General features: G+C 37.4%; 6 protein-coding genes across 7 annotated transcripts in view; 2 read left to right on the top strand and 4 right to left on the bottom strand.

Annotated features, from left to right (window-relative positions):
* LOC131299551 (extensin-2-like) overlaps positions 1-4732 on the top strand; it is a 6011-nt gene extending 1279 nt beyond the window's left edge. Inside the window, exons 2-4 of the mRNA XM_058325139.1 lie at positions 2442-3035; positions 3081-3395; positions 3945-4732. Of these exons, the coding sequence (XP_058181122.1) occupies positions 2442-3035; positions 3081-3395; positions 3945-4732 (1697 nt within the window). The remainder of the gene's footprint in view (positions 1-2441; positions 3036-3080; positions 3396-3944) is intronic.
* Positions 4733-19173: 14441 nt separating this feature from the next.
* Positions 19174-21997, bottom strand: LOC131301698 (vicilin-like seed storage protein At2g28490). Its single transcript, XM_058328081.1, has 5 exons — positions 21643-21997; positions 21291-21472; positions 20793-20873; positions 20272-20697; positions 19174-19847 (listed from the first exon to the last, which is right to left on the bottom strand). Exons 1-5 carry the CDS (start codon positions 21926-21928, stop codon positions 19419-19421), a joined length of 1404 nt encoding a protein of 467 aa, XP_058184064.1. The 5' UTR covers positions 21929-21997; the 3' UTR covers positions 19174-19418.
* A 6382-nt stretch (positions 21998-28379) lies between these two features.
* Positions 28380-30943, bottom strand: LOC131301697 (vicilin-like seed storage protein At2g28490). The gene is made up of 5 exons (XM_058328079.1): positions 30555-30943; positions 30170-30351; positions 29872-29952; positions 29356-29787; positions 28380-28999 (listed from the first exon to the last, which is right to left on the bottom strand). The coding sequence occupies exons 1-5, from the start codon at positions 30838-30840 to the stop codon at positions 28571-28573; spliced, it is 1410 nt and encodes a 469-aa protein (XP_058184062.1). The 5' UTR covers positions 30841-30943; the 3' UTR covers positions 28380-28570.
* A 4936-nt stretch (positions 30944-35879) lies between these two features.
* Positions 35880-38852, bottom strand: LOC131301481 (pentatricopeptide repeat-containing protein At4g39952, mitochondrial-like). Its single transcript, XM_058327802.1, has one exon. It carries the CDS (start codon positions 38793-38795, stop codon positions 36393-36395), a length of 2403 nt encoding a protein of 800 aa, XP_058183785.1. The 5' UTR covers positions 38796-38852; the 3' UTR covers positions 35880-36392.
* Positions 38853-42139: 3287 nt separating this feature from the next.
* LOC131301612 (mitochondrial import inner membrane translocase subunit PAM16 like 2) lies at positions 42140-55848 on the top strand. The gene is made up of 4 exons (XM_058327982.1): positions 42140-42401; positions 44522-44609; positions 55297-55430; positions 55519-55848. The coding sequence occupies exons 1-4, from the start codon at positions 42399-42401 to the stop codon at positions 55642-55644; spliced, it is 351 nt and encodes a 116-aa protein (XP_058183965.1). The 5' UTR covers positions 42140-42398; the 3' UTR covers positions 55645-55848.
* A 116-nt stretch (positions 55849-55964) lies between these two features.
* On the bottom strand, positions 55965-70020 carry LOC131301610 (uncharacterized protein At3g49140). Of its 2 annotated transcripts, none has more exons than XM_058327980.1 (12): positions 69781-70020; positions 66264-66387; positions 65379-65604; positions 65058-65160; positions 64909-64973; positions 64526-64642; positions 64327-64428; positions 64031-64205; positions 63148-63257; positions 62424-62573; positions 57830-57925; positions 55965-56321 (listed from the first exon to the last, which is right to left on the bottom strand). In XM_058327980.1, exons 1-12 carry the CDS (start codon positions 69812-69814, stop codon positions 56199-56201), a joined length of 1425 nt encoding a protein of 474 aa, XP_058183963.1. In that variant the 5' UTR covers positions 69815-70020; the 3' UTR covers positions 55965-56198. The 2 variants fall into 2 exon arrangements, with proteins under 2 accessions (XP_058183963.1, XP_058183964.1); XM_058327981.1 differs by having other exon boundaries at positions 66264-66357.
* Between the last annotated feature and the right edge of the window lie 2069 nt (positions 70021-72089).

The raw sequence follows: 72089 nt of genomic DNA, 5'->3' as shown, positions 1-72089 counted from the left end.
TAAAAATAAAAATAAAAACTTTTTAGGACCGTTAAAAACATTTTTGAACGGTAAAGATCACGCGGATGGTACTCTGCAGTCCGACAACAAACTGTAGAGAAGCCAAATTCTAGAATTATAGCCACCTTTTTCTAAGGCGAATGAATTTGGAAGATAAATTATCTAATTCAGTGAGTACGTTCCTTCTTCCGTCGATGTACCGTATCAAATTTCTTAAATATGTACTTCTCTTTTGTTGATAAAAAAAAAAAAAAAAAAGAATATTGAGCGATGTCGACAACCCAGATGGCGAAAGATTTAGTTGAAATTGATTGCAGGAGATCTAGAAATTAAGGATCCAAAGATATGGTTTGAGTATGACTACGTAACTACTCCCTCCGTCCCACTTTGTTCCGCATGTTTTCTTTTTGGAACATCCCAAAAAATTGTCTATATCTCACAATTTATAATGTTTTTTATAATTTCGAAAACTTTGTTTAATAAAATAAATTGAGATCTATCAAATAAGATCCACATTGAATATATAAAATATTATAGATTGTGAGATATAGACAATTTTTTAGGACGTCCAAAAAAGGAAACATGCGGAACAAAGTGGGACGGAGGGAGTATTAAACTGTGATTAGGTTTTGCTCTCTAATAGAAATCTATTACAATAAATTAAATGGGATTATAATTTAAACATTAATTGGACAATAATGCCCTGAATTTGTTTTAGACCCCGTTTCGCAACGGAAAAAAGGCCCTTATTTATTAAGAAGGCAATTTCAAGCTCAAAAATTATGAATTTATTGAAATCTAAATATATGCAATATGGATTTTATTTAAAAGATCTCACCGAGATCTTTTATACGATACAAAAAAAAATTGAAAATTTATTTTCTATTTATATTATTTTTTAGTTTAAAAATGTAAAATAAATTGCTTATTTTTTAAGAAGATTTCTGGAACGGAGCTTTAGTTTCCTTGCACTAAGGTCTCATCTTTTCGTACAGAAAGACAAAATCATTGTGGCTTAAAATTTGACATCACTGTGTTGTCATGTATATATGATTATTTTTACACGAACATTCCTGGGTTTTTTTTTTGGCTCGGCAAAAGTTGGTAATTAGGCTCCGTTTCGGAAACCAAAATAAGTTTTTATTTTTTAAGAAGACAATTTCAAGCTCAAAAATTATGATCTTATTGAAATCTAAAAATATCCAATATGGATCTTGTTTGGAAGATCTCGATGAGATCTTTTATACGATGCAAAAAAATTTGAAAAATTATTTTTCATTTACTTTATTTTTTAGTTTGAAAATGTGAAATAAACTGCTTATTTTTTAAGAAAGTTTCTGAAACGGGGCCTTAGCAGTGTTACTTTTAGTTTGTAAGGTTTAAATCCCAGTAAAAAGATTGTGACAATAATGCCTAAATTTTTATTCAAACATTCTGTTTAATTAATGAAATCACTTTGGCTCAAAATTCTATTATCGTTTGCTGTAAAAAAAAAAAAAAGGAGATTAATTTTGGCGTTCTACTTTTAACGTGAAGTTAACTTCACGTTAAAAATGGAGCGCCAAAATCAAAACCCAAAAGAAATCCTATCCCTTTTTTTTTTTTTGGTAAATTTGCTTGAAATTTAAAAAAAAAAAAAGACTAACCGAATATATAACCTATAAGGAGCATATCCCATGAGAAAAAAAAGAAAGAAAAAGAAAATTGACATTGTCTACGCCAAAAGGCTACATGGATCTACACCAGAAAAAAACCCTATCCCAAACTCTCTTAGATTGTCATTTATTTATTTACTCAATTAGTACAATTCGTGAATTAGTCGCACACATGAAAGGAGATTTAATTTCTACCAATGGGTGCCGGCCCAAATAAAAAAGTTTAATTTCTAAATTAATGAGATTTATAAATTTTTTAAAGTTGATATCGTTCAAATAAATTATACATATGTGCATGTGACACGGCGGCCGGTTTCAAAAAAGAACACTTATTTAGTCAAGCCAACAACCAAACACATAAGATTAGTGGTTTTTTTTTTATCGGCAACATAAGATTAGTTATTAAGTGTTTGGCCGAGTGTTCATGAGAAAACAATTAAAAGGCTTGTCCTCCGAGAGGTCGCGAGTTTGAATCCCATGAACTAAACATTCCAAATATTGTGGTCATTGAAAGTTTACCCGATCATTAACTTTAACGTTCCAAAATTGTTCGAGCTGCACATAAGCTGATCCTGATATCTGGTTATCAAATAAAAAAACAAAAGATTAGTTATTGTCGTATGTAGTAGGTAAAGACTAACCTCGAGATATGACTTGGCTGACTTTGCCTAACTACCATAATAAATTATTTTTTTCACCTACTACAATAAAAAATATTAAAACATGCCTTTGATCATTATAAAATTGGTTAATAATTTATCTATATTTTTTTTTTGTTCAAAAAAGGTGCTGTCGTGGAGGTGACGTGTAAGGCCGGCGAGAAGGAAATAGTGGCATATGGCACAACCAAAATCAATGGCAAATACGGCATCGTTATTCCTGGGTTCGACTATGGCGTGTATGGATCCCACGCTTGTGTGGCCAAACTCCACAGCCCTCCGAAAGACTCTCCGTGCAACATCCCCACAGATCTCCACAGGGGCATCAAAGGTGCAGAGCTCAAAGTGAAGTCCAAGACTGATTATGAAGTTGTGCTCTCTGCCAAGTCTTTTGCTTATGCTCCCAAGACCCCTTACGAGGAGTGTCAAAAGACCAAGCCAAGTCCACCACCATATATCTACAAGTCTCCACCACCACCATCACCGTACCCACCCCCACCTTACGTCTACAAGTCCCCCCCACCACCGTCTCCATCCCCTCCTCCGCCTTACATCCACAAGTCTCCACCGCCACCATCACCATACCCTCCTCCACCTTATGTCTACAAATCCCCACCACCACCGTCTCCATCCCCTCCTCCACCATACGTCTATAAATCTCCACCACCGCCTTCCCCTTCACCCCCTCCTCCATATGTTTACAAGTCACCACCGCCGCCATCTTCGTCCCCTCCACCACCTTATGTTTACAAATCTCCACCACCACCTTATGTTTACAAATCTCCACCACCACCGTCACCGTCTCCTCCACCACCTTATATCTACAAGTCTCCACCACCACCATCACCGTCCCCTCCTCCACCTTACATCTACAAGTCCCCACCACCACCTTCACCCTCTCCCCCTCCTCCCTATCTCTACAAGTCCCCACCACCGCCTTCACCATCCCCTCCTCCACCTTACGTCTACAAATCTCCGCCACCACCATCTCCATACCCTCATCCACCTTACGTCTATAAGTCCCCACCACCACCATCTCCATCACCTCCTCCACCTTATGTCTATAAATCTCCACCACCGCCTTCCCCTTATCCCCCTCCTCCTTATGTATACAAGTCCCCACCACCACCATCTCCATCCCCTCCTCCACCATACATCTACAAGTCCCCACCACCACCGTCTCCATCCCCTCCACCACCATACGTCTATAAATCTCCACCACCGCCTTCCCCTTCTCCCCCTCCTCCATATGTCTACAAGTCCCCACCACCTCCATCTCCGTCCCCTCCACCACCTTACATCTACAAATCCCCACCACCACCTTCACCGTCCCCCCCTCCTCCCTATGTCTACAAGTCCCCACCACCGCCTTCACCATCTCCCCCTCCTCCTTATGTCTACAAGTCCCCACCACCACCATCTCCATCCCCTCCTCCTCCTTACGTCTACAAGTCCCCACCACCACCGTCTCCATCCCCTCCTCCACCTTACATCTATAAATCTCCACCACCACCTTCCCCTTCTCCCCCAACTCCATATGTCTACAAGTCCCCACCACCACCATCTCCGTCCCCTCCACCACCTTATGTTTATAAATCTCCACCACCACCGTCACCGTCTCCTCCACCACCTTATGTCTACAAGTCTCCACCACCACCGTCACCTTCCCCTCCACCACCTTACGTCTACAAATCCCCACCACCTCCTTCCCCTTCTCCTCCTCCTCCATATGTCTACAAGTCCCCACCACCACCTTCTCCGTCCTCTCCACCACCTTATGTTTACAAATCTCCACCACCACCGTCCCCGTCCCCTCCACCACCTTACGTCTACCAATCTCCACCACCACCATTACTGTCTCCTCCTCCACCTTACGTCTACAAGTCTCCACCACCACCATCTCCGTCCCCTCCTCCACCTTACATCTACAAATCCCCACCACCGCCTTCCCCCTCTCCCCCTCCTCCTTATGTCTACAAGTCCCCTCCACCACCATCTCCATCCCCTCCTCCACCTTACGTCTACAAATCCCCACCACCACCTTCCCCCTCTCCCCCTCCTCCCTATGTATACAAGTCTCCACCACCCCCATCTCCGTCACCTCCACCACCTTATGTTTACCAGTCTCCACCGCCACCTTCCCCGTCCCCTCCTCCACCTTACATCTACAAGTCTCCACCACCGCCGCCTTCCCCCTCTCCCCCTCCTCCCTATCTCTACAAGTCCCCACCACCACCTTATGTCTACAAGTCCCCACCACCACCGTCTCCCTCTCCTCCACCTCCGTATGTCTACAATTCTCCACCTCCCCCTTCTCCTTCTCCTCCACCCCCGTACTACTACACATCACCTCCCCCGCCTATGAAGTCACCTCCACCACCAGTCTATGTCTACGCTTCACCACCCCCTCCCTACTAAGCTCAAGTCGTTTAGCCACCCACCATAACCCTCCATGTAAGTAATTCTCCATTACATTATTGCTTCTCTTATAAATTAAGTTCAATGAAGAAGCAACCAGATCTCTTATTTTCTTATTGTACCAACTTGCAGGCTTTGGTTTTGAGAATGCAATAAAAGAAGGTTCGTTGAGGCAAATAATCAAACATCAAGTCTCCTGTCAAACTTGTCCCGTCAATAAGGTCTTGAGGATTCCAATGCAAAGGTTCAACCTTACCAATTTTGACCAGTTTGCTTCTACTTCTCTGGTAGCCATCGTTCACATTGTGCTGATACTATCTTCAAAGTGGGAGTTGCCTCGAAGGTCTAATTAGTAATGGTTTAGAGTTTGTAGAGATTGTTTCATCTTTATCAATTTGTTCACTGTAATATATCATAGTGATTTGTTTGTTCCGACCTTGTGCACTTAAATTTGTTATGAATAAAGGATGCCATTTGTTTTAACTTTATTTTCTCCGCCATACGCATACACTCCCTCCGATGTCCGAATTTATTTGTTCACTTTTTTTTAACTTTGACTTGTCCCAAAATGTATGCGTAGATTAACAAATTGATAGACTAAAACTATGAAATTTACGGAGCAAAAACAAAAACTAGTATGAAATTTCATTCTTGCCCCTTATCTTTTGAATGCAAGTAACAATTCTTCATTAAAAGTTGAAAGGTAACTTTTGAAAAGTGTCGGATATTTATAAGTGTAATTATTATATTCCCTTAATACGTTGCATTTCAAAAATTGAACAGACAGAAGGAGTTAGAGTAAGACGTAAGAACATTTTTATTATGGTCAACTCATCAATTTTGTTCCTTCTAGCAAGGAAAATTCCTCTTTAGAACATTTCATAGGCATGCGTAAGGTGGGAGAGAGGGGGGGACCGAAAGTACAATAATATAAACAACCACATCAAAGGGATTTGTTCGTTTTGTCACTGTCCAACGGGAGACGATCCCGTCCAATCTTTCCTTCCAATTAGATTGGTCCAATTTGGACCATTTGTGGGCCCGGAATGATCGAAACCGTTCACTTTTTAAAGCTCGTCGAAAATATTGACCACGTCAAAAATCACGTCGATTTGATATCATTTGATATGATTTAGCTCGTTGAAAACATTGATCACGCCAAAAATCACGTTGATCTGATATCGTTTGATAAAATATCTAGCTAGATGCATTGATCTTCAAATTATTATTGTGCAATCTAGTGTTGCACACTTTTGTTTCTTACAATCTTAATGCATTTCAAAATCATATCAAACGATATCCGGTCAACGTGATTTTTGACGTGTTCAGCTCTATAAAGTGAACAGTTCCGATCATTCTGAGCCCACTAATGGTCTAAATTGGACCGGGCTGATTGGAAGGAACTGGACGGGATCCTCCACCAGTCCAACACCTCGATACCTCTGCATTGTATTTGGAACATGGAGTAATTTTTTAGTCGTCGTGGCACCGTAGTGCCCCGACATCCTTATATACCACATGTTTATGTTGAAAATTGTAGAACGTGACTTTAAAACAACAATTGTTGTGGAATCCACCCTTATGAATCACCTTCAACAATTGTTCCGGACAGTTTACTGAAGAGGATCTATTTCCAATGGCAATACCACGTACACTCCTGACCAAGCTCAGAACATCGGCATTCACTACTCTCTACAATGGAATGAGCGACCCGCATGACCATCTCCAGTACTTCAGTTAGGCCTGGATGATGGTGGCTGTATATACATTCCCTTATAGTCAGGAAAATCTAGCCTTATGATGGTTTTACAAGTTAAAATCACACTCTATCAACAGCTCTAGCAGCATTATTAATTTTTTTTTAACGGCAAAAAAAATCATTTATTAGTCTCTGAAATAAGTTAGAAAGATTAAAATGATCGGAGACATAGAGGCATCACAATGAGAGAAAGCATTCCACCTATGTTGGTGTCCTAAAATTCCCGACAATCATATCCCGCCAGAGAATAAGGACCAAGGCTTTCGCCGTGAATGCCAACAGTAGCCATTTAAAGGACCGATCTAATGGTTTGTGCTCTGGGTTGCATTCTTGGACGGACCATCATGTGGTCTGCTTTTACAGTAACACGTCTTTGACCCTGTATGCCCTTTTGTGGCTTTGCTCGTTTCCTAGTTTTTAGTGGATTTAGCTCTTACCGACTGTTATGATTATTTCATGTAAATGCCGTTAGGCTTCTTGGAATGAAATATTTGCTGTTGATAAAAAAAAAATATATCTCGAACCCGGAGAGAACAAAACAATTGACATGGAGACAACCATGTACAGAAAAGAGTACAAACTCACAATAGGTACATAACAAAGTTTAGTTACAACAACCAAAACCTAAAAAAGTACATAACAAAGTTTAGTTACAACAACCAAAACCAAGAAAAGCAATCAAACCAAGACGCTCCAAAAGGCTCCTTATCAGCATGTAGCCAACCAAGCAGTCCACCCCAATTGCAGAAACTGGGAATAACAGCAAATTAATAGTCTTCAAGACATTTTTTTTCCCCCCTAGCAGAATGAGACATTGAGGGCCTATGCACTATCGAGAAATATTCGGGTGTACGACAACGCACCAAATGCACGAGACCAATCAGGAAAATAATGCAAAGAACAAAAGACAGAGATTTACATGCTTCTCTCCAAACTAGCATTTGGCCAGGTACATTCATGATGACTCACGCTAGTTTTCACTATATACCGAATGAAGAGAGTACAAAAATTACATCGGTTGCCACATATTACGGCATTAGATTTACATCTCCAATTATCTTTATACTGTGGGCCATGTCTACGTTGAAGCCTGATCAATAATCAACAAAATGCAAATCAAAGTACTGAATCAAGTTTTACAATCCCAACGTACACAGTGGCATTGGAATTACAATGACGAAGTCGCGGACACCTTGATGATGTTTAGCTTAGCGTAAACGCGATTAAGATGTGGCCAGCTACCCACTGAAGAGATTTTTGAAAAGATCCAATCTTACTTTTCATTGATACATAAGAAACCCTTTTATACAATGAGAACTCTTAACCGACTTACTTCATACAGCTGGCATCTAACTCCGCTAACTATTATTTCAATTGGTAATTATTGGAGAAGTCCCAGATGTTATTAAGTGATTACCCATTTCACTTTCAAACAATATGGGATTCATTTTCTTAACATCCCCCCTCACGTGCAGCCGGGTGGCCACTTTTTGGGTCCTATCATCGTGCAGCCTTTTTACTGATCTGTCATCGTGGGATATGTGGATTGTGAATTTTTATAAAATCTAGAATGGAACGGGTCCCGCTCTGATACCATGTAGAGATTTTAGAAAAGATCCAATCTTAGTTTTCATTGATACAAAAGAAACCCTTTTATACAATGGGAACTAGGGGTGTTCAAGAAAACCGTCCGAACCGTAAAACTAGTCCGATCCGGATCGAATCGTCATATTTGGTCCGGTTCTGCGGTTTTACGGTCATGTTATGGTACCAAAAAAATAAGAACCGTTAATTTTGGTTCGGTTACTAGTTCTTAATTAATGAACCGTGATTAGAACCGAACCAGACCATTTAAAACTAAGATAAATATAGAAATACATATGAATGTGTAATTAAATATGTATTTGAATTTGGTAGGTTAATATTTTCCTTACTAAGCTTAATTTATTTAGAGATGAAATCTCATTTGTTAGGAAAGCATTTATTTTCTTGATTCATTTCCTATTCCAGCAGATTATCTTTCTATTTCTTTAATTTTATGAGTTCATATTTTGTGAATAAGTGTTTGAATGTTTATTGGATAGAACCGAAACCAAACCAAAACCGGACTTGTCTTGCGGTTTAGTTTTGGTTAGGTTCCATGCATATATTGGTTAGATTATGATTTTCAATTTTCTAAAACTGTTTAAAATGGTCCGGTTACTGATTTTTTAGAGAACCGGACCAATCCGGATCATGTACACCCCTAATGGAACCGACTTACTTCATACAGCGGGCATCTAACTCCACTAACTATTATTCCATTAACCAAATAATTACCCTAACTATTATTCCACTAACCAACTGATTACACTACTAAGTGATTACAACATAGATATACTCAAGTGTGAGCTAATCATATAGAATTACAGTGTGCACTGCTCAGGTGAACTCATACTCGTATCACCCACCCCTTTTAGCCTCTTAATTTCAATTTATTTATTTTTTGAATCGGTAGGTTTTTGCTGCTGGAATATGTCGAATTGGCCGTTGTTCTCATATTTGGTTTTGGCTCTTCCAGTCAACTTTTTGTCGGATGATTCTTTCTTTGTGTCTTGGACTTTCTCCTTTTTTTCCTCAATGTACCCTTGTCGAGTTTATTACTAATAAACTTTTTGCCGATAAAAAAAAAAAACACCTTCTTTCAATTTAATATTCTGAGGATATAGGCAGCAAGCAACTACTCGAACAATTAAGCTCCGTTTGTTTGGACATAAAATATTGGTAAAATGTTTTACCTATTTTTCAGTGTTTGGTTGTGTAAAAAATGAGAAAAATATTTTACATGTAAAACATTTTGCATCAATTGGATAAAATGACTTACCCTTAAATCTTTCGTAAATTATTTTCCGAAATGAACCCGCTGCCTTCTAGTGCAATTCTCATTACTCAGTTTCCTCAATTGTCAGTCCTGACCCACGTTCAATTCCAATAATCTCATATATCTCCACCGTTTAAGCTCCCCATCTCCTCTATACACTATGTTGTTGATTTCTGAAAATATTTTCAAGTGCCAACTAAACATTGGAAAATAAAAGTTTAAAGTTTGTTTCTGAAAAAATATTTTACATTGTAAAACATTTTATATCGAAACAAACGGAACCTTAATTTCAACACATGCAAATCTAGAAATTTAACTCCTTAGATTATGGCTATTCCATTTGTTTTAATCTACAACCACTTAGACCATGCTTGTTTTGGGACTCAAGTCTCGACTTTTTCTCTCTGCGCACGGTTCCTAATAATTTTTTTTCTCAATTATTATTCTCATTTCTCTATATATCTATCTATCTCTGTCCGCTCATTACCCAAAATCCCAAATTAAACAAACATGGTCTTAGGATTCCTAAGAGAGAAAGGCCCCGGTTTGATTATTTTTTGTGCATGGCGTAACGGAAATGAAGCAGTTGAAATTGCTGGTAGGAGGTCTCGATCTGACGTCCAACTGCTGCAGTACTGCCACCTTCAAAGCACTCGGTGGGATCGATACTTAAATTAATTAATTATGGAATAACAATGATTTACAACTTTCCAATCATTTAATTAATTGTACCTAAATGTCTTCCAAGGCTGCCAACAATATTTATTTATTTACTTAAATAAAAGAATACTATCGGTGCTTTAGCTTAATCATTAATCAAATGTGATTTTGAACCCACACTAATGTTAGGATGTATACACCACCTTGAATCGTTTTTAATTCATAACATTTTCTGTATTAAAAAAAAAAAAAACATACTAGCTCCCAAGTAAATGTCTGCGTGCACAAATCTAAGCCTTTAAAAAGACACATTTTTTTCGTAAAAAGAATCAAATTTTTATTCACAAATCAATAGATATCAGTGAGTTCTTTTAAGTTGTGAAAAAAAAAATAGATTTTTTAATAGAAAACAAGTCCTAGCTTCGTGCGCTGGACATTTATTTAAGGATAAAGGAAGTAACTTTTTGTATGAAATTCATAACATTTGTGTAATGATTCATAACATCAAGATTAAAATCCATAACATAAAACTGTTATAAATTCAAAAGAAACGTGGATATACCAAAGTTATGACTTCAAGACTGATGTAATGAATTTTATGCAAAATAAAATAAATTTAAAACGATTCAGGAGGGTGCATATTGTCTTCACCCAAATAAGGGTGTGGATTGTAGCATTTCTCATTCTTTTTAACTTTTCTATTTAATTGTTTTGCGATTTTCTTAGGAGGCTAAATAAGTTTTGTTTGTCAATATCTTTACGGTGAATAATTAAATACAGCAAATAAACTACTCTATAACTTCTAAGGTACTATCAACTCTTGTACTAGGTCAGTTATACAGAGCTTTGTTTCGGCTTTAAGAGCATCTCCAATCCAACACCCTCCAAATCTCTATTTGAGAGGATCAAATTAATCTATTTTATTTGAAAAGTAAATTTAGAGGATTGTACTATTTATCTCAACTCCAACCTAACACTTTATTTCTCAACTCCAACACATATTTGGAGGAGATCCTCTATTTTTTCCTTCATCCTCTATATTTAGAGGATCAAAGTTCATCCTCCCAAATGGAGGAAAGTTTTAGAGGATGGGTTGGAGAATGTTTTTCCTCCAAAATGAAGAAATGGAGTATGGCTTGGAGATGCTCTAATTAGGTTATCCGCAAATGGAGAGTGTGATTGGGTCCCAAAAATTAATTGAGATGCATGTTTATTGACCTGAACACCTGAATTATCCCCACACACACACAAAAAAAAGGAAAAATAAACTACGCACTCAATTTTCTATCACCGTCTACTTGAATATATATGTTCGGTCGGACGTTAACCTCGAATTCATCATTGCGGTTACGTGTCCTTGAGACATGCCTGAGATCACTGAATGGTTTAATTGCCATGGGAAAAGCTAACTTCCATGCATAGTGTAAAAAAAGAGTCAATAGTTGTTTTTTTAATAATGCAAAGTGTGTCGGACTAACTTGTGCGCACCTCAAATTAATCCATATAGCCCTTTCCACGTGTACAAGTCTAAAAATAATATTTTCATTAATAATACTAATAAGTATGGGGCCGATTCTCTTCACACAAAAGTTTACACTAATTTTGACACAAAATTAATCAAAATTTCACACAAATAATCGGAGTCGTTCAATTCATTTAAAATAGGTTTTTAAAATTTCCATAAAAAATCAGTTCTATGTACTCTGGAAGTTTTTTACTAGTTTAAAGTTCCTCACCAGGATCAAAAAAAAAAATTCCTCACCCAAATCACAGTCAAGTCGTACTGTGGACCGGATGAGTGGATGAGACACTTCAAATATGAAACATAATTGAGATAATTAATGGTCCGAAATTTGCTCAATAGCCTTGACCAAATCCAAATATATTGGGAAAATCAATGGTATGAATTTGCTCAAAAGTCTTTGAGCAAATAGCAAATCCGAACAATTGCTTATAACAACGAACGACTTAGATTTGAATAGTTTAATCCAGTCAAACTTAAGAACCAGAGATGATCCAATTTTGTGAAAGAAACAAGTGAAAAATGATTTGAGGAAAAACAAGTGTGAACAACTGCCTAATTTTTCAGTGGTTTAAGGACATTTTTACAATTCTTAGAGCAAGTTTACCAGCATAGGTAAATTACCGTTATAGCTATTTTAGCTCACCAAAGTGAGAAATATTCAGCTGTAGCAGCATAGGTAAACAAGAAGATAAAATTTCTATCTTTGTCTACATGTAGTTCTTCACCTCTTTTGCCCAAGAACTGTTCACAATCTACTCATTATTCTATTGTTTCCTCTCTCTCTCTGTAACGCCCCGATTTTTAGGAACATTAAGTAAATAAATTTTAAAACATAGTTAATTTGTCATTTATTTAAATAAAGAGGATAATTAAGTCATTACAAATCCAAATAGTCCTATAAATTCAAATTACATTATTCCAAATTTTGGAAACGGTACTGAGATAATTTCTACTCCTTAGGGCGTCCGTCTTCTTCTGCAACCATCTGTTCTGCACCAAACTCCTCCATATTGTAGTACCCTTCCTGTCCGTCTCTATTATCTGGCATAAGATGCTAGGTCCACAAAAGTAGATCCGATAAGCAATTAAGCTTAGTAGCTAACTCCTACCCCTATGTCCCGTACGCTAACAAAATTAGTGTCTAACTTTGAATAGTAAATTTCAGGAATCAACAGTTCATCTCATAAAAATCAAATCAATAGATAAAGTGTCAGTGTCTTGTCAGAGTTTATCATCATCGCAGCGTATCGTAAACCGTGTCCTCATTTTTCCAGTATCGATTCCACTTTCCATCTTATTTCCTCGAGCACTGGTTCCACTGACCATCTTTCAGGACCTACCGGGCTCCCAGGCTACGTTCAGATTTTGCCACCCAAAAGCACTGATTCCGCTGACCGTCTCTTACGGACCTACCGGGCTCTCAGTCTTTAATTATTTCACATTTCTCAACACACACGACACTAGTTCCGCTGACCATTCTTTCAGGACCTACCGGGCTCCTAGGCCACAAACGTATACCCGAGCCATGGTTCCGCCGACCATTCTCTCAGGACCTACCGGGCTCCTATGCTCACACACGCACACTCGAGCCATGATTCCGCTGACCATCTTCAATGGACCTACCGGGTTCTCATGCTCACACAATTGCCAATCCACTCTTTCAATTTTCCTCCTTTCTACTTTTCAACATTTTTCTTGTCTTTCGTGTCTCGTACACATGTATCATTTCGCGCGTTCAACATTAGAGTTTACAAATAATCATGCAGAGTCCACATTTAAATTTCATGTTTTCTTTCAAAATACCCATGTCGGCACCATTTAAAAATAATAATCACTTTACAATTCTATTCACGTGTCCAGATGATACCATCTCACTGTTTTATAATTTAACATGCAAGAATTATGAAATCTCCATTTCGCTTAATTGAATCCACTGTACTAACTAAATTTTAACAACATCATTTTGGTTTAATTATCTTTACAGTCGAGGTCAAAGAATGAAATCATATAATAACGCACTACAAGAAATTACACCATTGTCGACTAAAATTTCCCGACTAAAGTAAATTTAGTCGCCAATTGTTGAACAAATACCGACTAAATAGTTTTAGTCGGGAAATAATAATTTTTGCCGACCAAATCCTATTTTAGTCGGGAAATAATAATTTTTGCCGACCAAATCCTATTTTAGTCGGGAAATAATAATTTTTGCCGACTAAAAAATGAATTTAGTCGGCGAATATAAATTTTTCCCTAATATAAAAAGCCAATTAATGAAAAACATTTTCCGACTAAATAATTTAGTAGGGAATAGTAATATTTGCCGACTAAAATTACATTTGGTCGGGGAATATCAATTTTTTCCGTAATATGAAAAGTCAATAAATGAAAAACATTTCCCGACTAAATAATTTAGTAGGGAATCGTAATATTTGCCGACTAAAATTACATTTGGTCGGGCAATATCATTTTTTCCATAATATAAAAAGTCAATAAATGAAAAACATTTCCCGACTAAATAATTTAGTCGGCAAATATCAATTTTTCCTAATTTAAATAAAAATCAATAAATGAAAAAATATTTCCCGACTAAATAATTTAGTAGAGAATAGGTTTATTTGCCGACTAAAATTACATTTGGTCGGCGAATATCAATTTTTCCTAATTTAAATAAAAATCAATAAATGAAAAAATATTTCCCGACTAAATAGTTTAGTAGGGAATAGGTATATTTGCCGACTAAAATTACATTTAGTCGGCAATTATTAATTTTTTTCCCTTTCAAACTAATTTCAAGGAAATATTTGTCCCGATGACATTGAGCACGATGCAACCTTCCCGATCGAAGCCGTTCTTTTTTTATCTTTTTTTTTCCTTCTTAATCATAAGATTTTTGTAAATTTTTGGTTCGATCGGGTTAAGGAAAGCCATTTATCGGCACGCAAATTCTTAAATAAAAAGAATTTTGTAGGCCGATCACGTATCTATTCATATGCGGTTAACTTCATTCTTAGTATGAATGATCTATAATTCGTATTACATCAAAGATAGATGATTTGGATTGCAAAAAAAGACCTCAGGCAGGGCTTGGTTAGTTCACTATAACACTAAAACGTCTCTGAACTCATTAAATATCTTTTGATCATGTGGTCCCCGATATCAAGTGATCTTCGATTTTGGTGACAACGTTATAATTGGTAATAAGTGAAATCCTAACGGTTCAGATCGGGCATTATAAAAAATTACTCGACAATTATGTTTACAATCTATACTTTGATTTACTTGATAGTCAACTAGGTCTTATGTTGCACTCATTATTGTAGAAGGCACACGATCGCGAGAAAATCATTACGATCAACACCGTTCATGTTGTTACACTTGTTGAATAATTCATTCTGGTAAATTTGTGGCTCGATCAAGTTTAGATAAACCCTTGTTATCTCGTTAAAGAATGATTTTTTAACCCATATAATAAAACAAAAATAGATTGGTTCTAACCGGGCAAAAAATACCTCAAATAGGGCTCGGGTGATAATGGTTCTAATTGTGTATTGGAGAATAGGTTCTGTCTTTTTATGAATGTGATTGAAATATTATCTTTTAGTGTGTTGGTAAAAAAAAAATGGGAAAAATTAAAAATAAAAAAAAACCTCTGAACTTATACCGCAATGTCCCATAGGCTTTCAAACTTAACGTATTTTCAATTTAACCTCCAAAGTTTACAAAAAAAAAAGCTTACAATTAAAGCCTTTGCCATCATTTTCCGTCAAGTTACAAATAGAATTATGAAATGTGTACTATTCATCCAATGTTTAATATTTATTTGGACCTATTACGGATCCTATAAAAATGATTCAAACTGCGAGTCATTTTTAAGATGTTTTTTATAGGTTTCATAAAAAAATTAGCCCAATCCAATATGGGTAGTGCTCTCATATGAGTTAAGGGATCTCTTAGGGTGCTCATTGAAAGCTTTTAAAACCAAAAATTAATTATGACCATTTCGGATAAAATTATCAGAAAAATAAAATTTTCGCACCAGTTGAAATAGATTGAAAATTGGAGTACTTAATTTTTTATTCATATTTTTTAAAAAAATTCACAAATAGATTGAACCGGATTAAAAAAAATTAAGTCCTCTAATTTTCAATTTGTTTGGACCGATGAAAAGATTTTATTTTTCTTATCATTTTTTCCTGGATGGTCATATAATGAATTTTTGGCTCTAAAGCCTTTCAATGAACACCTTAAGAGACCCCTAACTCATATGAGAGCTCTATTCAAATCGTATTGGGCTAATTTTTTTAAAGAACCTATAAAAAAATATTTTAAGAATGACTTGCAGTTTGAATAATTTTTATAGGATCTATAATGGATTCAAATAAAAATATTAAACGTTGGATGAACAGTAAAAAATTGAGGGTAAAACAAACAAAATCCAATGGTATAAGTATATTTATTACCAAAAAGTAAACAGAGAATACCGGTGGTGGAGTGGCAAGTTGGGTGTGAAATAAAACACAAGGTCTCAGGTTCGAGACTTTGGAGGCTCTGTCCGGAAAGGAAACCAACCAGGCAAATACAAAAGGTGTACAGGAAAGAGGAATATTATATATCCACTTTGGCCCTTTAATTATTTTGTAATATCACTCGATGCCACAATGCGATTATTATTGCCGACTAAATATTTAGTCGGCAAAAGTTACATTTCCCGACTAAAATAGAAACCGCGACCAAGTTTTTAGTCGCCCCATTTAGTCGCTAAAATCATACATTAGCCGACTAAACCTTATTTAGTCGGTAAATGTTCTATACATTACCCGACTAAACCTTATTTAGTCGGCAATTACATTTGCCGACTCTCATTCCCCGACTAAATTGCCGACCAAATTATTTAGTCGGGAAAACCATTTCGCGACTAAAAAGGCCACATTAGGCGACTAAACCTTTAGTCGGCAATTGTGTTTTTTCTTGTAGTGACGAGATGCCGAAACAGTATATTAAAAAATATATACATATATATATTAACATGCGAATCATACAAAAATTTCAATTTCAATCTCTTTAATAACAATATTGTAACATTAATTATACTCAGGTGAGTAGATAAGAGGTTTCTACGTACCTCGTGATCGATAATAATGGTACTCATCATTCAATCCCAAAAAGTAATTTGAACATGTGATGTTATAAAAATTCTAATTTCGATATCATATAGCACATCCATATTTATACTTAGGTGAGTAGGTAAAAGGTTTCCACCTTTCTTCTAGACGGTAGGATTTGATTCTAGCGGCGTCGGGTCAGTTTGCGGGCGGCACAAAGCGTAGAAAAGTGGGGAGAGAAGTTACTAGTATTTATAGGCAGAGCCCTTCTCTCTCTCGGCTTTATCTCTTTTTTTATTTTTTCTTGCCCTCCAATTCTACTGTGATTGGATAAGTGATAAGGGGTGAGTCAAAGAATGGATAAAAGTTCATCCTCCCTTGCCTCTTTTCGGCTCTAGATCTCTTCTCAATATATGCATGCATGCAATAAATGCTTATGTTTATCAAAAAATAATAATAATAAAAATAAATTAATGCTTATGGATATATATGTATAACTAGTCTAGGATTTTATCCACATATAATAATAATAGTGGGGTGTAATATATTTATATGTGTAGGTACGTATATACTTAGTGCTTGATTTGGTTTTCTTTAGAATAGGTTATAAAATTAAAATAAGTAAAAAGAAATGATAATTGAACATTAAATTTTATTGCCAAAAATTAGGATCGTTACTCTCTCTCTCTCTCTCTCTCTCTCTCTCTCTCTCTCTCTCTCTCTCTCTCTCTCAATAAATAAACAATAACGATAAAAGGAAAAGAGTGAAAAAATGTATTTTTTAATTGGTGTTAGGTAAAATAAATAGTGTTAGTGTAGTTGTGAAAGAAAAAATTGATAGCTAAAGTAGAATTGTGAACTGTTCACAAGGTAGTATACATATCCACTGGTAAACTTGTTCTTAGAGGTCAAATGTGTTCATCTAAGTTCTGCTGTCAATTTTTAATGTCCTGAGTTTGTTTTTGTTTATGGTAGAATGTTCAAATTTAATTATTTAAATTAAATATTATTGCAGCAGCTCCAACTTTGATGTATTAGGGAGCACCTGGAGATTTATGTTTTATTAGAACAAAAATATGGTTGTTGATTTTGCCGGTCATTTTTTTATTAACGTCATTCTCCTACGAGTGTATTTTTAGTGATATCTCTTGGAACATAAGTTTACACCAAAAACATAAGTTGACATGTGTCCAGCAAGTCCTAATTATGTTCTGAAGCATTTGCTGAATTGGGCCATTTTGATTTAAACAGGGCCCAAAATATATGAGGCTGTAACAGTAATTAAGACAGGGCCCAAAGGATACTGTAGCAATTTTGATAATTTGGGCCTGATACAATTTGGGCTTCTTCCGGTGCGATAAATGACGGCCCAGGATGTGTTTGGATAATTAATACCCGCCAAAGACATTTTCAGCATTAACAAATGTTCTTAGTTTATCCTTAGAGGGTATTAATTATCTAAACACGTCCTTAGCTGTCATTTTCCCTACGGGTATCGTCCATATTGGGCCATGATGGGCTAGGAAGCGGTAAGCCCACATCAAAGATCCATTGGTGGGGAGATCGATCATACGTTGGTGGAATCTTTTGATTTTTAATTGCGGATTACTTATTATGTTAGTAGAGTTTTTTTTTTTTTTAAGGCACATTTTGTCTACTTTGTTCCTAAACTACCAATTTGACGATTATATCCCCTTAACTTATATACTAAGAAGGAAGGATCATGTGAACCTATTCACTTGTTTTCTATACAACACAAAGATGCAATTAATCGAAGCAGCACATTTATCTAAATGAATTGGTTTAATGGATGAAAGTGCTCTGAGATGTGAGCAAACAATGTTTGCATAAATAAATTATTTTGCCTTTCGAAAACAATGATCACGTGTTGTATTTCAGCAATAGTTAGTCTAGACGAGAAAAAGAGAGACAAGATAAATACATGGCTACTCATTATTGATTAGACACTCCCAGTTATTTATAACCAGAAAGGTGAATATTTTAGCGCATGTGAGGCTTATCATTTACTAGGTATATGTCCGAGCAGAGACAATCACATTTGGAGGAAATCTTTGTCCTTTAACAATGCCATACTTATTTAAAGTTATCCAAACAAGAAGAGATTAAATTTCATCCATTGGCGGGGGAAACAGTGTGTTCTGCACCGCCGTCCATTCACGATACGTTTATTGTTATAATCCAAGTCGTTTATCTTGTATGGCCCAGAGTGTATATTCACACAAAAAATTATCTTGATAGGATATCGATAGATCAATCAAAAGTTGAATTTTAGTTTATCAAATGAACAGTCTGATCCTATCGTTCATGTTAAACTATTCACGACCATCCGTTTTATAAACCAAAATTTAAATTTGGATACACCTATAGATGTCCGTTGAAGATAATTTTTTGCATGAAAATGCTACTCTGCGGGCCCCACAAGATGAATGGTTTAGATTGACAATTAACGCGTCGTGGGTCCCAAAATGACGGTGATGGAAAACTTATAGTTTCCACCACTGGTAGAAGAAATTTAATCTCAAACAAGAAACCAATGCGATTAGGAAGAAATGCAAAACGCAATCTTATTTCACAACTCTCAAGCCTCAAGGGCATGAACAAAACAAACCCAGAAGACTAAAACCAAACCTCTACCAAAAAAAAAACAAAACAAAACAAAAACAAAAACAAAATTGAACGCAGAGAAAACTCTTCCGAAAAACAACTCTTCCTGCCTTAATTATTACCTAATAGAACCAACTCCTCATCTCCACCGCCTAGTAAATTCCCTCAAAGCCCATAACCATCTCGTTCTTCACTTTGTTCCCTGAAGCAGACGCCGGGGGCAAAATCGTAGATTCGCTCTGAGCATTCACGATTCTCTTGAGCCTCTCTTCGCTTACCCCAAAGGCCGCCGCAAAAGCGGGCCCCCTCATGCTTTGCAGAACGGAGTTGGACCCCGCCAAGAACTGGGGCCGGTTCCTGCGGGCTGAGGTGGTGAACCCGAAGAACTCGAATCGGCCGGAGCGAGACGCGATCTGGCAGAACGGGAAGTAGCGCGGGATCCAGAACACGTCTCCTTCGTTAACCTGGGCGTTCATGGCTAAGGTTCCGTTGGGAAACACTATTTGGATTGTGCCACTTCCTCTCAAAACGATGCCGTACTCTGTTGCTGTTGGGTTGAGATGTGGCGCCATCATCGATCCCTATATCCACAAGGTGCAGTCAACTAATGTCATGATCCAAATGCAAAAAAGAAGAAGAAGAAGAAGATCCAAATGCAGTTGCAAACTTGCAATTAACAAGAAATTAAGTGTGCAACCCAATTTGTCTACTACAAACCAAACCAAATCAAATCGAGCCTTATGTCCCAATCACTGAAGCGCTTGTGTGCTATAGCCTATAGAAATCCCAAGAAGCTCAAACCGTATATACGAAGTTATAATCGAAGTTGTTCACTGAAGTTAAGAATTTTTTTTGGAAGTCAGGGTGTTCAATCAATGCCTCGGGATCAATTACACTGGCCACAAGCGAGGGGCACAAGAAGAAACGGAATTCTCGTTTTTATAAATTGTTAGTATGGGTAATAAGAGCGATACTACATAACTTGAAAGTTAAGTGATCGATTACCGCGTTAAGATTGACTAAATAGAGGCCAACACCGGAGCGCTTGAGAGGCGAATAGTCGGACTGGTCAAGAGCGACGCTGGAGCCGTAGTCGTTTTCAAAGTCGGGCTTCCTGTTATAGAGGTTGTAGGAGTGGGGCTTTTTGCTGCTGCTTCTCCTTGCATCATCTCCATTACTCAATTCCTTTCCAAAAACAAAGCTCAATAGCTTCCTAAACGACCTCATAATCGGTTCCTCCTCTTCCTCGGTTAGTTCTTCTTCGAAATGCGCTGCCATTCTCTTCAAACATTGCACTCTTTCGCGATGCCTCATTTGCAAGAACTGGGTCCAAGATTGGTGTGAGTCCGAGTTGGAGTTGGTGTTTGACAAGGAGATGATCGGGCCGGATGTTTGTCGGGTCAAGAGCTGGCTCACTTGTGATTCTGAGACCTGCAATACATACGATTTGATTAATTTTTTCTTTGTTTTCCACTTGTTAATGGAAAGATGTGAGGATGTATTTTAAGTGTTCTGCTTTTGCTTACGTTTAATGCGGTAGAAAGGGTTGAGCGTTCGAAACCAGCAAGTATAGATGTTGGATATGAGCCTCCACCGATGAAGAAAGACTGCGAAATCATTAAGACGAAGCCAACATTTCAGTAAATTTTGCAAAAATTAATCAAAATTCAGAACACAAACAAACTGTAGCAGCCTAGAGCAAATCTATAATACTCCAATTTTATTTTTGATAAAATCCAAGTTTACTTTGTCATACCTTTTGCTACAAATTTTAGCAACGAAGATGTTTTGCCAGTATTTAAGATTGTAACAAAAAAGTTCTAAAAAAAATTGTACTCCTAACAAAAACACAACGAATCGCTGCAGCAATGTCATATTTTTTTACTTTTGATAGCGTAACAAGTTGAAAAATAACTTTCATATATAAAGTCATTATTGAATCAATGGTTGGGTTTGTTTTGAGTCCTATGCAACTGTTACATTTCATAGAACCTTTGCGATCAAGCTTTCGATGTTTAACTTACCTGGAATGTGCCCAATCCGATGTTGTCAGATTTCTCAACGCTACAAATGACATGAAGCTGTTGGCCATCGGCTGTGTTGATCGCATAGAATGTGGAACCAGCTGAAATTCTATACACATCTCCGCTCTTCAATCTCTTCTCTATCAGCTCATCCTTGTAGATTGACCCAATCATTGCTTCCCCTGCAACCCAAACTCATAATAAGTCAATGTCCCAATGAAAATTTTCATCTTTTCCAGTTCCAAAAGAGAGAAAGGGGCGAGTGGAGTACGGGCAGATACCACGTACTCCCATGCATTCGACTGTTATTAATTCAACGCTAGTGACTTTCGCCGAGAGAGAATAACATTACCTCTACGAATGAAGAGGATCAAGTCGGAGTCGAGGTACTGAGGAATAAAGAGGGAATTGGGCTCCATGGTGACAAACCCGACATGAATATTTGGCATGTCCGAAATCCAGCCTTTAGAGCCCCTCACCACCTTCATCTCCCCTGCATCGGTCTTCACCACCCGCTTCATGTCCCGCAACAGGAACCTCTCTTCCCTCCTTTCTCCTCCTTCACCTCTCACCATTGCCACCGCGAGGCACATGGCCACCACCGCGAGCAGCAACAAAGCACTAGTAATTCTCCCCATCTCTCTCTCTCTCTCCAACTTTCTCTCACTACTGCAGCTGGCTCCTTTTCTTTGTTATGTGATTGCCACTAGAATATTAATTCAGTTTTTGTGTGATGATCGGAAGAGAAATGGCAGCTGGTTTATATAGGGGAAAAAGGGTGAGAGATTTGAGGTTGGATTGATGATACGTGTTTGTCATCCAGTTTTGTTTGGAAAGCATATTACGCCGGTTGTACTGAGTCGACGGTGAGAGAAATATCCGATCTGACTGACTCCAAAGACAAAGTCAGTAGTGCCTTCCGATTCAATGGCCTAGTTTTGTATGACTTCTTCCTCTTCTTCTGCTTAAGATTTTTTTTTATCCGAAAAGATTTCTCTATATTAAATTGCTAACCACTAATTTATCTAAAAACTTAAACCGTTAAAGATCACATGTGAAAGACTGAATCAAGCACTTACATGTATCCTATTAAGCTAATTTTTCGGCATAATTTAAAACTAGAGATGGACAACTTTATTATTTGTATTCTAAATAAAAAGAGACTTTATTACATCTGTCAGATCGTTAACTACCAACTCATCTCTAGAGATGGACAACTTTTTTATTTATATTCTCGAAAAAAAAAATGGGAATTTTTGGGTGGCCTTATTTTCGCAATCAGAAAGTCTACTCACATACCTTTAAAACACAATCTCAAACACAATTGTGTCAAGAACCGTTTGATGCACATGAACCGTCGGGAATTTTGTTTTAAAGTTTGTTTGCTGCATTGCTTTTTAGCAATTAACTAGCCTACCGTGTGTTTATTGTTGATCTGAACCGTTCATTTTGTAGGCGTTACAAAGTACACATTCAAGAAAAAAAAATTAACTTCATCTGGTATCGATAGATATATCAATATTTTAATTTTGTTTTGTAAAATAGACAGTATATCTTTATAATTATTGACACAATAAAACCGTCCATTTTATAATCGAAAACTTAATTTTGATATACCTATCGACGTCCAATCAAACTGATTTTTTGAATAAAATTCGGGTCATACAATATGAACAATTCAGATTACAACAATAAATACTTAATAGGAACCACAATTGCCGGGGGCGGAAAAGTCGAGTTTTCTGCCGGTGGTGGTTAGAATTTATTCTCCATATGGCCTTGTTCTCTTAAGCTTATTTGGGCTCTTCTTTTTTTTGACCTTATTCAATTTTTTTTCGCATTTATTAATTTTGCTCAAATTTTTGTGAATTATTGATTCGTTTCAACAAGAGGAATTGAAAAAGTAATTTTGGGCGGTGCGGTTTGAAACCGATCCACTCGTCGCAGATTGTCGTTTTGTTCATTTGCAAACCATTCGTGAGTGTGTTCGGTTGGATTGGTTGGATTGCAGATTGGTCGGTTTGAACCATCCACTGGGCAGCCTAACATCCCCTCAACTTTCATGCCATTACTTATGTCGTCCAACCGATAATGGCTGTGAACATTTTGGACAGAAAACGTTTCACGTGCCTATCACGTGTGATCCTAACCCAAATAACAGGGGCAAAATTACCATTCCACCACACTCTCTCTTTCCTCCTTCTCTCCCATCACCCCTCCAACTTCACTTTCATCAACAATGGCGGATAGGCACGGCTTGCTCCGGCCAAACCCAGAAACCATCAATTATTCCAATTACTTTGATTCTGAATTGTCAACACTTAATGAGGTAATAGAACCTTAAAGTACAATCGACCGATAGTTTGGCTTTAAATTGGTACATGTCCTTTCGCTCTGTTTGGAACTTGGGGATGGAAAGAAAAAGAAACGAAAATTTTAAAAATTTCTCTTCCTTTGTTTGGTTCTTAAGAAAAGAGAGGAGAAAATTTCAAAGGCAAACTCAATTTTTCCTCCAATTTTTCTTTAATTTTCCTCTCATTTTCTTCTTAATTATTTTCTTTCCTTTTGTCACTTTCGTACCCAAGTTCCAAATAGAGTCTTCTGGCTCGTCTAATTGAATTTCTGAAAATATACATAATACTAATAAAAAACATAATAAAGCCCCTTTCTCACATTCTGTTAGGCTTTCTCATCGTTTCTGTAAGCCACTCAAGCTTAATTAATATAATATAGAGGCTATTTCAATTATCGCCAAATGATTTTAGATCAAAACTCTACAAGAAATTTAACATGGTATCAAAGCTAGATATTGGTGGCAGTCGAGTCTCCCTTGCTCGAGTCAAATCTCTTCGTCTTCTCAATTTGTACATCTACGTGCATCTGGGCTGCATGTGACAAGGAACATTAAACTTTATCGATCCCACATCGTTTGCTATGCTGGTAATGGCGACACCATGATGTCTATCGTTACGGTTTTGTTTTATAGAGGAATTGAAGTACAAGGTGATGAGGAAAGATGTGATTTAGGTAGAATTATTGTATTTCTTGAAAAAGTCTACAAACATAACTCCAAAAGCAACTTCATCCAGAGTCGTTCGATGCATGTAGATCCATGTGCATCGAACAGCTCCAGACACAATTATCTGTCAAACGTGTGTTTTAATGTTGTGTTGTGGTACTTGGTAGTATTGTTCTTATTTCTTCTAAACAATCTCATGAGTTTTAATTTATTCTCAACAAACATTTATTAAAATCTTTTTTCTTCATTTATTCAAACTGAAACCATGTTAATTAGATAAGAAATGCGGTGACCAATATGCATTGATTTTTAGATACTAAGAGAAGTAATGATCATGTGAAACCCTATTCACTAATTGTTTCTGTAATGACCCTGATTTTTGATAAATAAAAATTTTGTTAAAAATTTGAATTTTATTTTTATTACGTGGATTTGCTTTTAAATTACTTTTTTATTTCTAATAATCCGTCATAATTAGACTTGAGACTTATAATTAGATTTTAGTCCTTTAAAATTCATTTCTTGATTAAAAACCCTACTTGGCTAGTAAGATTAGTTTCCAACCGATTAATTGAAGGAATCGGACCACCAATTCACTAGTTACTTTCTCCTAACCCTAGATGAACTTTTTAACCTTTACCCATTGGTTAATAAACGTTAGGGAAACTTTTATCCCTTGGATAAACCTAGACCTATAGCCCTAAGTCTAAAGTTCCCACCAAAGTGAACTTCCTAGATTTCTAAGTACACATATATGGTTATATATAAATGTATGTACTATTTAGGAATTCTAGAGTAATATCTATTATTATATTTCTAAGGAATCCTAGACTATACTTATAACCTTTGCCCATTGGACAATAAAAGTTGGAAAAACTTTTATCCATTGGATATTAGGAAACCTAAATTTTCCATCTTAGGTACCATTCTAGATTTATTGAAGTACATATATAAGATTATATATAGACTTATGTACTTCATAGATTTATATAAGCTTGTTTAAAGGACTTTAGTCCTTTCAAGGTATTATTCTAGAATATATTATCTCACTCCTTTAACCATTGGTCAATACATGCTATGGTAAACTTTACCCCTTAGATAATAAGGTTAGTCTACCAACAAGTACTAGGATTTTATTAAATAATCACTTCATAGATTTTTCATGTGATTATATCCTTAAAAAAATATATGTATATGTACCTTCTAAATCTATTGCCCTAGATTTTCTAAAGGTATTGTTATATATAGATATGTGTACTAAAGTACTCTAATATAATAATGTAATAGGAACATATGCTTATTAGATTAGTTTATTAGAAAATCTTGACCTTATAATTTTTTATTGGATACTTGAAAATCTTAGTAAATTACATAGTACATTATGTACTTTATTTATATATATACTTGGTCATACATATATATACTCACACCTAGTACTAGAGTGATAGAGAAAGAGACAAGTAAGGGAGAGATTTGAAGTGTGCCCTGTCTTGATCTTCCATAATCTTCTTACACCCTTACAATCTATGGTTATACACTTCTCCAAGCAAAATCTATCTCCCATTCTCCTTATACGTTCTTTTAATCACTAAATCTTTGTACAAACCCTACATTCTTCCACAAGATCTTTCCAAACCAACCCTATAAGTACAAAATCTAGCCATACAAGCCTAGAACTAGGTGGGAGATGTACAAGCAACCCTTATATAACCTAACCTATCAAGCTTTCAATCAAGCTTGACAGGTGAAAAAAATCAAAGATATATATATATATATATATATATATATATATATATATATATATATATATATAGAGAGAGAGAGAGAGAGAGAGAGAGAGAGGGAGAGAGAGATTTCGGGCGGGAGAGGGAGAGAGGAGAGCCTTGGCTTATAAATAGCAAGCTCACCCAAGTCATTTCTCACACCTTCACTCCTTGCTCCAACTTCTCTCTAGAAATTCTAAGTTCCAAAGTTCAAGTTTCTTTAAGTTCTTGAAGTTCTTGAAGTTCTTGAGAGATACCGCCAAACCACTTCCAAAAACCACCCTTAGATCTTTAAAGTAGCCTAATTTAGTTAGCAAAGTTGTTTCTACGAAGAGAAAATCCATCTCTCTTCCTTTCGAAGCACTTCGGAGCCGTTACGCCGCCGATTCGCAAAAACCGACGACCTTTTCCGTAGCCGCCCTACCGCCAAGAAGAATGGTAGATTATTCTTATCCCCTTTCTCTAAGTATATGTAGAGTCCCCTTGTCCACTAATTCAACGTATAGCGTAGGACCGTATGTGGAAAAATAGGATGTCTTTACTCTTTAGTTCAAAATATAACATGAAATATTTTTAAGTAGATAAGATTATCTATCGCTTATAACGTTTAGAATGCATGATGGTTAACAACTCGTTTTGCTAATGGTCGTATGAACATGTTGAATAATGAACTTTTACTTCAATAAACATGTGTTGTTTTGAACTTCCCACAAAGGAAGAAAGAACGATTTTCGAAGGACAAGACTTTAACGTTTGATTAGAAGCATTCGTAATTTGATCTTTAGAATGGTTTTGAGCATGAGTTGTAATATAGAGTTAAATGATCTTGCTAATTTAGTTTCAAGATTATAATGAATGAATTATGAATACGTATGTGAAATGTCCTACCGCGGAGTCGTTGTATGAAAACGAGACACAAAAATCGAGAAAGTAGAGACATGGCACGAAGGGTGTGGTTAACGAAAAGACATGTTTTGAAAAGGTGAAATATTTTGAAAACCGCAATGTGGCCGAACATGGTAGCCCATTGTGTGGTGTGTGTTTTTGTGTGTCAATGGAAACCTGGTGCGGCGGAACCATTGTGAGGATACTCGGGAGACCGGAACGGCGGAACCGAGGTTGGGTGTGTGGCTTAGTTATTCACGGAGAGGAGCCAATGCAAAGTGTGCCAATGGAAACCCGATACGGTGGAACCATTGTGAGGACACTCGAGAGATTAGAACGGCGGAACCGAGGTTAGGTGTATTAAATACGATTTTGGAAATGTTAATATGGTTATGAAATGTGGAAAATGGTGACACAGCCTACGAGGAGTCGCGTAGGAGAAACTCGAAAAATAATGGACATCAACGTTAGTTTAGATAATGAATGTGAATGTGTCATTGTTGACTGTTTTGTCGAATATGTATGAACTTGTGGAAATCATTGAATTTATGATCCTTTGTTCGTAGGTTTAAGGGTTAGAGGGTATGGATTATTCTATTGGCTTTTGCAGCTCACGGTGTTACCTTTGGTGACCCTGACATATTATATTGGTGGCGACGCTGGTATAATGTGTCAGATCTTATAGACGAACAGGGTGAACTCTACACCTTGGAAGCCTTTAGAGCCGAGGAGCTGGTCAAGATGGAGGCACAGGCGGAGCAGTAGATAGGAACCCTAGTTCTCTCCCTTATTTGAATAAAAGTACTTGTTTTAGGATTATAATGTAATATTGAGCCAGACTCCATTTAATTTTCAATGAAATTATCCTTTTAACGTTCCCAAAATTCGAGGCGTTACAGTTTCTATACAACACCAAGATGCAATTAATCCAAGTAGCACATTTATCTACATCAAGAATTGATTTAATGGATGAAATGAGTTTTGAGCAAACAATGTTTGCGGCGATAAATTATTCTGTCTTTGGAAAACATGGTCACGTGTTGTATTTCATCAGTAGTTGGTCTAGAAGAGAAATTAAGAGACACGGTAAATACATGACTACTCACTAGAGTATTAAATTAATTAGACGCCAAGTTATTTATTGGCCAGAAAGCTGAATATTTTAATGCATGTGAGGCTTATCATTTACTTGTTACATGTCCGAGTAGAGACAATCACATTTGGAGAAAATCTTTGTCCTTTAAAAATGCCATACATATTCTCCCTTATTGAAAATTGATTTTCACGCTCCACTTTTGTACGCAAACGCTCCACTTTATGTACATAATGAAGCTCCTGCGTATAAAAGTGGAGCGCCAAATCGACATCCTTTATTTAATTGCTTTAAAGTTATCCAAACAAGAAACCAATGCGATTGGGAAGAAATGCAAAACGCAATCTTATTCACAACTCTCAAGCCTCGAAGGGTTTGAACACAACAAACCCAGAAAACCAGAACCTCTAAAAAAAAAAAACCCAAACACAAACAAAAAGAAAACAAAATTGAAAGCAGAGAAACAACTCTTCCTGCCTTAATTATTACCTGATAGAACCAATTCCTACATCTCTACCGCCTAGTAAATTCCCTCAAAGCCCATACCCATCTCATCACCAAAGCTCTCCCCTGAAGCAGACGCCGGGGGCAAAATAGTAGATTCGCCCTGAGCATTCACAATTCTCTTGAGCCTCTCCTCGCTCACCCCAAAGGCTGCCGCGAAAGCGGGCCCCCTCATGCTCTGCAGAATAGAGTTGGACCCCGCCAAGAACTGGGGCCGGTTCTTGCGGGCTGAGGTAGTGAACCCAAAGAACTCAAATCGGCCGGAGTGGGAAGCGATCTGGCAGAACGGGAAGTAGCGCGGGATCCAAAACACGTCGCCTTCGTTAACCTGGGCGTTCATGGCTAAGGTTCCGTTGGGAAACACTATTTGGATTGTGCCGCTTCCTCTCAGAACGATGCCATACTCTGTTGCTGTTGGGTTGAGATGTGGCGCCATCATCGATCCCTATATCCACAAGGTGCAGTCAGCTAATGTCATGATCCTAATGCAAAAAAAGAAGTAAAAGATCCAAATGCAGCTGCAAATTACTTGCAATTAACAAGAAAGTGTGCAATTAACATCCCTAGAATCTCAAACCATACATATGAAGTTATAATTGAAGTTGTTCGCCAATGTTAAGAATTTTTTTTGGAAGTCAGGGTGTTCAAGTCAATGTACACGCACTTCAATCAATACCTCGGGATCAATTACACTGGTCACTAGCGAGGGGCCCGAGTAGAAACAGAATTCTTGTTTCTATAAATTGTTAATATGGGTAATGAGAGCGATACTACATAACTTGAAAGTAAGTGATCGATTACCGCGTTAAGATTGACTAAATAGAGGCCAACACCGGAGTGCTTGAGAGGCGAATAATCGGACTGGTCAAGAGCGACACTCGAGCCGTAGTCGTTTTCAAAGTCAGGCTTCCTGTTAAAGAGGTTGTAGGAGTGGGGCTTCTTGCTGCTGCTTGTCCTTGCGTCATTTCCAGCACTCAATTCCTTTCCAAAAACAAAGCTCAATAGCTTCCTGAACGACCTCATAATCGGTTCCTCCTCTTCCTCGGTTACTTCTTCTTCGAAACACGTCGCCATTCTCTTCAAACATTGCACTCTTTCGTGATGCCTCATTTCCAAGAACTGGATCCAAACTCTTGATTGGTGTGAGTCTGAGTTGGAGTCGGTGTTTGATAAGGAGATGATCGGGCCGGATGTTTGTCGGGTCAAGAGCTGGCTCACTTGTGATTCTGAAACCTGCAATTCATACGATGTTTTCCACTTGTTAATGTAAAGATGTGAGGATGGATTGGTATTTTTAAGTGTTCTGTTTTTGCTTACGTTTAATGCGGTAGAAAGGGTTGAGCGTTCAAAACCAGCAAGTACAGATGTTGGATATGAGCCTCCGCCGATGAAGAAAGACTGCAAAATCATTAGACAAAGCAAACATTTCAATAAATTTTGCAAAAATTAATCAAAAGTCAGAACAGCTTGGATTTTTACTTTTTGATAGCGTAACAAGTTGAAAAATAACATTTATGAAGTCATTATTGAAGCAATGGTTGGGTTTGTTCTGAGTCATATGCAACTATTACATTTCTTAGAACCTTTGCGATCAAGCTTTCGATGTTCAATTTACCTGGAATGTGCCCCATCCGATGCTGTCGGATTTCTCAACACTGCAAATGACGTGAAGCTGTTGGCCATCGGCAGTGTTGACCACATAGAATGTAGAACCAGCTGGGATTCTATACACATCTCCACTCTTCTGTCTCCTCTCTATCAGCTCATCCTTATAGATTGACCCAATCATTGCTTCCCCTGCAACCCAACCTCATACTAAGTCAATGTCCCAAATGAAAAAATCTATCTTTTCTAGTTCTTCCAAAATTTCAAGTTTTATAAACATGTGGTTGACAGAGAAAAAGAGAGAATGTGGCAAGCGGAGTGGTAGACAAAGTATTCCCATGCATTCGATTGGTATTCAACACTACAGACTTTAGCCGAGAGAGATCGAACATTACCTCTACGAATGAAGAGGATCAAGTCGGAGTCGAGGTACTGAGGGATGAAAAGGGAATTGGGCTCCATGGTAACAAACCCGACATGAATATTTGGCATGTCCGAAATCCAGCCTTTAGAGCCCCTAACCACCTTCATCTCCCCTGCATCAGTCTTCACCACCCGCTTCATGTCCCGCAACAGGAACCTCTCTTCCGTAGTCCTCTCTCCTTCACCGCTCGCCACTGCCGCCGCGTAGCACATGGCCGCCACCACGAGCAGCAACAAAGCACTAGTAATTCTCCCCATCTCTCTCTCTCTCTCCAACTTTCTCTCACTACTGCTGGCTCCTTTTCTTTGTTATGTGATTGCCACTGGAATAATTCAGTTTTTGTGTGATGATTGGAAGAGAAGTGGGAGGTTTATATAGGGGAAAAAGGGAGAGAGATTTGAGGTTGGTTGATGATACGTGTTAGTCATCCAGTTTTGTTTGGATCTTTTGGTGGCATGCATATTGGAAAGCATATTACGCCGGCGGTTGTGAGTCTGACGGCGAGAAATATCCGATCGACTCCAAAGACAAAGTCAATATTGCCTTCCGATTCAATGGCGTAGTTTTGTATGACTTCTTCTTCGATCTGCTTCCCCACAAAAACAGACACACATCATCGTACATGAGAGAAAATTTTCAATGCAACGGTTATTTGTCACGCCTCTCTCACGTGAGGAGGGACCAACATCATATGAGAGGCGTTACAAATAACCGTTACATTGATACTTTTTTCCATCATCCAAATGTGGTCATTTTTTAAATGGTATATATAGCATCGCCCCACAAAACAAAGCCAAAACAATATTAGAATGTTAACCACTAATTCTACTAAAAGCTTAGACTGTAAGAGACGTGGACAACTTTATTTTTTATATCCTCAACAAAAAAAAATGGGAATTTTTGGGCAGCCCTATTTTCGCAATCAGAGAGTCTAAAACATAACACCCACACACAATTGTGTCCAATTTGATGCACATGAACCGTCTAGAATTTTGTTTTAAAGTTGTGTATGTGCAGCATTGCTTTTTAGCAATTACTAGTCTACCATGTGTTTATTATTGATCTAAACCGTTCATCTTGTAGACTTTTCAAAGTAGTGTACTCACGCAAAAAATAAACTTGATTGTGTATGAAAAGATATATCAAAAATTTAATATTGTTTTGTAAAATGGACAATTTATAATTATTGACACAATAAGACCGTCCATTTTAGAATCCAAAATTTAAAATTGACATACCTATCAATGTCCTATCAAGCTAAATTTTTTGCATGAAAATACTAATACGTGGGTCATACAAATTAAAAAAACAGTTCAAATTACAACAACAAATACTCGATGGAGACCACAATTGCCAATGGCGGAAAAGCCAAGTTTTCCACCGGCGGTGATTAGAATTTATTCTCCACATAGCCTTGTTGTCTTAAGCTTTTTGGGACTTTTTCTTGTTTTGTCTTTATTCAAAATTTTTTCTGGCACATAAACATGCTTATGAGGGCTTATGGTGACAAGTAAGCATGTTTAAATGACTTACGACTGATCATAAGATATGGTTTAAAATGGAGGCAAATCAAGGATTTTAATATGGAGGTTCAAAATCATATAATTTGGGGTACAAACTTGTATAATTGAGATTGTCTTGCAAATTGTCACTAACATGGGAGGTTTTTAATTACTCTCTTTGTTCCTAAACAGGAACGGAACCAGGATTTTACTTTAGTAGTGGCGAAACATATACTAATATATATATATATATATATATATATATATATATGAATTACAATATTAATAGTCATCGACTCTACAAAAAAAAAATTTAAAATAACATAACAAAAACTATAATAAATGATATTTGTCATTTGCACAAGGAGTATGAAAAAAGACTAACTTTAACTTTTTAGGTTAAGTTATTTTAGGGTTAAAGTGTGGGGGGTTTTTTCCCTTTAATTATACCTCATCCTTTATATTATTTCACTTTGGCCTATTGAATTTAGTTTTGGAATACTGTTTTAGGTCTCCTTTCTTGAAAAAATAGAAGATTTAGGACTAGTATATAACAAAAAATAAAGAAAAAAAATCTAGCAGTAACAAGACTATATATGTTGGGAATAATTTTTTGTTTATACATATAATAATTACAATTTCTAAAATTCTTGTTGTGGCTGCCACTGCCACTAGACCCCCCCTGGTTCCTCCTTGCTCCTAAATGAGAGTTCATTTTAGAAATTCTAACTTTTTTAGAAGACATGTAATCATTACATGTATTTTCCACCATTACCCTTATATTGTACCTATTTTGCACCATTTGTATTCACATATGAGGGACACTTTTGAAATATTATAAAATTTCTACTTCTATTTTTGGAAAGGGACAATTATTTTGAAAAGTCCCAAAATGGAATAAGGGACTCTCAATTAAGAACAGAGGGAGTAATAAGTTCTTGAGAGTACGTTCTCCCCTCTGCTCAAAGTGTCGGATCGATGATCCATCACTGCTTAAGAAATCACTTAAGTTATGTCAAAAATATGATTCAAACTTAGGTGTCTTGACATGCTCGATGACAATTTCAATTTGCATTGGCGTTGTGGTAGCGGGAAGTGACTGATTCTGGTGACTCAAACCCACATTGTGAGAATGATATTGTCTACTAACACTGCAATGCAAGATTGAGTCACCAGGATCATCCTTTCTATGGTAAATCGATACCTTGCCTCCGAATTGTCACATATGAAATGATATACTTATCCCCCACTGTCCATGTCTTGTTTTTTTTTTGAGATTGCAAAAAATGTAAGCTTCCAATGAATCAGGAGACAGTAAGACTAGGGTATTTGAGTATTAAAAAATATGTGCCAAACCTAAACAACAACAACAAAAAAACGCATTTCACAGCGTGCAAAAAATGTTGTACAGTAGTATGTAATACACAGCGTTCCAAAGTACACTGCATTGGCCTGTGTTAGTAAAAGTCTCCACTTTCCACAGCGTTCATCGCCCGCTGTTGTCTTCACTTTCCACAGCATTCATCACCCATTGTTGTTAACACTTTTTATAGCGTTCATGGCCCGTTGTTGTCTTTACTTTCTACAGCGTTCATCACCTATTGTTGTTAACACTTTCTATAGCGTTCATTGACTGCTATAGAAAATGACTAATTCTATAGCATTTTTGGCCAACTTTGTCAATTTCTACGTACATACACCTCCAAATCCCATAAACTTTTCATTTTGAATAGCAAAATTCGGAACAAATCATCAAAACCAATTGCGAATCGCACAATTGCCACAAAAGAATTACCATTCCATTCACACATTGCTCCTTAAAAAACTAGTAGGAGACTTGTATCATTCAATCTCAGTACTTACGTACAAAATACAGTAGCTAGCTATCCTCCACCTTTTAACACATTTTCAAAGAGATCATATCCACATTCAAATCTCTAAAAACTAACTATCCTAGCTATAAATGTCTTGATACAAAAAAGGAGTTAGCTATAGTAGAGCACAACAGCAAATATTGCAACTCAATTACAATCTGCGGTATATGGGGGTTTCTTTCGACAAAAAGAAAAAAATTTATCATAACAACATGGGATCATGTCCAAGTAGAAAGCAGTTCCATGCATCACCAAAATTGGAAGTCTGACTCAAAATATCCGAAGCCATCAAAGCACAACAGCAAATACCCAACTTCTTGGGGATTTATGCCGAGATCCTCACATAGAGAAACTAAACATGAGCTATTCCACAAGAACAAGACACAGATTCTATAATAATTGCAGAAATATAATGTAGAACGTCACGACATGTGGATAATAACTGCAGCCACATATCGAGACATAATCTCTATGACAAACAATCTTCATATCTGGCAAAAGAGTATAAAAAATGGGGTGTCTCAGTACTAGAAATTTCCTCAATCCATCTTATTAGAGGTTGTCCTACATCAGTATAATAACAGTTCCCAAGTTAGTTAATGAACCTTCTAGGCCTCCCCACTCATTTGCAATTGTTCTCGAGTCTGAAGCTTTAACATGGAGTCAAATCTGGGCTTAGGAAGCCTTTGGGCCACATTCAAATATCTTCACAGTAACTTATTTTCCCTTTGTTTGTGTCATAGCTGAACCTTATTCTCTCCAGATTACAGCATCCAATTCTTCTGTCTCTCTCCCCATATGCCAATGAGGATTGTGTTAGAACTTAGGTTCACAAATATCATTTTATAACAAGAATCATTAGACCACGTGAACATAGAAACACAAACAAGAAAAAATGAGAGTACGAAAATAGTGAAAGTAGGAAAGATGTTGCCCGTGAGATTGAGAGTCGTGTAGTCACTGTCTTAAGGCTAATATTCCTCCCCTCGTGAAGGTTCCACCGGAGTGTACTAGCCCCAAGATTAAACCCAAGCGCTCACAAGCATTCCTCATCCGATGTTCACGACCACCGGGAGGTTTGAATGAATCACAAACCGAGTTGCCCAATCAACATAGAAAATAGGATGTGAACTCTCACACAAACATGTTTGTATCTCTCTTTTGTAAATCTCTATGAACATGTGTATATCTCTTTTCTATTTCCCTCTCTATTCCCTTGTATATTAGATACACATATATATAGGAGTAATAGCCATTAATATAGGGATAATGATAGAGCATAAATACTCTTAATTTTGTAAACCGATATTACAATACTACATTAATATTGTAACGGTAAAACACTAAAGGTGAGGGGTTAGTACTAATATTTATTTCTATTAAAATTATTCCAACAGATTGCACGTGCGGTGCAGGACAGCTTGTTAGCCTTGGAGGCCTCTCCACTAATTATCAATCGTTTTTGAGTTGGTTTGCAGTCCAAAGCGACCCCATCCCTAGGGACAGCCAAAAGAACCTGAGAAGTATGGTTTCCAACCCCTTTAACTCTCACCAATCTATCAACGGTAAGCAAATCTTCCTTAGACACTAAAGCAAAATCTTCTTACAGGCAAAAGAATTCCATACAAAAAATTGTTGTATAATACAAATGAGTAAAATTAGATTGACCAATTTTTAGCTTCCATTTCTCTATATTTTCCTTTCTTTCACCTTAGACACTTGACATGCAACAGGAAAGTTTTCTGCCAATGCATTTTTACTGTGAATTTTCCCTTGACCAGCCTGTCTTTGCTGAAGTGATGATAAATTCGTCGTCATACATTTTCCAATCAATCTATTCAGGGAAACTTATCAATCTTCTAAGCCATATATACAACGAACTATGTATGCCTATTTCAAACTGCTACTGTATATATTAAAAAAAGTACCTGGTCATTTCTGATGCAATGGAGACTGTTCATTCCAGGAATTGAAGAATCCCATGCATCCCCAAAGCATGCAGTGATTTGTTCAGACCCTTGGAGCTTCTTGTGTTATAAGTGCATCTATCCAAGTTGCATCTTGCATCCCCAAACCTCCAACTTTCTTTTCAGAAGAGAAAATTATAATTTGTTTTTGCCTCTGAATTTGCTAGTCTTTCTTCTTTTTTTGTTATGTCCACGTATCCGAGCAAGCTTACGCACACTTTAACAAGTAACACCCGGGGACTAATCCCCCCATCATAAGTCTTGTCTTCTTCACTCTCTCAACATGTAGTCTTCTTTTTTATCTTCCTACTTAATAAGAAAGACTTATTTGGATATTAGCATTTATAGATTCTGTTTCTCAACTTAATTAGATATTACAAGCCTAACGCAGCACCATTGGTTGGCCATTTTCCAGGTAGAGTGGACTTCTGGGACGGGAAAGGACAATGTTGCATGCTTCAAACCTTTAAATGTGCATACTGATTCCAATGACAGCAGCTGTGGGAGATGGAAGCCCTCCTCCTTGTTCGCTATATACTGTACTCCAACCAGCACTCTTCCTCACACCCATTTCCTTCATTTTTACTCTCACATTTTCTGCCTCATCCCACTTCTCAAGAGAGGTATACAGGTTGGCAATCATTACATAGTAGCCATCGTTTTCTGGGTCAGCTTTAATAGCATGTTTAGCAACCTTTATACCGAATTCAGCATCATTGTGTATCTTGCAAGCACTTAACAAAGAACCCCAAATACCCCCATCAGGAGGAATAGGCATTGAAAGAACCAAATCTTCAGCCTCCAACAAATTTCCTGCTCTCCCTAGGAGATCAACCATACAAGAATAGTGCTTCAGATTTGGCAACAAAGCACAGTCCCCCATTCTATCAAAGAAGCTTTTACCTTCTCCGACAAGCCCAGCATGTGTACAAGCAGAGAGAACAGCAAGAAATGTAAGCTCATTTGGTCTGACGTTTGACTGCTCCATCCGCTTAAAGATTTCTATTGCAGATTCTGCATCTCCATGCATTCCATAACCAGAGATCATAACATTCCAAGAAATAACATCTTTTTCTTTCATTGCATCAAAAAATTTCCTTGATTTATCGAGTTGCCCACATTTTGCATACATATCAACTAATGCAGTGGAAAGAGATATATCAAACTCAAATCCTTCATCCTTGGCATAACTGTGAATCTGTTCTCCTTTCTCTAGAGATGCAATATGGGAACAAGCAGAGAGAACTGTAACCAGTGTTGCTAAATTAGGCTTGAAGCCTTCTGAGACCATTTTATCGAAGAGGCCTAAAGCATCAGTAGAACGTCCACTACGACTGTAAGATGAAATCAATGTGTTCCACGTGACAGTATCCTTCCGTGCCCGACTAAATATCTTCCATGCAATGACTAAGTTTCCTCTTTTACCATACATGTCTATAAGCGAATTGGCAATGGAGACGTTCTCATGCATTAAACTTTTAATCACGAAACAATGAAGTGAACGACCTAAACGTGTTGCCCCCAATCGTGAACACGAAGAAATCACAGATACCAAACTATTTGAATCAAACTCAATACCCAGATGTTGCATTTCAGTAAAAAGTTCTAAGCACTTTGATTCTAGTCCTACCTTACTATACTCAAAAACCATAATATTCCATGATTCTGTGTTCCCATCTCGTACTCTATCAAAAAGCTTCTTTGCAATAGAAAAAAGTCCAAACCTACAATACATTGACAACAAGGCATTACTTACCATTTCATCAATCATAAAATTATGCCTCAAGATCACCGCATGAAAAACTTTTCCTTCGGAGACCCTCATAGAATTACCAAACCCCGAAAGCAGACAACTGATAACAACTCCATCTGGATGTACTCCAGTAACCTGCATTTGCCAAAACAGATGCAAGCACTCGGAACTCCACCCAAATCTTGAATAAACACCAATAACAGACGTCCACGATACAAGATCCTTCTGTTGAACTTCACAAAACGAAAGGTAAGCTTCCTCAGGGGTCCCACCCTTCGTATACATACGCAAAACCGACGATTGAACAACATTTATGCACCCAATTCCAGTTTTCACCACTAAACCATGTAAGCACTTTCCTTCCAACAAAGCACCCAAATTCCCGCATGCTTTAAACCCTCCTTCAAATGTTCTAGAATTCGGTCTCTCCCCGTCCCCACCAACCCTATGCATTTGACAAAGACATTCCAAACCCTTCTCACTCTCATCGTTCTGCACGTACCCAATAACCAGTGCGGTCCAAGCAACCACATCCGTCACTGGCATTTCGTCGAACACAAGAGCTCCGTCCTCCATACACCCACACATCGAGTAAAAGTAAATAAACGAAGACCCAACCGCAGAATTACCCGTGCTAATAAACCCAAGTTTCGTAACCAACCCATGTATTTCCATGCCATTTGTTAACAGCAAAAGCTCAGCACAAGAAGCAGCAATCATAGGAACGGTAAAAGGGTTTGGTTTTATACAAGATAATCGCATTTGGTGGTAAAAATCAAGGGCTTGTGAGTAACACCCATTGGAGAATTGGGATTTGATCACAGAGTTCCATAGAAAGGCATCTTTGGATTGAACTGAATGGAAAACTTTCGAGGAAAAGGTGGGTTTGTTGAGAAAAGCGTAGAGGGAGATGAGCTTTGATGCTATGAAGGGGTTGTTTGTGTGTCCAGTTGTGATGATGTAGGCGTGGGATTGGAGGATGGATTTGGGGTCTGGGATTCGGTCGGAAAGGAAGAAGATGATGTGAGAATTGAGGTATGGGATAGTTGAATTAGGTGTCGTCGAAGATGTGGATAAATACCGTGTGTAGAGGTGATTGGCTCTGAATCGAACCATCCGTCTAACGGCTATTTGTGTTCACAGCCGATGCCATTGTTCTTTCTCCGGCCAATATTGGAAGGGTCCATCTACCATCCGCCCAGTAGGCTGACGGTGCCTTTTCCACGTGTCACGTTTTTATTTTGTTGACTGTACTTCTAGTTTCAAATGTCAGAGGTCCCTAGCACTGTTACTGAATGCCTATTTTACCCTTAGAAATCCATGACTATTTTTTGGGCCTGTGCACTTGGGAATTCACGCCCCCTGTTAGTGACTTAAAAATGTTTTTACTTTTTGGGATTTTTTCTTCTACTATTTTGTACCGACTATGTTTCAACCAGCAAAAAAAAAATTAAGCATTTTTTTCATCTTGTTCATAATAATCAACAAATTTTGGTATTTTATCATCTCGTTTACACTGCAGTAATTTTATTCACAAACTCATTTACAATTTATTCACTACAAGAATTTACTTGACATTTCTCAATAAGTTATTCATTACCAAAAAAATCTAACAACTTGATTGCTATAATTTTTTTCTCAAAACTTATTTATTAGTGGAAACACCCTTATTCAAAAAAAAATTCGTATTTTTAAATTTTGCGTCAAACTTTTGTGAATTTGATTTGTCTCGATGAGAAAAACCGAAAAATAAAAATATAACTTATATCCTCTTTTTTTGGAAATATCTAAGATTTAGTCCAAAAGATGGGCATTTGGGGCTAAATTTTGTAATTTTTTTTTTGACATTTCTAATTTTTCTTCTCAAGACGAATCATATAATCTCTAAAAACTTGACATAAAACTAACAAATGCGGAAAAAAAATTGGATAAGGACAAAACAAGAAGGCAAGTTGTACTCTATCTGTCCCTTTTTTAGAGTCCAGTATTTCATTTTTGGCTGTCCCTTAATAAATGTCTATTTTGTAAAGTTAGTAGATAAAAGTTGGTGTATTGTCTATTTTATCCCTAAAAGTAGATTCTATTTTGAAAAGTTAGTGAGTAAAAGTGTAATGATGATGGGTAAGTAGGGAAAGTGGAGGAAAAAATTGATGTGAAATGTATAATGATGATATTTTTTTAATAAGTTGGAGTTACGAAGTAGGACACTTAAAAAGGGACGAAGGATATCAGAAAAAATAATTATTCTACCATTATACCTAAACACACAAACACTTAAACAACCATACTCATAATAGGGGTGGAGCCCACACATACTACACACTCAACTTGAATGTGACCCACTCCTATTATAAGTGTGGATGTTTAATTGAGTATATATTTGGGTGTGGTGTTAGAATTATCAGAAAAATATATGAAAATCAATTTTTGGAGTGAAGGGGTGAAGGCCCACTTTAGACTGGGGAAAATGGTGGTAGGGTTAATTTCGTCAATTCCCTTCCTAGCAGCCATCACTTCGGCAGAGGGAGAGAAACATTGCCTGTTTGCATTGAGATTGCAGTAAAGGACTGTCCTCAGTTGCCTTTTAAGCGCGTGAAAGGCACCACGGAATCTTTATAGTCAGCCTATAAGGCTGATTTTAGATTTTGCCATATTGGAAAGATGAAGCAGGGCCGGTTCTATACCATTGAAGGCGCTAAGAGCATCCCCAAAGGGATGTATTTTAGAAGTGGATGGATAGTTATTTTAGATGTAAAAAGTAGTTAAAAGTTAGTTGGATGTAAAATAGAATTCATCCTTATTCAATGGTGAGATGTAAAAAAAGGTTGGATAATTAACTAATTTTTCCTCTTTCTTAATTTTCCTCAACTTTCTTAACCCTAATTCAAATACTATTTCCATTGAAAAATAATTTTGGTATCCAATGATAATCGAGGACTTAAAAAAAAAATTCCGAAAAAAAAAAATACTTCCGTTCCATTTTTTTTTTTTTAGTTCTCATCTACTTCAATTACACCATTTACTTCATTCATTTACTTCCATCAATTCTCAACCACATTATTTACTTGATCCATGTACTCCACACTCTCAACTACACCATTTATTTTAGTCATTTACTCTTATCCACTCTCAACTACACCATTCACTATTTTTTTTGGAGGGTGTTTGTGAAGAAGGCAGAAAATTTTTGTTGTGTAAAATTCTATTCAAAACACACATTTATAGGTAGAAAAAAAAAATACCGTTGGTGTCATTTTGTGATCCGTTGGTCGGATCCTCATAATAATTATAAAAAAAAAAAAAACCCAAACGTTGGGATCAAAACAGACCCAACTTTACTCTTTTCTTTTTTCTATCTCTCTCTCTATACGAACAGATGAGAAGAAAAATCCAACCCTGAACCCAGTTACTTTACTCTCTCCCTCTCCTTCTACAGATCACCAACACCGTTTCTATCTCTTCTTCTACGACCAGCCCATCTCTCTCGCTCTCTCTCTCTCTCTCTGTGGTTCGTAGAACCCAGCCCCTCTCTCTCTCTCTCTCTGAACTGAAGGGAAATCACAGCCGGAAGGGCACAGCAGCCGAGGGTTTCAGAAGGGCACAGCTGACGGCATGCATCTGCGTCGTCCCATGGATCGTCAAGAATCGGGGTCGGAGACGGTGATCTCCGGATTCCGGCGAGTTCTACCAGATTCCGGCGTGTTCTTCCAATTTCCGACGACTTTCCGACGAAATCAGGTAACCTCCGGCTGTCCAAAATTCTGATAGAATCAGTTGGCTCATGAGAGCATCCCCAATGGGGTAAGATGTAATTAAGTATTTTCCTTAATGTAATTAAGGTGATCGAGTGTCATACTTTATAGTTTAGGGGTAATTTAAAAAAAATTATAATTTAAGGGGGTAAGATGTAATTAAGTATTTTCCTTAGTGGCTACACAAGTATATAGTCAAGTTATTTCCACTAAACTTAAAGTTATAGAAAATGTGTTCGGTATGATTAGATGAAGAAAATGTGTTGTACTCCTATGAAAATTTGGTAGAAACAGTAACTGTTTAACCAAAAAAAAAAGTATAATAACTTAACGCGAAAAATAAATTAGACCTCATTTTGCTTAACTTTTAGCATTTTTTGTCTTCATTTATTTTTTTTGCGTTTGTTAATTTTGTGCCAAAATTGTGTGAATTATCAATTCGTCTCGTCAGATAAATCAGAAAAGTAAAAATATAATAATTATTTTTTAGCAAAAAAAATATAAAAATAATTTTATTTTTTTCTTCTTAAAAGTGGTTATTTTTTAAAATATTTAGATAAAAGTAAAAAAAATATTTCTTTAATTTCTCGACAAATTAATAATTTACAAATAAATTAACACAAAATTAATAAAAGCAAAAAAAATTCAAATATTTAGAAAATCAACTTATTTTGTTAAAGGTTTGGTGGAACACAACTTTAGTGAAAAAATTAAGTGGAAACGTGTCTTTAAATTTGTAATTGTTGTTTTCCCGTTTACCTTCCGTCTCTCTCTTCTTCTTCTTCTTCTTCTTCCTCCTTCCAACATTTCGAAACCCTAATCTCGTCCTCCACCTCCATTTCAGACCTCACCCATTCTCCTTCCTCTGCGTCGCTCTTCTGTCGCCTCTCAATTCAAAGCCGTATTGGCTTATCAAAGAGACCTCAACTAAATCTCAACGTTTTCGTGTTTCCACCAGTGCCCCGCCATGGTACGTTCCAATGTCTTCTTCTCTTTCTTATCTTCTGAGATTTTTTTTCCTTGTATTCATTGCTTTGTATATGTGAAAATGAGGCGGAAAATATGCTTCACTCGCCCGGAGGTTTACGCTCCATGGGCGGTTCCTTCGTCACTACCAAAAAAACAAATTTGAGGCGGAAATACGTTGGCACTTGAACTGATAGTAATCCCTTCCTTTGCCCCGATTTATGCAATCTAAGATTTTTCAAACTGACGGTTGGTTTTGGTGGGCTATTTTATTTTCTTGTCAAATAAAGATTTTAGCTTGAGTAGCAATTTTTCTTAATGTGGCTCGTTTGGCGAGAGAGGAATCATAGATATAAGTGCGTAGAATAAAAACACATGCAACTACCTGGGGCAATTATCAACTCGTGGTTGGTTATTTGCTTGTCAAATAAAGATTTAGCTTTAGTAGCGATTTTTCATAATGTGGGTCGTAGGGCGAGAGAGGAATCGTAGATATAAGAATGGATAGAGTAAAAACACATGCAACTAACTGGGGCAACTATCAAGGGTTGAGACTCTCGGAGGATGACAAAGGCTTGGGCTTTATAGAGGTCTTTTGCTAGAGACTGAAGGTTGGGTAGCTGGCTGACATGAGTGGGCTTTTCATCCACCGTTGATTAGGTCATAGTTGTCAACAGCGAAAGGCGCACCGAGGCACAAAGTTTTGTTGGGCCGGAGGCGAGAAGCGCAAGGCGAGGCACGTGCCTTTTTTGAAGAGAGGCGCACCTATGTGAAAAAATAATTGTATTATGTGCACTTTTTTGAAAAAAGCTCGTTTTTTTTGTCTGTGTGCATTTTCTTGAAAAAAGCGTGCTAAGCAAAAAGCACACTTTTTTGATCAATTTGAAAGAAGCGCGCTTTTTTGCGTGCCTTGTTGCTTTTTTGCACTTTTTGCTCGCCTTTTTCAAGTCGCCTCACCTGAGGTCAGCAAGGTGCTGGGGGTGCGCCTCGCCTCACCTTGGGCCTAGGCGCGTGCCTTTGACAACTATGGATTAGGTGTATCTTTTATGACTTGGAGAAGCATGTCTAAAACGCTAATGTGGTGGATAATTGGATATAAGCTGGTTGTGGTAACTTGTATACCAGTGTTCTAAAAGTCGCTAGGCGCTAGTCGGGCGGAAGAGGGGTGTTTGGTGCCTAGAGACTGACTAGCTCCGTAGGCAGCCGACCAGTTAGCGCATAGGACAATTTTTATCTAAGCGTTGGACCCCCACCTAGCGCCTAGGCGCCGACTAGTTGGCCTCCTAGACCGTTTTTAGGACAGAGACTTGTACCAAGTAGCCAAAGTACTGCAATTGTGATGACAAACATTTGAGGCCTTTTAGCCTCTATTTGAGCCAATCTCTGCTTCTGTCTCTTGCGATCGTTAGTTTCTGTGCTATTCTGATGTTCCGAGATAGTTTTTCAGGCCTTTGCTCTATTATTGGATTATAATTACTTCCACACAGGATAGTGACAGCTTCTGTTGGGGTTTTTTCCCTTCCGAATAACGAGAACCTCTCCAAGATAGGGTCACTTTGGACCGAGCCCTGCATGTAAACCCCACATACCTGCAACCATCACAAGCCATAGGTATTGCAAGTCAAAGGCATTAGCATCAGGAGTTGCACAAAAGAGCGCCAGTCATCCGGTTGGTCCTGGTGACAACCTTTTAACAGTTGGGCTACCCTGTTGATTGTTTTATTGCAAGGCATGTCTGCTTATGCATTGGGCCAATGGTGATTACCAAGTCAACACTCCAATGCTCAGGCCACCATTTGGAAGAACTGACCCAGTTTGAAAAACGTTCAACTTGTGACTGAAAATTGAGCTAGCAACATTCCCTTTCGGTGATAATTTAGCATTCTGAATCTCTGATCATTCATTGTTTACCACGGTTCGCGGAGAATTTTTGCTAGTATTTTCTTGGTTGCACGTGTGTCTATAGGAAAGACACGTGCTATTCATGTATTGAACCTTCTTTATTGAGCTCTTTAATAGGGTAATGCTCAGTTTACTTTTGTGTGAAGTGTTCTTATCATGGATATCTTTTGTGGTAGTGCTATTGATAATACCATATACCTGATGTAATATTTCCTCTTACAGGCTGCCAAGATTCTTGCAAATCTAATTATAATGGGCTCTGGAATTATGGCTAGGGCTGTTGTTCAGGCCTATCGTCAAGCACTTGCAAGTAAGTCTATCAATCTTATTATTTTGGGAGACCAATAGGTACTACTTTTTTTTTTATTATGGAGTTCTATCAAGTTCTATTTTGGACAACTGAGTTTTATTTTCGAACTTTTTGTACAAGTTTGTTACAATTTAAATATCGTGTTTACTATTATACTGAATATGTTTTTGGTTAGAAAAAATTACTCTTTAGTACATGCCTTTTTTGTGTAGATAAAGATTTGATTCAGTTAATAACTTAATAAAGCAAATTTTAGTTTACCCTTTGTTACCCAAATTATGCAACCTAGAGGGGGGGTGAATAGGATTGCTAGTAATAATTACCAATAAAAATTTATCTCTAACAATATATGCAAACAATAAGTATGCAATCAAAATAGAGAGATAGAGAGATAGAACCCGTTTATAGTGGTTCGGTCCGGATTTGTCCACGGTCCGGCCCTACTCCACTTCTCCTCAAGCAATTACTTGAAGGTTAGACTAATCTTTAAAAGATTACAACTTGTAGGTGCTTACAAGAACCGAATGCCTCTAGCTTTCCCGAGGAGCTAGCACAACCGCAAGAATTTTCTCCGAAAACTTCTCAAAAACAATAACACCCAAATTCCAACCCGAATTTGGTCTTCTAAGTTTTCAAGTGTTTGACTCAAACACTCACTTAGGAAATACAAGTATGTGAAGAAGGTATGAAAATTATCGCTCACGACTTGTACAAATTTTCTCTCAAGAATAATATGAAAGTGGAAGAACAATGAGAATTTTTGGCTTTGATCTTTTGAGAATTTGCTCTTGCAATAATATGGAATGTTGTAGCTTGTGTATGTACTCATTAATGAGTTCTTGATGCCTTATATAGCCATCCATATGCTTCCTAGCCGTTGGAAACTAGCCGTTGGAACTAGCCGTTGGAAACTAGCCGTTTGAAACTAGCCGTTGGAAACTAGCCGTTTGAAACTAGCCGTTGGAACTAGCCGTTGGAAACTAGCCGTTGGAACTAGCCGTTGGAAACTAGCCGTTGGAAACTAGCCGTTTGAAACTAGCCGTTGGAAACTAGCCGTTTGATAGAGTGGTCATCCGGGTGGTCGTCCGGTTGTCACAGCTTTCTGTTCAGACAGCCGGCTTGTCAGCCGGTTCGTCAACCTGTGGCTCACAATTTCATCTAAATAAACCGTTAAAGCATGTATTGAGCTCAATAAAGTCTTTGTAAATATAAATCAAGAATCCAAGAGACTTTATGCTATATTTCAAGGTCACGAAAATATTTAATTCGGGAATCGACTTTTCGATAATTTTGTATTTGCCGAATAAAAATATCATTGAATTAATCATCAAAATAATTAATAGAGATGCATATAAATTTTCACAAATTATAATGCATACATTTTTCAACAATCTCCCCCTTTTTGATGATGACACAAAATGATAGTTTTTATTCAAGTAGGAGTTATGCCAATCTCCCCCTTAATACATGCACCAAAGCAGTTATCTATGATCAACGAGTAATAGCAATAATCATCAGATCATAGCAAGCAATTTTTTTAAATTTGCCCAAAATGGCAAGATAGATCAATTAAAACTTGGCTTTTTCTCCCCCTGTGACATCAAAAAAAAAAACTAAAAAGAGAAAAACAATAGGGCCATGGTTCCAGCACCATGCCGCTCTTGCCCTGTAGCACTCTATCTTCGTTCATTGAGAGCTTGGCGTCCTTGATTTTCGTATTCTCGAATAATGGCTGCTACAACGGCAGCTACAATGCCAATCCAATACCACAGAGTATCCACATTTACATTCCACCCGAACCATGGTGGTATTCTCATTGTAAGTAACGCACACAGCAGAATGAAGATAAAGAGTTGCATCCAAATGGTTTGGATAAACAACCTGAACTCTGCTCGTTCGGCATCTCTTTCGTAAAACTCAAACGGTAACCCTTGCGGTATGTTTGCCATTGCTTGATGAGAGATTTAGGCCGAGAGAGAAGGAAAGATAGATAGATGAAGAGATAGAGAGAGTGTTGTTGAATTTATAGAGTATGAGATTGCCGAATTGTTTGAAATGCTGCGCCGAATTGTTTGAAATGCTGGGCCGAAGTGTTTGAAATGGTGCGCCGAATTGATTGAATTGCTGCGCCGAAAGAGAGATAATAGGGGATGCGGCACCGAATAGAGATAGGATAGGGGATGCGGCGCCGAATAGGACAAGAATAGGGGTGGCGCCGAAAAGAACAAGAATAGGGGAAGAAAATTGTGTTCGGGTGTTTTATTGTTGTGTCCCCTTAATACATGCTCCCCCTAAAAGAGAGCTTTTTAAAGAATGCGAGGGGTATTACCGAGAATGATTATCCCTGCAAGCTTAGAGACAAGAAATTCATATCGGCGAAGTATATAAGAGACAATTTAAGCACTAAGCCATGAAGTTCATACAAACTAAGTGTAACAGACTTAATAAATCAGAGTTAGCAACGCAAAAGCTTGAATAAGTCTCAACCTCACGGTTGTCCGGTTGGACATCCGCTTGGACATCCGACTGACTGTCACGACCCTGACCCGCCCCTTGAGGTCTTAATCATGACAAATGCCAGTGATTTCTAGCAGAGGGCTCCCAAAAGACAGATTTCCAAAACCCACGAAATTATCAGCATATAACAGATTTGTTCAAGACTCAAAATAAATGATCAAACTTGATTCTTGTACATCTAACCAACACTTAAACATGTAAAGAAGGTAGGAGATCCCTACCTCGAGGGTTAGAAGCAAGCCCGAACATGGAGGAAACCTCAAAGTGCTCCGATCATGATTCTTCTTCGATCAATAGGAAGATCTCGTCGCGTAGAACAACTTTAGTACTTGGGATTTTTCCGAAATCTCATTCTAAGGCGATGAAATCGAAGAGAGAAGTTTGGAGGAGAGGTGAGAAAGAGAGAGAGTCGGTCGAGGGAGTAGAGAGAGAGAAACGTGTGTGTGTCTGCCCGGAAAAGAAAAGAAATATATGTGGGGGAGAATTATCCCCTACACACACCTTCACTTATACACCCATGCATATTACACTTGCATCCTGAACTTCTAAATTCTAGCACATTCGACATCCGAACTCATTCTCCATTTTATATCACAACTCATGCCTTAATAAAACATAAAGAATTATGGAAATAAAATACGGGTCTCTACACTGACAAATGCAGGTTAAGTCCAGAAAACGTTTAAGAGGAGTAGCATTAAAGACCATAAAACTGTTTTTCTGCATACCAAACACAGGAAAATGAATCATATGATAAAATGTTTGGAGGGTGATTTCTATATCAAGATCATTTGTACTCTCCATCAAGTATGATATTTACGAATTCAATCAACTCAACATTGAATCCAAAAAAAAAAAAAAAAACTTTTGACATCAAGAACACAACTTTTTCATAAATGATTAGACATGCCGAGTTCTCGTCGAATGAAACAAAATTGTTCTTCACCAAGGGGTTTTGTGAAAATGTCCGCCAATTACTTGTCGGTACTAATAAAGTTAAGTTCAATATCCCCTTTTTGAACATGATCTCTTATAAAATGATGTCTAATCTCAATATGTTTTGTTCGAGAATGTTGAATCGGATTCTTGGTTAAGCTAATTGCACTAGTATTATCACATTTAATAGGAATATGATCATATTGCAAATTGAAATCCTCCATTTGTTGTTTGATCCACAATATTTGGGCACAACAACTTCCGGCCGCTACATATTCCGCCTCGGCGGTAGATAGAGCTACGGAATTTTGTTTCTTGCTATGCCAAGACACTAGAGAGTGCCCTAGAAATTGGCAAGTCCCACTTGTACTTTTACGATCAACTTTGAAACCTCCAAAATCCGCATCCGAATAACCAATTAAATCAAATGCAACTCCACGTGGATAAAACAATCCTAAGTCATGAGAACCGCCAACATATTTAAAGATACGTTTAATAGCTTTTAAATGCGATTCTTTAGGACATGATTGAAATCTAGCACACATGCAAACACTAAACATTATATCCGGTCTACTTGCAGTGAGATAAAGTAATGAGCCGATCATACCTCGATACATCTTTTCATTGACGGCCTTACCATTCTCATCTTTGTCTAGCTTAGTTGATGTGCTCATTGGTGTGCTCGTTGGCTTTGATCCTTCCATGCCAAACTTCTTAATAAGTTCTTTCGCATACTTGGCTTGGTTGATTAGGATCCCCTCATTAGTTTGCTTGATTTGAAGTCCGAGGAAGAAGTTAAGCTCCCCCATCATACTCATTTCAAATTCACCTTGCATACACTTAGCAAACTCTTTGCACATATTATCATTAGTGGCACCAAAGACAATATCATCAACATATATTTGAATAATGAGCATATCTTTACCTTTGGCTTTAATGAAAAGAGTAGTATCAATTTTTCCACGAGTAAAGCCATTGTCAAGCAAGAATGAACTAAGTCTATCATACCATGCACGTGGTGCTTGCTTCAAACCATATAAAGCTTTTGAGAGTTTAAAAACATGATCGGGGTATACATGATCTTCAAAGCCGGGAGGTTGTTTGACATAAACTTCCTCATTTATGAACCCATTCAAAAATGCACTTTTCACATCCATTTGATAAAGCTTGAAATTTTTGAAAGATGCAAAGGCAAGTAATATGCGAATAGCCTCTAATCTAGCTACCGGTGCAAAAGTTTCTTCAAAATCAATACCTTCTTCTTGATTATAACCTTGAGCAACAAGTCTAGCTTTATTCCTAACAATATTTCCGGATTCATCTAGCTTGTTACGAAAAACCCATTTAGTACCTATAATAGTGTGATCAAGAGGCTTAGGTACTAATGCCCAAACTTTATTCCTTTCAAATTGATTTAACTCATCTTGCATGGCCAAAATCCAATTTTCATCATCTTGAGCTTCCGGAAAGTTTTTAGGCTCAATTTGAGAAACAAAAGCTTGATTTTCACAAAAATTTCTATGAGACGAGCGAGTGGTTACCCCTTTCGAAACTTCTCCAAGAATCAAGTCCTTTGGATGGTTTTGCACGAATCTCCAATCCTTGGAAAGATCTTGGTTGTCTCCCATGGCATCTTGAGGTTGATTAATTACTTCATCTTCTTTGATTTGAGAGCTTTCTACTTGAGTATCACCATCAACTTTTTCTTGAATTTTCAAGTCATGAATCTTATGTGTAATCTCTAAGTCATCATTATCAACAACATCCTTAGTAGCACAAGGATTAGATTCATCAAAGGAAACGTGAATAGATTCTTCAACAAGATTAGTGCGCTTATTATAAATTCTATATGCTTTGCTAGTAAGAGAGTAACCAATAAAGATGCCTTCATCCGATTTTGAATCAAATTTACCCAAGTTATCTTTTCCATTGTTTAATACATAACATTTACAACCGAAGGCATGAAAGTAATTAATGTTGGGTATTCTACCATTCCAAAGCTCATAAGGAGTTTTCTTGAGGATAGGCCTAATTAAAACTCGATTCAAAATATAGCATGAGGTATTAACGGCTTCCGCCCAAAAATATTTTGGCAAAGAGTTTTCACAAAGCATAGTGCGGGCCATTTCTTCCAGAGTACGATTTTTTCTCTCTACTACCCCATTTTGTTGAGGAGTACGAGGTACGGAAAAGTTATGACCAATACCATGTTCATCACAAAACTTTTCATATAAAGAATTGTCAAGTTCTTTTCCATGATCCGTACGAATGTTAGAAATAACAACTCCTTTTTCATTTTGAACTCTTCTACAAAGTTTAGTGAAATTAGGATAAGCCTCATTCTTATGAGCTAGGAACATCACCCATGTATATCTAGAGAAATCATCAACAACAACAAGACAATAATAGTTTCCACAAAGACTTGGAGAGCGAGTTGGTCCAAACAAATCCATATGAAGTAATTGCAAAGGTCTAGTAGTTGAAACAACATTTTTGGACTTAAAAGAAGCCTTGGTTTGTTTTCCTTGTTGGCAAGGACCACAAAGTCTATCTTTTTCAAATTTGATTTTAGGAAGACCTTTTACCAAATTTTTTCTAGAGAGTTTTGAAATAGCATCCATACTTGCATGTCCTAGGCGCCTATGCCAAAGCCAACTATTTTCACTCAAAGCGGAAAAACATTTTATATCACAATTACTTAAATCATTGAGATTAAAAACATATACATTTTCAAGTCTTTGTCCAACGAAGAGTGTCTTGTTGCTTTTGACATTTTCAATGATACATTTGGATTTTTCAAAGATAACACGATTTCCTCTATCACATAATTGACTTATGCTAAGAAGATTGTGTTTTAAACCACTAACAAGTAAAACATCTTCAATAATAGGAGAATTACCTATATCACCGATTCCTATGATTTTGCCTTTGTTGTTGTCTCCAAATGTGACATGTCCACCATCTTTAGGCGAAAGAGAATTGAAAGCCTTCTTGTCACCGGTCATGTGTCTTGAACATCCACTATCAAGGTACCAACTTCCTTCCTTGAGAGAACTTTTGAAGCATACCTACAATAGCACATCATTTCTTGACTTTTGGTACCCAAATCATCTTGGGTCCTTGAAGGTTAGCATTGATACGGTTCTTAGGAACCCAGACCTTTTTTGCATTAGAAGATGAGTATCCTTTCATAGGACAAGTAGGAGAAATATGACCAATTTTACCACAATAATGACATGTCAATTTAGAATGGCTAGAAGGAGGAACATCTTTTTCAAAAAGATTTTTGTGTTGAGTGGGATTATAACCAATTCCGGCCTTGTGAAAAGAAACCATTTGTTTTCCAAGAAGAATGTCTAAACTTTCTTTTCCATTAGTGAGTTTTGAAAGAGAATTAGTTAAATCATCAATTTGTTTTTCTAAAGATTCGTTTTTGGAAGTATCCTTCAAATACTCTTTTTCTTTTTCCAAAGAGGTTCTTAAACTTTCATTTTCTTCCTCCAAAATATCTTTCTCTTCAATTAAATCATCTATTTCTAGTGAAAGATCTTTAGCAACCTTTTTAAGAAATTTGTTTTTAGAAACAACCTTTTCAAATTCTACTTTCAACTCTTTATAGGCAATAAATAATTCATCAAAGGAATAGGATGAGTCGAGATCTACCTCGTTTTCTTCGATGGCCATGAAACACAAGTTAGCGACCTCTTGTTGCTCATCGTCCTCATCGGAGCTACTATCGTCACTATTGTCCCATGCGGCCATCATAGCTCTCTTTTTGTCCTTCTTTGAATATTTTTTTGCATATGGACATTCACTTTTGATGTGGCCGGGCTTCTTGCACTCGTAGCAAATGATTGGATCCTTTTTACTATTTTCTTCTTTGCCTCCATGTTTTCTTGAAAATCCTCTGCCTTTGTGAGATGCTCTATTTTTGAGGAGTTTCTTGAACGTTTTTGTGATGAGCGCCATTTCATCATCCTCACTTTCGTTGCTTGAATCCTCCTTGCTTTTTGATTTGCTTGTTGTACTTTTGAAGGCAAGATCCTTAACTTTCTTCTCTTTTTCACCCTTGAGGTTGTGATGTATTTCCTCCGTCATGAGAGATCCCATGAGCTTGTCCATCGTGTATGTTGAGAAATCTTTGGATTGTAGAATGATGGAGGTGGTAGTGTCCCAATTGGTTGGCATGGAACGGAGCACCTTCCTTGTCATTTCGGATTGACTGTAAATCTTTCCAAGAGCTTTTAAACCGTTAGTAATACTAGCAAATCTAGCAAACATTTGAGATATAGATTCATCCGGTTTCATTTTGAAGAGCTCATAGCTATGCACAAGAATATCAATTTTGGACTCCTTAACTTGACTATCTCCTTCATGTGACATTTCTAACTTATCCCATATTTCTTTAGCCGATTCACATGCGGAAACACAATCATATTCATTGGGAGTAATAGCACAAAAAAGAAGGTTCATAGCTCTATAGTTCTTTTCTATTGAAGTCTTTTCCGAATGACTCCACTCATTATCTGATTTAGGCATAGTCTCTTCCCCAACTTTCTTAGTAGGAATAATGGGACCATTTTTGATAATTTTCCATAGATCATAATCCGTGGATTGAATAAAGATCATCATTCTATTTTTCCAATGAGAGTAATTTTCTCCGGTGAACAAGGGAGGTCTATTGGACGATTGACCTTCGATACAAGAAACATTACTAGTGGTTGCCATGGATCTTAACTCTTAGATGGTTAAATCTACAAACAAGAGCCGAGGCTTTGATACCAATTGTTACCCAAATTATGCAACCTAGAGGGGGGGTGAATAGGATTGCTAGTAATAATTACCAATAAAAATTTATCTCTAACAATATATGCAAACAATAAGTATGCAATCAAAATAGAGAGATAGAGAGATAGAACCCGTTTATAGTGGTTCGGTCCGGATTTGTCCACGGTCCGGCCCTACTCCACTTCTCCTCAAGCAATTACTTGAAGGTTAGACTAATCTTTAAAAGATTACAACTTGTAGGTGCTTACAAGAACCGAATGCCTCTAGCTTTCCCGAGGAGCTAGCACAACCGCAAGAATTTTCTCCGAAAACTTCTCAAAAACAATAACACCCAAATTCCAACCCGAATTTGGTCTTCTAAGTTTTCAAGTGTTTGACTCAAACACTCACTTAGGAAATACAAGTATGTGAAGAAGGTATGAAAATTATCGCTCACGACTTGTACAAATTTTCTCTCAAGAATAATATGAAAGTGGAAGAACAATGAGAATTTTTGGCTTTGATCTTTTGAGAATTTGCTCTTGCAATAATATGGAATGTTGTAGCTTGTGTATGTACTCATTAATGAGTTCTTGATGCCTTATATAGCCATCCATATGCTTCCTAGCCGTTGGAAACTAGCCGTTGGAACTAGCCGTTGGAAACTAGCCGTTTGAAACTAGCCGTTGGAAACTAGCCGTTTGAAACTAGCCGTTGGAACTAGCCGTTGGAAACTAGCCGTTGGAACTAGCCGTTGGAAACTAGCCGTTGGAAACTAGCCGTTTGAAACTAGCCGTTGGAAACTAGCCGTTTGATAGAGTGGTCATCCGGGTGGTCGTCCGGTTGTCACAGCTTTCTGTTCAGACAGCCGGCTTGTCAGCCGGTTCGTCAACCTGTGGCTCACAATTTCATCTAAATAAACCGTTAAAGCATGTATTGAGCTCAATAAAGTCTTTGTAAATATAAATCAAGAATCCAAGAGACTTTATGCTATATTTCAAGGTCACGAAAATATTTAATTCGGGAATCGACTTTTCGATAATTTTGTATTTGCCGAATAAAAATATCATTGAATTAATCATCAAAATAATTAATAGAGATGCATATAAATTTTCACAAATTATAATGCATACATTTTTCAACACCCTTCAATATTTTTGCAATGTTCGGATTAGCCCTGACGTTGAGAAAATCACCTTGCCGCTGTGGTTTGTATGCTAAGCGCGCCACTAACATCAGTTGATGTGCTCGTAAGTGGCCTTAATATCATCATTTTCGTACTCGTGTATATTCATTTACACACCAATACAAAAACCAGCTGTTCCCCACTCCCTCGGCCACCACCTGTAACATCTCCCCTATGTTACCCCCATTTCAAAACCTCCACCACCACTTCCTATTCTCCTTCCTCTGCCACCTCCTCCACGGCGTAACCACAATGGAAATCATCCATCACAAAAGGTTAACCACGAACGGATCACTAGAGAACATCCACACATGTAACCTTTGTCTGGACCCACCTGTAAAAGATATCAGCACGTACTATAAATATACATACTTTTATAACATACACACAAATGGTAGGAAGTAATTTTCTTATCTCAAATGAAGTGAATTATTGAAGGATTCTAATATCCCCAGCAATTCTGGTGTCTGCACCTCTGTGGAACTACTAAAGGGGGAAAGTGACACGAAATATCCATGATATAACCAAAATCAAAGAATTGATTGATTGGAGAGAAGATGTCCCAAAAGGGTTACAAAATGCTTTTCTCTCAAAACTTCTATACCCAAAATGATAAAAACCATATACCAATTACCGTAACCACCTGTTCATAGCTTAAGACAATGAACTAGTGCTAGTAAACTGGACTGCTTCAGGACTCTTCCTCTAAAAAGAACATGCCCTCCATTTGAGTAGGATATATAGCACGGCCAAAATGATGTTCAAATGCAAAAGTGCAAACCAGTGTGATTTCATTCACATTGCACCACGTTTTTGCGGGTTTTATCAAAATTAGTGAAAACATTTTTTATTGCTACTTTCACAGCTTGTTATTTTATATTAAACTAAAACTTTCTCTCATTTCTGTGAAATAAACTTGTGCTTCCTCTACTTTAGCTCATTCCTTCGTAATGCAGCTAACTTGAAGTGTTTTGGCAGTCATGAAGAAAGGATATCAAACAGAGTGGCGTCTAATTTATTCTTGCTGTTTGCACTTTTCACAGTTAGCTCAAAGCTATCAATCTGCACTCTTAGGGAACTTGGTTCATTACAATAAGCTTGTGTTGAATGCATAGCGAAAGGGAGTTCTTTGGGAGCATGTGAAAAAGCCAATAAGTTCATTAGTACTTTATGGTCATTCTTTTCTTGTACAAGTAACTTTTCATCTGGTTTATGTCAGATGCCTCAGAATTCATAACCGTATGCCTTGCATATTAAGATTTTGATCTGGTTAATGTTCAGATGCTGCAAAATCTGGTGTTGCTCAAGAAACAGTGCAGAATGCAGTCCGTAGAGGAAGCAAAACCATGACAGAGCAAGAAGCGAGGCAGATTCTTGGCGTCACTGAGACGTCCACGTGGGAAGAGATTGCTATGGTCTGTGTTTCATACTTAGCATCTCATGTGAGCATTGTCTACATATTTCCATGACTAGGTCTTTTATGTCTTTCTTCAACTTGTGCAGAAGTACGATAATCTATTTGAAAATAATGCTAAGAATGGGAGCTTCTACCTCCAATCAAAAGTTCACCGGGCTAAAGAGTGTTTGGAACCTCTATATCAACCCAAAGATCAAGGTACCGCTGGTTGAGAAAAAACCTGGTGAAGTCTGTATAGTTGATGTCCTAATTTGTTGCTCGGGCGATGATGAAGTCTGTATCTGAACTCCTTGTATTTGTTGAGCAAAAAGTGCCGTTGTAGAATTTTTTGGTATTTTTAGAACAACAACGTTGTTATTAATCTTCAATAAAGTTGTGGGCTTGATTCTATTTGAACCCACAAAACTTCTTTCTAACCCATCATTCTCTTGCGGTATATAAGCAACTCCTCGTCAGTAATCAAATAGCCATGAGTGAAAAAACTGTATCCAGCAGAAATACTTAAAGCCATCTCATCCGCAATGGTGGCAGATGTACAAGAATTTTTCACCTTTATATCTTTCTGGAAATAAAAATAAATATGCGGTCTTATGTACATGGTGATTAATTACGAAACTTTCAGAAAGAAAAAAAAAAGATAAAATGAAGAAAGATAAAAATAGGGGGTAAAAAAAGTTTGAAGTTTGAGGAAAATTACTGGTTAATGTGACACTTATTTTCATACTCTAATTCCAGAAGGACAAAGGAAGAAGAAGAAACAGCTGATTTAAAATGGAACTTCATCCCTAATTCCATCACCATGAGGTCCATGAGCCCTGAATTTTTTTCGGTGAGCACGTGGAAACAGGAGTTGATTGATCTGTTTCACAGCAGCAGCCTCTGATTTTGCCTGCAGGTACGGTATTCAGAGTATATCAGCAGGTTTCACATCCATTAACTCAACACTCTTTACTCTTTTGAATTTGGCCGCATTTGGATCTCAAATGTCATTACCAATTTGAGTAACAAAAAAAAAACACTATTTGTCTATTTTTACATACAATTTGAACAATTCTCTACCGTTTTTTGAACGCTAGAAACCAATTTTGGGGCCTGTTTGGTTGCTGTCAAAATAAGTTTTGCAGAATACTTCAAACAACTCTACTTTTTTTTAACTCAAAACACTAGTCGTGTTATAATTTTTTCATATTATAGACAAAATGGTTTCTGAGAATTTCAAAACATCTGTTCACTGAATTTTTTACCCAAAAATACCAAAAGAGCAAGTCACAAAAAACGTCCACCAAATAATTATTCAAAAAGTATTCTAAAGCTGATTATGAAAGAAAAACTATTCCTTGATCATTAGTGACTAACGGAAGGGAAAATAAAAGCAAATTATTCATCAAATCAGGAAAAGCATGAGTACCACAAAATTTGCATCAGAAGATTCATCATACCATTAATTGGAGCATAGTTAAGAACGTACATAGCTGTCATGTGGAAACAGAAGGTGAAACAAAAATGCAAACCAGTGTGATTTCATTGACATTGCACCACGTTTTTGCGGGTTTTATCAAAATTAGTGTCATCAACTGGACATTGGCTTTATACATATGTGCACATACATGCACAAAAGTAACTCAAACCTTCAAACAAATATGACAACAGAAATAGACAGCGTAATGGGTTAGAGAATCCAAACAGGTTCAAAAGAAATGATATTAACCAACCAGATTAGGAGGAGGAGGACAATGATATAATCTGCAGTCGAGCTTGAACCTAGGGGTGCCTCAAGAAAAAGATAGAGGGGAAAAAAACAAAGATAGGACAAAGTTGTGATAATGATACGAATTGAAGCAAACCCGTATTAGTGTGTAATAATGCACAAGTTAATATGAGGAGGAAGGATGACCTATGATTATTGAATCATCAAAGGAAAAGAAAGCACCAATATTGTACATCTAAGGTAAGAGTATTAGGTGCAGGCGTTCCAGCATCCAATCTCCCTAGGTAAAAATCCTAAAGAACTAGTGTAACCAAAAGTTGATTTCAAGTACGTGGACGCATCTTGGACATTTAGATTTATTTGCTAAAATATGATCCATTAGCTTGTATTCTGGATTTCACAACTTTCTAATTGATTGTGTAAAATCAGAAAGACAAAGAGTTGGTGTAACTCACTATTTACTGATTACACGCAGAATGATAAAAATAAGCCTGTACTACAACTTTAAGAAATGGTCCTCGCCATGAAATAACGTTTGAAACTTGCGCTATTATTTTAAGTTACATCTGTTTAAATTTTTGTATTTCTAGGATACGTAATTCAAATACACCCAACCGTAGGATATGAAACGACAGTCAGATGATGTGAGGCCTGAAATGGAGAATGCATTCTCAAACTTTGCAAGTTACCTGGACTTTGAAGGGAAACCGATGTGTTTGTACTTCTAAGCCGGAGAAAACTCTAACATCAATTCCAAGGCTGTCAACTCCAATTAAATTTGCTTCCTACAGGAAAGAGATAAAATGAGACTAGAAACCAAAACAGCAAGAAAATACACACTTCTCCAAACGTGCAAAATACGCGTAATAAGGTACAATTCAGACCTCCCATCTGGTTCAAAATATTAGTATTGGTCGCCATAACGGTATGTCACGATGTTGCAATTTCGGGGTGTAACAGTCATAGAGCGAAATTGGTAGCCTAAGTTGTGATTTTTTTCCAATTTCGCACAACATTGGAAAAACCATCGATACTGTTACGTAACAGTATCAATGTAACGGACAATACCATTACGCAACACTGTTACATATGCGATTTTTGTTCACACCACAATACATCAGCCATATTGGGACTCGGTACCTACCGATAATGTTTCATGTTCCCATCTGAGAAAAAAAAAGGTACAATCCAAGTATCATATAAGCAATTCAATACCCTTTCATATTCTTGGTTTTTCTTTTTCAGAAAATTATGTCAAGATAACTGTCAAGACATTGTGGGTATATGATATATCCCCCATCCGGATATACCTTCTCCAAGAGCCCCTCCAGCGACCCTCCCCAGGAGGAACGAGGCTCCCGCCATAATTCAATTATGCCCGCACACACTCATTCCGAGATATGAGTATATGCGCGCAAGGAGACATTAATGTGGGTATATGATATATCCCACATCCGGATATACCTTCTCTAAGAGCCCCTCTGGCGACTCTCCCCAGGAGGAGCAAGGCCTCCTCCACAATACTCAACTCCAGGAGGAGCAAGGCTTCTTCCATGATCCTCACCTCTGGGAGGAGCAAGGCTTTCTGCTTAACACTCGCCTCTAGGAGGAGCAAGGCTTCCTCCATGATACTCACCTTCAGCAGAGGAAGGCTTCCTCCACAAACCTTGCCTCTGCCAAAGTGAAGCTTCCTCCACAAACTTTATCTCCAAAGGAGCAATGCCTCCTCCACTGACTTTACCTCCGCCAAAGCAAAGCTTCCTCCACAAGCCTTGCCTCCCGCCAATGTAAGGCTTCCTCCACAATACTCACCTCCAGGAGGAGCAAGGCTTCCTCTACAATCATCACCTCCAAGAGGAGCAAAGCCTCCTCCACAATACTCACCTCCGGGAGGAGCAACGCTTTCTCCATAACACTTGCCTCCAGGAGGAGCAAGGCTTCCTCCATGATACTCACCTCCGGCGGAGCAAGGCTTCCTCCACAAACCTTGCCTCCGCCAAAGTGAAGCTTCCTCCACAAATTATACATTCCGCCCAAGAGAAGACTTCCTCCACAAACTGTGTCTTCGGAGGAGCAATACCTCCTCCACAAACCTTGCCTCCGCCGAAACAAGCTTCCTCCACAAACTCCACCTCCAGAGGAGTAAGGCCTCCTCCAGGAACTCTTCACCCATGGAGGAGTGAAGTCACCTCCAGGCACCTCATCTCCAACTTAACACTTTGAAAACTCCAAAAATACTTAAAGGCGACTCTATACACCATCCTAGGCCGGGAGCAGCGCCTAGGTACCTTGCTCGGGACCCAAGGAGGAATGTGGTTCGGAGGCTAGAGCAAAGGGTTTGTCAAGGAGGGCGAGCTTGCCTCCGGCGAGCTCTAACTTGACCGGTCCTAGAGAGAGAGGGCATTGACCGCCATCTGACATCTCGGAAGAAGTATCATACCTACCGCCTGGCACCTCGGAGCCCGTATCATACCTACTGCCTGACTTGGCAGATTGTAAGGACCAAATTCCAAAGTGTGAATTGGCAATTCCATATAACAAAACACATATTTTATATCGAGTTGAAAATTTAATTATTTCTTATAGGCTAGTGAGTCTGTATAGGATTAGAGTGGAAGGAATCATTATTATTTGTAATTGAGAGTGAGCGTTTGGGATAAAAAGGAGTGAGCGTTCGGGATAAAAAGGAGGTTGACTTTTGCGAGACGAATTTTGGCGAGGACGGATCGATGGACGGATCGATGGCATAATCTGTTTTTTTAAATGAAAAAGAAATGTGGAAAAAAATATCTATATATGGACTTGTTTTTCTAGGTTTCCAACACAGCCTTATAAAAAGAGAAAAAGGGATGGCAAGGATTGGGCCATATGCTGAATATACTTATACAGTGATTAAGAAAAAGGCAACGTGCGGCGGCAGGAGCAAAAAGATCAAAGCATCCAAAGGAGAATTTTGATTAGGTTTTTTTGGAGGGCTTGTGGACTCAAGGCTTTTGGCAATCAAGATCACTAGGTGCGGTGTACGTGTGACTCGGCAGGTGATACTTAGAACGTTGTGAGGATTTACTTTGTTTAGATAGGTATATCGGTAACTGCACAATGATTATAGTGATTTGATTCCTTCCCGTGGTTTTTACCAATTCTGAGGTTTTTCACGTATATCTCTGCGTTGTGGGTTTGATTGCTCACGTAGTTTTTGCTAGTAGTATTATTTTGTGATTCGCATTCATATTGTTAGGGTTTTTCAAGGATTGTTTGGGAACCCTGATTTTACACAGATGATATGGGTCTCCATGTATCACCGAAATAGCCTCTGTTGGTTCCTTGACTACGAGCTCAAAGGCCTAACTTGGGACTAAAAGAGGAAAGCATGTCAACCTCCACTCTGTCCACCAATGGGGAGGAGCCTCACACCTGGCTCTCTCATCTCCAAGGCTCATATATAAGGAGAATTGACACTATAGTAAAGACAAGTATTCAACAAGCATTCAATACACCTATCTACTCTCTGGTTAAGACCTCTCTCCACTGCCATCCCTCTCTCTCTAAGTCCGCCCCAAGCTCTCTCCTCCTTCACCTCCACCTCCGGTGGTCTCGAGCACCATTGTAGCAACCGCCATATACCTGGAGGGCGACCTCAAGTACTCTTCCCACTCCTACATTGCACAGACGTAGAGGGACACAGATACGTACATGGACACGGTGGGGGACGTGGACACGGATATGGACATGGGACACGTCAATTCTAATAAAATGGGGCACAAACACGGCAAATTTTACTTTTTTAGTTTTGCAAACCTACATTGTAACCACTAAATATTTCGATTAAGCTTCCCATCTAATGCATTATTGATTGCTAGTATGTGAGTATTAAATATACACCTGTTTTATATTTACACTTTTGGTCCAACACTTTTGAAGTTAAAAATATTTCACTCTAGAAAAGCTTTTAAAATATATAGAAATCACCTTGTCATGTCCCCATGTATATCACACGACTCACAAGTCACACCTGTTTTATATTTACACTTTTGGTCCAACACTTTTGAAGTTAAAAATATTTCACTCTAGAAAAGCTTTTAAAATATATAGAAATCACCCTATCATGTCCCCATGTATGTCCCTAGCATGTCCCCGACATCTCCCACCATATAAAAATACTAAAAATTTAAAAGACACACCATGCGTTTCCCATATGTGTCCCCGTGCGTCAGCAGCGGGTCGCATGTCCCTGGAGTGCCGTGCTTCCTAGCTCCTCTACTAGAGAGGATGGCCTTTGGTCTTCCAAATATGGAGGATGAAGGAAAATAGAGGATCGCCTACTCTTTTATGAGGACAAATTTTTTCTTCATTAACTTGACAAAACTTTTAATTTGGACACTTAATTTTCACCAGATTGGTAGTGACAGCAATATATTCACAATACCTTCAAAAAGACCAATACTGAATTTATCAAAATAAAAGTTGAAAAAAATGAGTTTGAATTTTGGATGGAATGCGTGAATTATTTGAGCTACATAGAATTGAATGAGGACTTTGAGCTTAGTCACATAATCCTTGCGTAGGATCCTTCGCTCGCGCTCTCAATCCTTGCTCTTTGTGAATTTTAATACTTTAGGATGTTTCAAAAGACACTTTCAACACTCGTGCACATGCGTTATGTGCCTAAGACTTTGAGAGATGTAAAGAGTAATGTGACTAGAGTTGACATGAATTTTATAGTCCTTTATACCTACTTTTTGCATAAAAGACCTTAGTTTGATCGTTTAACATAGAGTCTTCGAAAGTATTGGTTGAAGATGCTCTTATAAGAATTCCCAATTTGTCCAAGAAAAGACATAACTTGTCTGAATATTATTGAGTGGGAGTTATGAACTTCCACAACAGGAAATGGATGGATGAAGGCAAAACGAGTTCATGGACTCCGGCAAATTCAATGGCTACATCGATTTGTCTTGTCTCCTTGTACAACAATTGTCATCAAATTCCACTTCAAGGAAAGATAATAGAAGCAAGAAATTTTATCCTGATCAGTTCAGCTCAATTCATGCAATCAACTGAAATTTTCACTAGGTTGAGAAACCCGCTTTATTACTTTGATGATCTAGGCAGCCCTGATTGTTAGGTCTAGATGAACCATTTGTAGAGAAAGTGACTTCTGTAGTCTTTCTTCTGTTTTGTTATAGGTTGACTTTTCTTGTCCTTTTTTCGAATTGTGGAACATAATAAAAAGAGCATGAATAAACGTAAACCAACAACTCAACACCATCAAATAATCATTACCTGAACATGGAGCACCTTCTTTTGGCAGAGAGCTTTAAGAGCAACATTCAACCTCGTCCCCTTCTCACTGTAGCGCTCTACAATCGACAACGTTGAGTGCACAAGTACATCAGGCTCAGCCTCTTGGAAATCATGCAAACCAATCACCGACTGTTGAATAGGCAAGATACTGTAACTATATACTATTGAAGTTGAATATCACAAGGAAAAGGAGCTCAATGCCAAATACGCCCGTGTCAAAACACAAACAAGGATATTCTTAAGCGAAATAGCTTTGCCATTTTACAGATATGTATGAGAATACCTAATCCCAACAAAGGAATCACATATTGGTCAAGCCTTAATCGTCATAATAACAGAAACTACTGTTTTGCTTTCATCCGGGTAAAACATCACTTGTAAACATACAAGAAAAGTCAAGTCAAGTAAAGAACGTGTTCACGAACACCTGTTTTTCTTTGACATAGAATAAGAGCAATAAATATAATAGCGTACAGTAAGAATAGCATGATATAATTGCTGCAGTCGAATTGATATATCGTAAGTTGCAACCAATATGAGTAATATGTAAATACAGATATACTTACTGTTTGCAAAGTGCATAGGGTTCTGTTTCTATGTGCATGTGATTGATTATACAGTGTCATCCAGAAAAATTCCCCTACAAGTTGATTTCATTGCACTAAATGTCAACAGATGATGATGCTGAGTTCAATATACATGCCTGAACACCATATGTGGAGAACAGCTCTATCTTTAAAATCTCCAACCTATAAAGAGTGGAGCTTATTCGTTTCCCATCACTTTCAGGCCGGGAGTCCCAATCTTCACCATCTAAAGATAATTAACAAAGACAAGATTTAGCCAAGTGATATAAATTGGGCAGATATGGAATACTAGAAATTTACACAAATCAGCAAAACGAATTGCACAATCGATTTTCTATTTTCTTAGTTGGAAAAAAATATACCTCCTACAAGTTTACAATAGGTCGTTACAATTTGAAGGTTTTTTGCCCAAACTTTTGAACAGAAGTTCCTACCAAATGAAAGTGGACAAAACAAGAGACTGCTTATCAGCCACTTGTTTAGAACTAGCACAACAAAACACTGAAATTTTTTCAAATTTGAGGGTCTTCTTACAAATGTCGGTAAGAAAACGCTAAGGGCTATGTTGAGCATATCTGATGTGAGTCGCCATAACACTTATGGCTGAAACTGCATTGGATACAACTCTGAATAGCAAGGGTCTGGTAGTAATGGAAAACAAACAATAAACTCAGAGAGTCTCTAGAATAGTCTAGATAGAAAGCCATCTGCTAAAGGAAAGTAGGCCCATGGAAGAGACAACCGAACATACATCCTGGAAAACAACAGATTATGCATAGTTGGGGACTCATAGAAAAGAAGATTCCCATTGGTCAGAAGATATTAACATAGAATCAAACCAAGTCCGTTTTTGTGGTGCAATCTACCGAATTTAATGATCCCCAGCAAACCCCTATGAGTTGATTGTGTAAGAAATAAGCTCCTTGTTTAACCAGGAAAAAGGATGATTTTACTCCATGACATAGTTTCAATAGTTGAAGCATCCCAGAATCCCAATACCTTTCCAGTCTGAGCTATAGCCATCACTATCTGAGTCGTAACCATAACTATCTTCACCATTGAAGAGGCTCCGCAAATATAATTCTTCATCCACAAAGGCAGGCCTAAGGCAACCCATAATGGAAACTCCATTAGACGGGTAGTCCATCTTTTTAGCATAATCCATATTAACAGCCTGCAAGAAAGCACATGCGTTGTAATCCATATTAATTTAATTCTAGAGGTTAACAGATAAGCCAATCATTGCTTAACTTTCATGACCTTAAACAAGTTAAGAAAAGCCAAATCTTAATCACCTTTGTCAAGCACTTGGCAAAATATTTTGGATGGACCGAACCAGCAGTATATGTTGGCTTGCCCCAGTTAACTGGGATATCAAACATTTCAGAATCCTCCACCTATTTTGAACCAAAAATAAAGCAACTACTATAAGAAGAAACTCAGCATATAAAGCGAAAAAATATAGCATAGTAGTCAAGAGAAAATAGTTCCAACCTCATTGTCATCATAAAAACGTATGCCATCACTTGCACCAGGGTCCAAAATATTGTACTCAGCAGCAGCTACCCTTCGCTTCTCATATGTTGATATATCAATACCGACTAAAACATTCTGAAGGTGCATCATAAGGAAAATCAATGTACTAGTGCAGCTTCATAATACATCAAAAGGGAAGGGTTCAATACAAGGTATCAGCAAACTTCCACTCTTACTCATTCTTTGATTCTATCACATTCAATTTCGCATAGATTCCAATGTCTGTTTGGCATCTAGTTTCTTTTGTTACATGTTCATTTACTTCCACCACCCATGGATTTTTAGCTACCATGGTTCCTTATAAGATGGAAACAACATGAAAAGGGCATACAAGTCCTCACCACAGGGTTACTAGCTCCACGATCTTGCAAGATGTTTTCATCGTCACAAATTTCAAAAAACATATCTGCAGGAAAGAGGAAAGTGATCAGGAAACTAGCCAGGTTCTAAATATGTACCATGACAAGAAGGAATAACTAAGAAATATCACCTCCACACTCATCAATCACAAATTGAAATTCAGCCCATGAGACGTATTCATGTGGTTCGCAGTGTACCATGGAAGGAAATATCAGCAACGCACTGCTGTTAGCCTAAAAGAAAATCATAACAACAGGAAAAAAATATCAGAACCATGCATTTCATATTTCTATAAATAAACATCCTTACCATACAAATACCGAGTACACCAATTATCCTCAAGTTTTGTTCCATTATGCGAGAAAAAAAATTCATGTTCAGGCGGCCCACAAGTTTACTTCCTAACACTATGTCACTGTTACCAAGAGATTTGACAGAGAAAATAAAGCACCTCAACTGTAGTCCTTGCTATTTCAGCAGGGTTGAGCTTAGCGTCGCAGACTATTTTGCTCATTTTGAGTTCTTCAAGAGGATGATAGCCATGACTATGCATATAATTAGATGAATCAGGAACTGAATCTGAATAATCAGCCGCAACTGCAACTTCCGATGGGCAGATTTTGCGTCCCACATGCAACCAATGTAATCGTTTAGCTCCAACAAACGGACTTCTGTGTCTGGAAACCATTTAGGAGTGTACCATTGGTAAATGTACAAAAACATACAAAACTCTTTAACTGAGCCGTACAACTTAAGTGAGCCATGGCTCCTGGCCATACAACTTACACTTTAAATGACATTACAAGTTACAATTTAACATTCCCATCATCACCACAACCGCCAAACAGATAAAGAAAAAATGAGAGCAGAAATTCTGCATAGAATAGATGTGTTTGTACTTAATAACATTCTCCAAAGTACTCATACTGCCGCATTTAGAAGAGCAGAAGCCAAGAGTATCGACATCGACATCTAAAAAAAGACAGTCGCAAAGTCATATTCCTGCAATACAATGCTGCTATGGTAACCTAATAGCCGAGGAGAAGGCAAGTAGACAAGAATGTAAACAACATATGGGTGCAAAGCCAAGACTTCGATTTATTTCTGAAAATCTGGTGTCGAGCAAGGTAACATCTTCTTCATTGAAATGGATTACAAGATTTCCATAAATTCGATTAGAGTAGAAGCAATACTGTAAACATTTTTACCTTCTTGCCAGTCCCATTAAACAAAAGAAGTGCTAAGGTTGACTATTCGTTCAATCACACACACACACAAAAGGTGGGCATTTTTCCAGCTTAAAACTGAAATATCTCAATTGCAAACTTCAACGCACCTTGTGCCAGATTGATCAAAGAAACTATGACTCTCAAGAGGAGATTTAATCCAACTGCTAGTGACTGCATGTGACGTGGAGCAACCAACCCCATCTGCATGGCAGAGATGACAGTGGGAGCGACCTGAAATGAAAAACAACCATAGAGGTCATATGCGAAAAAGAAAACAAGACAAAAAAATGCAAGGGAAGAAAAAAAACCAAGTCACCAATACAAACAAAAAAGAGAGGCAACCGAAACACGTGTAAATTTGATAACCGAATTATATGAAAACGAGAATGCCACTAGGTTTGGCACAACAATTGATTAACAAAAAACTGAACACTATAAGATATGACACAATTCTGACAGACAAAACTTTAGCAAGGTTGATTTTCTCCAAAGAGATGATGATCATATCGATTTAAATTTATACAGTCTCGGACCTCTCGGTTGTGTGTGCTTTATGTACATTTTACATGTAGAGTTTGTTGCATTAGTCAATGAAAGTTCTTTTATGAATAAAGTCGAATTGGGTTTGATGCATTAGTCTTCTTTGTATAAGTTATTGGCTAGAAAACAGGACTGTCACAATCCGAGACCCAATTTGAAGGTGTTTGAAGGGCTCTCGAAGGGTGCCCCAGCATAGTCACCATCTCTTTCGAGGTGCCTTGAGTCGCACTCAAACGGAGCTTGGCAGGAGGTTTGGTATTTGGAATTCAATAATACATGCTTGAAAGAAACTACAAGAGCCCTGATTTGATCAACTCCTACCAAAAAAAACCTTCTCTAAGTTGTGAAGCCAACACCTAACCAAGTGGTAAGGAAAAGTTTTCCAAGGCATAGGTCTTGGGTTCAAGCTTCATCACTAATTTAACGATGCTATTATTACCCTATTGAAAACGTAACAAAGACTATAGTCTGTGAAATTTTTAAAACCAAACCCAGACAACATCTTCCATCTTGTTTCTATTGAAGGGAAGGGGAATTTAGATTCAAGTGAATGCTGATGGTGGTCAAAACCACTGGTACAGTGAGGAATAAACAATGAGTTTTGGGGTCAAGACATCAAGGTGAAAAGTGGTTCATTGGGTTTCCAGTCTTTCTTCTTTAAGTCTTGTATTTGAATACTCTTCATTACAAGTCATAATGCAGGGTAAGCCAACAAGGTGCTCGCAAGTTTTCGGTGTGAGTATTGTCGTTTTAAGGTTTTCCATGTATATTGTTGTGTTCAGTTATGAATTTTTTAGAAAGAAATTTATGAGGATGACCAATGAACTCAACTTTGCAGTAATATAACCTATTTTGCTTTGGTTCACGAGAAAAGAAAAAAATAACTCACTTCTAGCCAAATGATCATATTATTGTGGAGGTTCGTAATTGCTAGCTACCCAACAACAACATATGGAAAACACTGCATTCTTGAATCAAATGGAAAACCCTGCATTCTTGAATAGTGTGTTCACTTATGTTTCCCAGAAAACAACTGATTTGTTAAAGTTTCCTGCTAAAACATTCAACAGTACTGATTGATGAAAAAAGAAGTCAAGCGAATATTTTTACAAGTAATTTCAATAGTGCAATCTTTCACATTCAGCTGTTTTTAGGTTAATGAGATTGAAAATGAAGTTAAAGACAAAAAAAAAAAATGAGAGGGAAAATGAAACTGCATACCCTGAGCCCCATAAACAAAAGCGTAAAACCCATAAATAGCAATCAAATATTCACAACCACAGGAGACATATACAAACAATCTTTTTTCTGAGTGATAAAAGAACTAAAAATAGGCTCAACCAGATTAATATCATTAATTATAGAATTGGCAACGACAACTTTTTTTCCAAACCTGTGTTATACAAGTGAAAAAGAAAATCAAGCTGACAATATACTCTACTTAAGGTTGACTTTGGACTAAATTAATATCGGACCATCGGTTGAAGAGAGTCGGTATTATTTTACTTTTACTTACTTTTCTTTAGCTTTTCGCCAAAATTTTACATCACATCCTTCATCTTGAGGAGGGAAACCTTGAGGGAGATAACAAAAAGTATAAAAAAAAGAAATATAGACGAAGTTGAAAATTTTCGATAACGCACTAAAAGACAGTTTTATTCTGATTCCTCTCACGATTAACCTTAAGGCCCTGTTCCATTAAGGTTCTGATTTTTTAAGTACTTATTTTTCGCTTTACGAGACAGGTCATTCTCTCACAATACATCACCTTTAATTCAAAAAAATAAGTACTTATTTTAATTAGTGGAACACACCCTAAAAAATTGACATGAAATAAGTTAGAAATAAGAGAAAACAACAACAACAAAACTCGCTAAAAATACTCAAAAATTAGGCCAAATGGGTCTTAATGAAACCACTTCCACAGCTGATAATATTTGAAAATCTCGCCAGAAATTAAAAAATGGGTCAGTAACTTCAGTCAGACCCGATTAGAGATCAAAGTGGGTACCACGAGAGAATTGAACAGAAAGTCTTTTGGATCATTTTCAAGCATAACATATGTGTGTATAAATATATATACATACATACATATATTTCGATTATAAAACAGAGCAGTTTTCCACCAAAATGTCTACACATAACAAACATAGACGCATCTACAATCGTTCAATCGTACTTAGTGATAAGGTATAGCAGTTGGATCAAAGGAATGAAGGTTTCCCAATGTATTAACCTCTCCTCACATAAATTACTCCCATTAAGGCATTGTATTCAAAACCACCCATTAAGGCATTATTCAAATAAAAACCAAATCATATATAACCTTTGTACAAAACCACCGAGATCACCGAAATCAAAGCCAACATTCCTTTTCCTATTTCTAAGCTGTCAAACGTACATCACGGAAATCACCGAAAATAGAATTTTCTATACATCGTTCATATCATTTTCACATTCTTCTTCTTTACTCTCTCTCTCTCTCTCTCTCTCTCTCTCTCTCTTGGGAAGTTCAATACCACCAATGAGTTCTTCCATCATTCTTTGTATATTTGCTACCCATTTCCTTTTCATTAAGACTATGATGTTTATCAATGGATATGTTGCGTTATTGTTTATCACATAGTTGAATCTGTTGGACACGGGTTTGTATATTGCACACAAGTTTAGTATTAATTTGCATGTGCTGATTGTTTGAGCCGTATATTACACGCGAGTTCAGTATTTGTTTCCGTGTGCTAATTGTTCGAGCCGTGCCTGGCACCGGCATAGGCTAGTATTTCGATAAAACAGAGAGAGACTAAAACCTGTCTGTTTTGAGTTATTTTTGTTTTTTACAATTTCTATTCGAACCAATAATCCACGCGAAAATTGATGCAAAGCTAACAAAGGACGAAAAAAATTGAATAAATACAAACCACCCCTTAATGAACCCCTTCCTCTGCTGCTAATACACTGAAAAATTTTCCAGAAAAGCAAAAGATCGAAGTCATTTGGATCATTTGCAAGAATAACGCACGCACATATATTTCTACAAACGAAAGAGACTAAAATTATAGGCATGCAGAAAAAGGGTTTTTTTACCGAGGGAAATCGATGCAGCTGCGGCGATCGCCATGGAGAGAGAGAGAGTGTGTGTGTGACGGGTAGAGAGAGAGAATGGATCAGAGCGCAGGTGGGCAGATAAAGATCGAGCCTGAGTGAATTTAAGTTGGCTTTTTGTGTTTGAGTGAGAGCTTGAATGAATTTTTGATTGGCCCCTCAAAATCTCTGCTGCTTCGGGGAGTCTGTTGTAGAATGGGACCCACTTCCACTGCCGAAATGAATTCGAAGCTTCTTTCCCCAGTTTAAGTTTAGAGTGTACAGTAGTTGGCAAGGTTAGAGCATTGCATCTCTCTCGGTACTTCCTCCATCAAACTATAATAGAGAGCAAAACACCCAAAACTCTCCTGCATCAGGCTCACTACTTCCCTCTCTACTTTGCAATTAGTATAGCTTTGCTACAGTACCTTGTTTCTTCTCATGAGGTCATAAGTTATCCCTTATTTTATTAATTATTTACTTATAGCAGGCTGCTCCCATGGCTGCTCGTGCTTGGAGGCTCCGCTTTTTTTGCCACAAATCTACTGGCTTTGAGCTTGGCCCTCTCTACTGTTCACCTGCACCCATTGCTTTTGAGGTCGGCCCATGAAGAGATGATGCATGCCGTGGTTGAGATGGGCTTGGAGGGAGAAGTGGGGTGGTGGTCGGAGGGGTTGATCGTTGGTTGTCAGCGTAAGGTGAGGTGGGGGACGCAGGGGAGGGGTTTTGTGTTGTTGATCTTTGGTTGAGACTGGTTTGAGGTTTTGTTTTTCGATTTTCTGGGATTGGATTTGAGAAATGAGAGAGTAAAGTTAGAGAGAGAGAGAGAAAGATTGCTGCCGCTGTTTTGTTTAATTTCTCTGTTTTGTTTTTGTTTTTTTTAAGAATAAAGAATTAATATTTTTAATATGATAATTTTAATATAGAGAGTCTGATGCAGGAGACATTTGAAAAGTAAATAGCTAAAGTAATAAAGTGAGTTTTTAAGAGGTAATTTGGTCCAAAATGTAGAGAGGCTAATGCGGATGCCCTTATGAATCGCATACGCCGAACCTCCAGAGGGGGGTTTTGAGTTCCAGGCAGTACGGCCGGAATCGACGTATCGGTATTGTCTACATTCAGTACCATACAACTCTAATTTCGTACTCGTTGATAATGAATATCATACTAGTTTTAATGTTTCTATTAAGGGACAATATTAGTCAATACCGGTAAATGCTGGATGGCACTAGACTACTTTTTTTTTTTTAATAAATCCGTATATTATGCTGATAAATTCTTTTATGTAGTAAAATAGGAGAAACACTAATATCGATAAATTCGAAATGGTACTCCGTATCTTATATGTATTGGTACATACAGTATCAGTAAAAAAATCAGTACTCTAGCAAATACGGTATTCAAAACCTTGATTCAAGACCCATAACGGAGGTGTTCGATCCCATTGTAAATATTAACAACTAATCCCTAACATCCAAAAAAAAAAAAACACACATGTACACCAGTTTGAGGTAAAATAGATAGCCAAAAAGTGTTTTTCTATAATAGCTAGGCCTGTTCAAGAAAATATATAATAGCTAGGCAATTTTGTGTTGTGTACCTCGTGCAGATTTTTGTTGGCATGCTTGCAGTTTGCACGCTCGAATGGGACATTGATTGTCAAACATAGTTGTTGTCACTGACAAGCAGCGATGAGAATCTAAATAAGTCACTTGGCTTATTTTTTCGTTTTTATTTAAATTTTTTTCGCATTTGTTAATTTTTTGTCAATTTTTAAGTAACTATAGCTTCTTCTTAAAAATAAAAAATTACGATCGAAATCTATTTTTTTTTAGTAAAGACGAAAAAATTGGCTTATTGTCTTATTTTTGTCTTTATTCAAAAAAATTAGATTTTGATTGTAATTTTTTACTTTTTAGATTCCTTTCGTCATGACGAAGCAATAATTTTCAAAAAATTGACGAAAAACTAACAAATGCAAAAAAAATTTGAATAAGGACAAAAAAATAAGCCACTTGGCTTATTTAGCCGAACGGCCCCTTAAATGGGGTTGTTCTTATAAATAAGCCACTTGGCTTATTTTTTTGCCCTTATTCAAATTTTTTTTGCATTTGTTAGTTTTTCGTCAATTTTTTGGGGATTATTACTTCGTTATGAGTTATGACGAGAGAAATCTACAAAATTAAAAAATTACCATTGAAACCTAATTTTTTTGAATAAAAACAAAAATAAACCAATTTTTTCGTCTTTATTCAAAAAAAAAATGGGATTTCGATCGTAATTTTTACTTTTTAGATTCCCCTTGTCATGAA

This window comes from Rhododendron vialii, chromosome 9a (genome assembly GCF_030253575.1).
Source record: "Rhododendron vialii isolate Sample 1 chromosome 9a, ASM3025357v1".
Lineage (NCBI taxonomy): Eukaryota > Viridiplantae > Streptophyta > Magnoliopsida > Ericales > Ericaceae > Rhododendron > Rhododendron vialii.
The sequence above is the reverse complement of the archived record's forward strand: the minus strand, read 5'-3'. Positions and strand labels throughout refer to the sequence as shown.

Coding starts and splice junctions, on each gene's coding strand:
- LOC131301698 (XM_058328081.1), bottom strand. CDS start 21,928: ATGGGGAGAATTACTAGTGCTTTGTTGCTGCTCGCGGTGGTGGCCATG. Junction 20,874..21,290: donor TCGGATTGGGCACATTCCAG/GTAAGTTAAACA, acceptor ATGATTTCGCAG/TCTTTCTTCATCGGTGGAGG. Junction 20,698..20,792: donor CCCTTTCTACCGCATTAAAC/GTAAGCAAAAGC, acceptor TATGTATTGCAG/GTCTCAGAATCACAAGTGAG.
- LOC131301697 (XM_058328079.1), bottom strand. CDS start 30,840: ATGGGGAGAATTACTAGTGCTTTGTTGCTGCTCGTGGTGGCGGCCATG. Junction 29,953..30,169: donor TCGGATGGGGCACATTCCAG/GTAAATTGAACA, acceptor ATGATTTTGCAG/TCTTTCTTCATCGGCGGAGG. Junction 29,788..29,871: donor CCCTTTCTACCGCATTAAAC/GTAAGCAAAAAC, acceptor TATGAATTGCAG/GTTTCAGAATCACAAGTGAG.
- LOC131301481 (XM_058327802.1), bottom strand. CDS start 38,795: ATGGTTCGATTCAGAGCCAATCACCTCTACACACGGTATTTATCCACA.
- LOC131301612 (XM_058327982.1), top strand. Junction 44,610..55,296: donor CTATCGTCAAGCACTTGCAA/GTAAGTCTATCA, acceptor GTTAATGTTCAG/ATGCTGCAAAATCTGGTGTT. Junction 55,431..55,518: donor CGTGGGAAGAGATTGCTATG/GTCTGTGTTTCA, acceptor CAACTTGTGCAG/AAGTACGATAATCTATTTGA.
- LOC131301610 (XM_058327980.1), bottom strand. CDS start 69,814: ATGGCGATCGCCGCAGCTGCATCGATTTCCCTCG. Junction 65,605..66,263: donor TTTGATCAATCTGGCACAAG/GTGCGTTGAAGT, acceptor AATGGTTTCCAG/ACACAGAAGTCCGTTTGTTG. Junction 65,161..65,378: donor TAGCAAGGACTACAGTTGAG/GTGCTTTATTTT, acceptor ATTTTCTTTTAG/GCTAACAGCAGTGCGTTGCT.